Raw genomic sequence first — 72,089 nt, 5'->3', positions numbered from 1 at the left:
CCAATCTGGATCAAGCCAGGATCCTTCTCAATACTCACATTAACAAACATGATCTCATTCATTAAGGGCTTAGCATGCCTCTCTTTCTCTCAATTGATCAAATTTTTTTGCAAATCCCGAGGAATTCCTTCCTCTTTGTTTTCATCACCATGTTCAAAAAGTTTTGAAAAACTCAGGTCAATGTAATGATTTCAAAGCACAGAAAAGACACAATTTTTAGTCAAATACTGCCATCTCATTCAGAACTTCTGGCACAACTAGCACAAGGCAGAAGCAAATACAAGAGTGTGAAAATCACTGATGTTCATTCAAATCTGTTGGCATTACTGGCTCCAAGGTAGAAACAGACTCAAAAGAAAACGAAAAGACAAACACAAAACAAAATAGTGATATCTGAGGTAACACCCCCGGGATCGCCTGACTCTAACAAAACAGGACTGACTCGATACAACAAGACAGACCCAACGGACTCAGTATGAAAAGACTGACTCTACACAACACAACAAGACTGACCCAATACCCAAGTTAGAAAGTACAAAAACTAGCATTCACAAATGCTCAAAATAGTGCGTGCTATACGCGACATCTGGAGTAAACTGAGTGCCACCCGCAGGTGGTTCATCTCCCGATCACATGGTCACATTATCCCCCAAGAGTTTACGGATCAAGTGCCGATAGACTTTGCAGAACCCGGTGCGACGATGACCTTGTTGTCAATCAAATTTTGTATCTCGTGGCGAAGACGGACGCAACTGTCAGTGTCATGATCGGTTTGTTGATGGAAAGCACAGTACTTAGTCGGGTCATGCTTTGGAGGGAGAGGATCGGGCAGAGGCCGTTGTTCTAACGGTTTCAGATGTCCTTTCCTGAGTAGGACCCCTAGAGCTTTAGACAAAGGCATATAAAGCGGGGTGAAAACCCTCTTGCCTCGGGGTAGATAGTCCGAAGTTCAGGGGTTTGGATTGGATGTGCCAACAAAGGGGATGGCTGTTTTTGGAGTGATGGTGGTCATTCCAACTTCAGAAGATCTTGCAGCTGCATCACCACTGGTGGTCGCATTCGAACTGCGTGTAAACGCCCTGTTCGCTGACGATGCAGGAGTCCATTCAATGGGGGGCTGAATTTGCCCCTAGTGTTGTGGATAGGAACTCAATTGTCCTTCAGCACAAAATTTCTTCCTTCGTTCCTTCTAGGATTTGGCATTCTTGCCAGTCTTCATTGATTTGCAGAATGATCCATCTTCGGCTCTTCAAGTGCATCTGACATTTTTGCCCCTAGCTCAAGGGCTGCTTTTGATCTAGCTTCGCAAGCTTCCTTTGATCACATATGATATTCTCGCCCCTAGTTCATGGGCTGCTTCTGATCCGGCCACACGGGCCTTACACTGTGGTTGACCGTTGAACATTCTGAATTAAGGTTCAAGGTTTGAAAGCAAAGGGGTTGAGTCTCGAGGCTGAGAGCGATCCTGAGCTGCACAATCTCAAGAGCAATTCCACACAGTTCTTCGTAGAACCACGCAAAACATTTTTTGAAATCTTTTAAGAAAGCGACTAATCGCTCGCGTCGAAGACAGTGCAGAACCAATCTGGATCAAGCCAGGATCCTTCTCAATACTCACATTAACAAACATGATCTCATTCATTAAGGGCTTAGCATGCCTCTCTTTCTCTCAATTGATCAAATTTTTTTGCAAATCCCGAGGAATTCCTTCCTCTTTGTTTTCATTACCATGTTCAAAAAGTTTTGAAAAACTCAGGTCAATGTAATGATTTCAAAGCACAGAAAAGACACAATTTTTAGTCAAATACTGCCATCTCATTCAGAACTTCTGGCACAACTAGCACAAGGCAGAAGCAAATACAAGAGTGTGAAAATCACTGATGTTCATTCAAATCTGTTGGCATTACTGGCTCCAAGGCAGAAACAGACTCAAAAGAAAACGAAAAGACAAACACAAAACAAAATAGTGATATCTGAGGTAACACCCCCGGGATCGCCTGACTCTAACAAAATAGGACTGACTCGATACAACAAGACAGACCCAACGGACTCAGTATGAAAAGACTGACTCTACACAACACAACAAGACTGACCCAATACCCAAGTTAGAAAGTACAAAAACTAGCATTCACAGATGCTCAAAACAGTGCGTGCTATACGCCACATCTGGAGTAAACTGAGTGCCACCCGCAGGTGGTTCATCTTCCGATCACATGGTCACATTATCCCCCAAGAGTTTACGGATCAAGTGCCGATAGACTTTGCAGAACCCGGTGCGACGATGACCTTGTTGTCAATCAAATTTTGTATCTCGTGGCGAAGACGGACGCAACTGTCAGTGTCATGATCGGTTTGTTGATGGAAAGCACAGGACTTAGTCGGGTCATGCTTTGGAGGGAGAGGATCGGGCAGAGGCCGTTGTTCTAACGGTTTCAGATGTCCTTTCCTGAGTAGGACCCCTAGAGCTTTAGACAAAGGCATATAAAGCGGGGTGAAAACCCTCTTGCCTCGGGGTAGATAGTCCGAAGTTCGGGGGTTTGGATTAGATGTGCCAACAAAGGGGATGGCTTTTTTTGGAGTGATGGTGGTCATTCCAACTTCAGAAGATCTTGCAGCTGCATCACCACTGGTGGTCACATTCGAACTGCGTGTAAACGCCCTCCTGGGCTGTTCCTTCTCCTGGTCAATAAGGCCCTACTTCATAGCATCCTCAATCTGCACCCCAATCTCGTGTAGGTCCACAAAGGTGGAAAGGGGTATGACGATCATCTTTTGCATTAGCCTGGGTTGGAGGTTGCTCACAACTATCCTTATCTGGTCTTTGTCGGAAGGCCTTGTAGTCATCATCGAGGCCTTTGCTCTCCATCTCGTCACAAACTCTGAAAAACCCTCATTTGGCTCTTGACGGGTGACTTCAAGATCACGAGTTGTGACCTCGATCCGTGTGTTGTAGGAGTATTGAGCAACGAAGGCCTCAGCCATCTCTTCCCAGTTCTGTTTCGCAGAGTTCTCCAATTTTGCATACCAGATTGCGTCTATCCTAGACAAGGTTCAGCCGAATAGTGATAGCTTCTGGGCCGTGGTCAAACCCATTGGCCTCAAGACATCAGAAAACAGGTGGTGGTGCACCATTGGGTCACCAGAGCCATCAAAGCGGTCGATGTGTGGTATCTTGAACCGATCCGACAGAGTTATGCCTGAATCGGTGTGTCCATCCTCTATGTCCGGAATGGATTTCACGCCTTGAGTCTTCTTGAACAGCTTTTCTAGCTTGCTCACTTTTAGCGCTGTGGGGTCCACCTCGAACTCAAAGGGAGAATCCGGTAGATTGGTGGGCGTGGATGCCTTGGACAGCTGAGGTAAGATTGGGGACGGAGCCGGCCCCGTTGGGATGTTAGTTTCTTCCTGGATATTTGCTGTCTCTTCGAGTATTGGGACTCTTGGTGGGAGAGGAGCTTGGTGTGAAGCGGATGCTCCGGTTTGCTGTTGTAGCCTGGCAATTAACTCTGCCTGTTGAGCCATGACCTCGACCTGTTGTTTGGTAAATTCTGCTTGACGAGCAGCGTCCTGCTGCATGGTTCTCATACTCTCCTGGAGCTGACACATCATCTCTTCCATTCTAACTGAAAACTGCTGATCAAACTGAACAAGTGTGCATCCCTTTTCTGAGGTGGAAACAAATATCTCGGCCCAACTGCGTACAGGTGAGGTGGATAATGACCGCTGAACTGGGGACTGTTGAATGGATGATCTGTGCTTGATTGGCCTTTTTCTTGCCTTACCACTGGCGAAGGAAACACTAGTTGTTCTGAACTGAATCTCTAACCTGACAAAGTCTATCAGCACAAATCCTATGTACCCGGGGGATATTGGAGCCCTCAGAAGCTATAGTTCCATGACTACCTTGCAAAAGAGAAAACAGACAGCATCTTAGCTTGATTTCACCAGAACAGGTATAAACATAACTGAACGACTGTGCTCTCTACTGAATTCTGCCCAAAACACTACTTGTAAACTGGTAAAACTAATCCCCCCAAAATACTGATGCCCTCAGGCCTGATACCCAGACCTGCAAACTGATATGTGCATTCCTGTAGAGACACACTCTAAAAGCACATAGCAAGCAAATGGGAGCCAAAACGCCCCTATGTTGGGGTAAGGTTTCCCTGTCCTATTTTGTCAGGAGCTAGGGTTTCACTACGCACACAGTAGTTTCAAATAACCTATAATCGGGTGAGCAACCTGTCCTAGGTTGGGATAGTCAATATGGATTCCGATATGCACTAGGTCGAATGGTCAAAAGGGGTGCCCTGGTAAAAATCGGGGTTTGTGTTCCCATCGTGGCAGAGCCCGTAACCGGTCAGCCTTATGGCACGCTTCTCAAAGAGAGCCTCTAGCAAACCGTTCAGGAATAGTAGATGGCAAACACGGTGTCCTAGGCGCACCAATGCAAATGCAAATTAAAGAAACACATAAGTGTAATCGAAACAAGATATCATGAGTTCGAGTCAAGTTCTCTAAATCCCCAGCAGAGTCGCCAGAAACTGTGGACGCGCCCCGAGGGCTTTATGCTTTTCCACAGTTCGGACTCATTATGTCACGGTTCTGAATCTAATCTCACAATGTGCGATGTGAGATTGACAAATCACCAAAGAGTCCAAATCCGGCAAATCATTTTGGAAAACTGATTTTTAAGAAAGAAGTGCCAGACATGGACTGCTTTGCCAAATACAGAGTCGCCACCTAAATATTTTGTTTTGGGGGAATTTAGGAAACCCTGACTCATGCCTAAGGCCACGTATCCGTCATCACCAAAGTTGCCTCGGCTCGGGAACTTGGGTATGATTAGGGAAGGTCAGCTATGAGCACCCCCGCTCGCCCAATCCGAAGATCGGCCTGTACTAAGCATGATATCGAGTTTTGAAAACATATGTGTTCTTATTCTGGTTAATTAGCTAATCTTACTATGTGATGCGCACAACACACAAGTATAGACTAGGTCGCCTAATTTGGAACAAAGCATCGCATATTTATTGTTTGAAAAACGGTTTGAAGTTTGTTACTTGTAAGTAGGCTAAATCACGGATTTCGATGAATTATTCTAATTCAAGCAATCCAACCTTCACCCACAGGCATTCAGGCAATTATATCACATAAGCAATTAGCCTCATGGCAAGCAAGCTGTCATGTTAACACTTACACACATGCAAGATGCTAAAGCATAAACACTCACAGTGTACTCCGAGGCAAAACAAGAACATGTTAGTAATCAAATGTATGATCCAAGTCCATGTTAAGATGGCTAATGCAACACATACGAAATACAATTAGAATAGGCTCGGCTAATCTAAGATGGCATATGATATGCGGCAATTTGATACATGTATTCAAGTTGGAATTGAAATACTATGCAGTTAGCATGATGCGCCGAGCCCGGTGCATGCAATACAAATGAATGAATGCAAACATGCATAGCATAAGGTATGCTAAATCAAATATGCCCTAAAACTAACCATCATAAGCGGTTAAATAAAAGGGAGAAAGAATTGGGGGTTGGAAGACATGCATCACACAAACGCACGTTTATTACACAATTACGCCCTCTCGAGGAAGGGACCGAATAAATAATACAAATCAACTAACTAATCAACTAACATGTTAATTAATTAATTACACAACCAAATCGAAATAAATAACCAGTCTAAGTTATTAAAACGCTGAAATGGCCTCGAGGCGAGGGATGCATGCATGCTTGTATGGCTTTGCTTAGAAATCCATCGCCATACTCATGCTGCCTCTGTTTACACTGTTCTGCACCTCTGAACACTGTGCAGGTCTCAAAGTTGCTTCTAAACTACTCCCCGAAGGTTGTGTGAGGTCACCGACCAAGAGGTGAGGCCACCGGCCATGGGGAACTAGTCATCGACCATTTGTGGTAATCTCGGCTAACAACTAATGGCCGGCCGGCACTGAAGATGGTCGACCGGCCATCTCTTCCTGTAGAATCCTGTTTTACTGCAGCAGAGGACAAACAGAGCATGGCAATGCATTTTCAAAGCAATTTATGCACCACCACCCTCCTCAGCATGTTTGAGACTTAGAGGAGTATGGTTCTCGACCCTCGGGCCATCAATCACGCATTTCAATGCATGATGGCCCAAGGTACCAAGTGTGCAATTTGATATCAAATGAAATGCACACAAACACAAAAGGGGGTCCTAAACTCCATCATGGTTGATCAAGAGGCAAGAGATACAAATATGCAAGCAAAACTAATGCAACATGATCATGTTAAGGTAACAAGCATGCCAAATGCCATAAAACCTAGACAAGCATGCAAGATGCAACATGGACGTTCAAGCATGCAAGGCGAACATGTGACAACATGTGAGGATGGGCAAGCATGTAACAACACGTTAGGCAACTTAACGAGAGATGCATACCAAATGCAATACCACTTAAACATGCAACAACATGTTAATAGGCCAAGTGTGCAACAACATGTCATGGATTAAGTACACAACAAGGCACAATTAAACTAGCATGCTACAACATGCAATTCACCAAATATGCAACAAGTATGTGACAACATACAAGGCAAGCATGCAACAACATGCGGGGATGGTCTTAAACCAAAATGGGCAGCTCTCAAATAGGCCCAAATCAGTGGCCAAAATGCTAAGGACATGAGGGCAAATGCACATACAAACATGCATGCTAAATGGTCCAATACTTTAAGCGCAAAAGGGCAACCTTTAAGCACACTTAAAAGGAATGAAAAGCATGCAAATGTGACAACATTACATGCTCTGAAATGAACCTAGGAGTGATGCCAAATCACATAAACAAGTCAAGCATGGCATGCTCAAGACTGAAGCCTAAGACTAGTCGAGGGACTTGAACCAAAACTACACAAAACAAAGAGCATATGGCAAGTATGACCCAAAAAAGTCCTAAATCATGCTAAAGTGAGCCTAAAACATGCAATGACCAAAGCCAAAACAAGCTAAAACAAAGGGCAAAATCATGAGGCATGCAAGGCCATAAAAGAGGTGTTACACTACACCTAATACAACCAAACATGGCATGATTTAAGGAACCCAAAACAGAGTTATGACATGTCAAAATGAGCCCCAAAACCCACTTAGATGGCATCCCAATGACCTAAGCATGATGGCATATACAATGACACATTCATGAGGCATAAAAAACAAACTCTTTAAGACATTAAAGGAGTGATAAGTGTAAGTTTATAAGCATGAAATGTGGACTGAAATAACATTCTAAGTGATGCCAAACCACTGAAATGATCCACATAGAGCATGCTAGCAACTTGGACACTCAAAGCTAACAAGCTAGATTGCATAGCGGCTATACAAAACAATGTGAGCATAACCAAAACAATGAAAAGCAGAGGTTAAGCATGCTACGACAAGGCTAAAAGCTTCATGGAGTTGAGTCAAAATCATGCTAGAAACACATGTTACAACATGATGCATGTTAAGACCAAATCATGGGATTACAAGACAAGTGTATGAAGCATACATGGCGTGTCTAAACACACTCAAAACAGAGGTGTATCATGGAAAAACAAAGCCTAATACATGCTGAAATGGAACTAAAACAAACTAAACACACATGCTACCACATAAGCCATTTATGCAAGCATTAAAGACAACAAGGAGAGGGGATGACCCTCTCCTTTTTAGGACCTCAAAACCACCTCTCCACCACTGAAATCCTCTAGATTTCAGTGGTAGAGAGGTCATGCAAAGACCAAAACAATGGCCAAAAGGGATGGCCTAAAACAAGGCCTAACAAGGCCTTGGAGGCGGAAGACAACCCCAAACCTTAAAGTAACCTTAAACAAAGTTCTAAAGAACACAAAATTAGAGCTTTTATCAGTTATAGTCGAAGCTTAAAACAAAAGCAAGATAGGCTAAAAGCTTGTGCAAAAATGGGGAATAAAGAAGGTAGGTTCTCACCTTTGAAGAACCTCTTCAAGAACACCACTCCAGCACCTTCCTTGGATCAAAACCAGCCCAAGAACCCTAACAACAACCCCTTAGAGCCTTAACAACCCAAGGATGGTGTAACACTAGGTGTCTTAGTGCAAAACTAAGAACAAAAACCCCTTTAGGGCACAAAATAAGACCAAATCGAGAAAAATAGATACAACACTATATATATCCTCTCTAACCCTAATTTTTTTGAACCTTGGAGGAGGGAGGAGGGGCTCTCTCTTTATAGAGGCTCAAATCCTCAAGCTTCCAAGAGAAGCTAAACAAGAGGCAAATCCCTCCATACACGTGTATGGAGGGGGTGTAATGTGGATGCCAGCTGTATAAAATATCTACAAAAAGCAAATGGAAAGGGGTCAGCTGGAAAATATGGCTGATTGACCAACAAATATGGCCGGCCGACCAAAAACATTGCCGACTGACCAAGATATTTGGCCGGTAGCAAGAAGACAGGGCCGGTGGCCTCAAGCCAAGGCCGATGAGGTGTGGGGATGGCCAACAAGCCATTCCCTGCCCTCAGAAGCAAAAACACAAGTGTTTGGTGCACAACCAAGCACAAAACAAACAGGTCGTGAGGTCTTGAGGCAAGGCGCGCGACCGAAACCTCTGAGAACTCAAGACGAACACGAACATGGATGATCATCGAGTGTTCAAACGATGACGTCCAAGTCTTGAGGACGGTCAAAAATGGGATGTCTACAAATGCAAGCCGTTCTACTGCTCAGTTCTTTACTGGATAGCTGGGAGACGTTGGTAGTTTCTTTCAGCAACTCTGCACTAGAAGGAAAACTGACCATGAGCATGGTCACTGATGCCATGTACAATGAAGAGACAAGGCGGAAAGACTTGGGTAGAGATCAATCCCATGCCCTCGTCATAGAAAATAAAGGTAGAGGCAGAGACAGAGGAAGAAGCAAAAGTAGAGGACGTAGCAGAGGAAGATTTCAAGATAGAGGGAAATCCAAAGAAGGTACGAGCTGGTCGAAGTTCAAGTGTTACCATTGTGGCCAAGAGGGTCACATAAAGAAATATTGCTATGCCTTGAAGGGAGAACAAAAACAAGGTAATAGACAACCAAAGACTGAAGATGGGAACACTACAGTTACTATCTCAGAGGATATTGCATTATTCTCTATTGAAGAAGAAGAATGCCTCCATATGTCAGACAACGACACCGAGTGGGTGGTAGATATAGCAGTTTCCTACCACGCCACACCTCGGAAGGAGTTCTTTAGTACGTACCAAGCTGGAGATTTTGATACAGTGAAGATGGGCAACTCCAGTTTTTCAAAGATTGTGGGAATCGGTAATATTCGCATCCAAACCAAAGTTGGGTGCACGATGGTGTTGAAAGATGTCAAGCATGTTCCCGATTTATGCCTGAATCTTATCTCAGGGATAGCCTTAGATTGACAAGGCTATGAGAACTACTTCGACAAAGGCATGTGGAAGTTAAAAAAGGGATCTCTGGTGGTAGCCAGAGGACAAGCAAGTGGAACTTTGTACAAGACTCATGTGGAGGTGCATTTAGATAGCCTCAACGCAACAGAAGATGAGGCTTCACCAAAGTTGTGGCATAAAAGGCTGGGTCACATGAGTGAGAAAGGGTTGCAAATTCTGGCAAAGAAGCCACTTATTCCCTTTACGAAAGATGGAAAATTGAACCCTTGTGACAACTGCTTGTTTAGGAAGCAACATAAAGTTGCTTTCCACTCATCATCCAGCAGACAATCAGAGTTGTTGAGCAGAGTATACTCTGATGTATGCGGTCCTATAGAAGTGGAATCTTTGGGTGGCAGAAAATACTTCCTAACATTTATTGATGACGCATCATGGAAGATATGGGTTTATGTCCTAAGAACCAAAGCTGAGGTGTTCCAGCATTTTCAAACATTTCATGCTATGGTGGAAAGGGAGACCGGAAAGAAGTTGAAGTGTCTCCGAACAGACAATGGAGGCGAGTACACGTCAAAGGAGTTTGAAGCCTACTGTGCTACTCGTGGCATCCGACATGAGAAGACTGTTCTTGGAACCCCACAACACAATGGTGTAGTCGAAAGAATGAACCGGACCATTGTGGAGAAGGTTAGATGTATGCTAAAAATGGCAAAGCTGCCAAAGCCATTTTGGGGAGAAGCTGTTCGTGTTGCATGCTATTTGATCAATAGATCGTCATCAGTTCCATTGAATTTTGAAATTCCAGAGAAAGTATGGCCTGGAAAGAAGATTTCTTACTCTCACTTGAGAGTGTTTGGGTGCAAAGCATTTGCACATGTATCTAAGGAGCACCGACATAAGCTGGATGATAAAGCTACTCCATGCATCTTTATTGGCTATAGAGATGAAGAATTTGGATACAGATTATGGGATCCGAAAAACAAAAAGGTCATTCGAAGCCGAGATGTGGTATTTCAAGAAGGTCAGACCTTAGAAGACTTTGGACAACCAGCCAAACCCAAAGTTAATAATGTTTTAGAAATTGTTCCCAATCCGGCACCATCACAGCATGCCACTCATGAAGAAGAGCTACCGCAGCATGCAGCTAATGATGTAGAGTTGTAGGATGGATTGCCATAAGAAGAAGATCCAGAAGAAGAGGGTATTGAGCAGGGGGAGCCACAACCCCCTCCGCCAGAGACTGCGGGTCCACAGTTGCGAAGATCAACAAGAGAGTCTAAGCCGTCGTCAAAATACCCTACTTCTGATTATATTTTGCTTACTGATGAGGGGGAGCTAGAAAGTTTTCAAGAAGCTCAGAATCATAAGAAGAAGAGTAGTTGGCATCTAGCTATGCAAGAAGAGATGCAGTCCTTGCAGAAGAATCAAACTTATGATTTGGTAAAACTTCCCCAGGATCGAAAACCATTGCAGAACAAATGGGTGTTCAAGTTGAAGAAAGATGGCAGCGGAAAGCTAGTCAAGTATAAGGCTCGATTGGTTGTCAAAGGTTTCAGGCAGAAGAAAGGTATTGATTTTGATGAAATCTTCTCACCAGTTGTGGAAATGACATCCATTCGAGTAGTTTTGGGACTAGCGGCCAGTTTGAATTTGGAACTTGAACAGATGGATGTGAAGACGACATTTCTCCATGGTGATTTGAAGGAAGAAATTTACATGGAATAGCCAGAAGGTTTTAAAGTAAAAGGGAAAGAAAACTTAGTCTACAGATTGAAGAAGAGTCTTTACGGCCTCAAACAAGCGCTTAGACAATGGTACCAGAATTTTGACTCATTCATGGTGGGTCATGAGTATAAGAGAACTGCTGCAGATCAGTGTGTTTATGTTAGGAAATTTCCCGATGGAAACTTCATCATACTCCTGCTCTATGTTGATGACATGCTGATTGTTGGACAGGATGCCATCGCAATCAGATCACTGAAGAAGGAGTTATCACAGTCCTTTGACATGAAGGACCTAGGCCCTGCATAACAAATGTTGGGCATGCAAATTGTGCGTGACAAGATAGCCAAGAAAATATGGTTTTCACAGGAGAAGTACGTTGAACGGGTGATAGCAAAGTTCAATATGAAAGATTCCAAGCCAGTCAATATTCCGCTGGCTAATCATTTCAAGCTAAGCAAGAGTTCTTGTCCCTCCTCTACTAAAGAAAGAGAAGAGATAGAGGTTATTCCCTACTCATCCGCCGTAGTGAGTTTGACGTATGCAATGGTGTCCACCCGACCAGATATTGCTCATGCTGTTGGAGTAGTAAGTAGATTCCTTTCCAATCCAAGAAAAGAGCATTGGGAAGCAGTCAAGTGGATTCTGAGGTACCTCAAGGGTACGACAAAAATGTGTTTGTGCTCTAGAAATGCTAAACCAGTCTTGGAAGGCTATACGAATTTCGATATAGCGGGAGATCTTGATGGTAGAAAATCTACATCAGGATTTCTGTTCACTTTTGCAGGGGGAGTTGTGTCTTGGCAGTCCAAGTTGCAGAAGTGTGTTGCTTTATCCACAACCAAGGCAGAATATATTGCCGCAGCGAAAGCTGGGAAAGAGATATTGTGGTTGCAGCGGTTTCTCCAAGAGTTGGGATTAAAGCAAGAAAAGTTCACGGTACATTGTGATAGCCAGAGTGCCATAGACTTGAGCAAGAATTTAATGTACCATTCTCGCACAAAGCACATTGATATTCGGTATCATTGGATATGCGAAGTGATGGAAAAGCAATTATTGGAACTAATCAAGATCCATACAGATAAGAATCCAGCTGACATACTGACAAAGGTGGTCTCGAGAAACAAACTCGAAATCTACAGAGACATTACCAGGATGGACTTCAAATGAGAAGTCAGCTCCATATGGGCATGGAGGGGGAGAATCGTTAGTGTTCCACTGCCCATTCAAATGGAGAAACCACTATGGATAGTGGCTGTCCCACTCTTCCACTTCACCCATCCCATTAGCTAATGGAAGGGGTTGGTGGCAACCAATGAGCTCCTCCCTCAATTGTGTATAAATTGAGGTGAGGAGGAGGGGTTGGATAAACAAGTGATTGCAGTGTGTGTAATCTGAGAGATTATGAGAAGTGAGAGTGCTATAGTGTGTAAGTGAGGTGTGAGTGTGTAAACTCCCTCTAGGAAAATTCTACAGTGGATAACTCTCCGTGGACATAGGCAATTGCTGAACCACGTAAATATTCTTGTGTTATTGTGTGTGATTGATTTCTGGTGTCTCACGGTCCCAACAAGTTTTATTTTTGAGAGTGAACTTGTAGCGAGGATTCTTTGTAACTCTCAATTGCTTAATGATACATTAGCCATAGGAACTTGAAGTTCAACATCAAGTTTGTATAAGTTCTTCACTCCTCTTCAAAAAGTGAACCTTCTTAGTGGATTATAAGATTATAGATTTTGGTGGATTCTGAAATTATTGGCATCGTGGCAATTCAACAATCGTGGTGAATATCCAGTGGAGATCGTGGAGGCACCAGTAGAGTGAACAAAGACGTGTGTCGGTAAGTAGACTCGTGTAGCCTGGATTGGCCTTTGTAAGATATCTCTTGTACTACCTTTCTTGCATAGTGGATTATTTGTCTGGCCGAGGGTCTGTGGTCGTTTTATCACAAGTTAGTGGATTCCAATTATGATTTTCCACGTAAAAAATATTGTGTCATGGATTGATTTTCTCTTACTCTCTCTTATTTACATTGATCGTGATTGCTTAATTTTTAATTGGACTGCTTAAATCAATAATCACATTAAACGAGATGGGCCTAGATTTTTCAAAAGAGATTTTTTGCACAAATCTAAGTTTTTCAGACCGAAATAAAATATGTAGATTTTGTGTAAAATAGACAATTTGATTCTATTGATTTTTCTTACACTGGTGGATCAGAGAGAGAATAAATTTTTTTAAAGACATGGTCATTAGCGCTATAGTCCTAGAAGACTCATCTCTGAAGACTTTCGTGAGTTGAACTGGGTCTTTGTCTAAAATCTTAAACAAGAGAATCAAATCAAATAATTGAAGGATATGATCAAAACCCAATTACTATATTTTACTTTACCACATAAATTTGCAGAGTTTTTTCTAATATAAATAAATTCCACTAAATTCACTCTAGTTCGTTGTTATAGTTTTTTGTAATCCTGGATTGCTTGGGTCTAGTAAACTCTCAATGAAGTCCCTAGATTGTCAATTCCAAATGAGTTTGATTGGGTCTTGGTCATTGTTCTCTTTTTTCTTGCTATGGGCAATGGCATCAATGAAACAGATCAACTAGCATTGCTTGCATTAAAATCCCAAATAACTGATGATCCCTTCAAGCTTTTCACCTCCTGGAATGATTCTGTCCATTTCTGCCAGTGGAACGGTGTCACATGTGGCCGCCGCCACCACCAGAGGGTGGTCCTGTTGGATCTCTGGTCCCTGAAATTGTCAGGCAACATTTCACCATATATAGGTAACCTAAGCTTTCTCAGAGCTCTACACCTCCAAAACAATAGCTTTGTTCACATAATTCCCCCAGAACTTGGCCACCTGAGAAGACTAGAAGTTCTGTACCTCAACAACAATTCAATCAGTGGTGAAATCCCAGCCAATTAATCTGTTTGCAGTGAACCATATCAGAGAGTCTTCCTTCTAAAATAGGAATTGTTCTTCCAAATCTTAAGATTCTTAGTATTTCCACTAATCAATTTACTGGATCCATTCCCATTTCAATTTCCAATGCCTCGAACCTATTTTATTTTGATACATCAGAAAATGACCTTATTGGAGGAGTACCAACTATGGAGAAGCTGCATAAACTTCACCGATTGTCAATCGCATCCAATCATCTTAGGAGCGGTCACATTGTTGATTTGGGCTTTCTGCCCTCTTTGAACAATGCCACTGGTTTAGTGCTACTTGATCTTGGCGATAACAACTTTGGAGGAATGTTGACTGAAACCATTGGCAACCTGTCCACTAAGCTTAGAAAAATACAACTTGGTTATAATCAGATATCAGGGAGCATTCCTTATGGGATACAAAATCTCATCAACTTGGAAAGAATATGGCTTGTTGGCAATCACTTTACAGGAAATTTACCATTTGATATTGGAAAGCTTCAGAACCTACAAGATTTGGACTTGTCAGAAAATGAATTTCGGGAAATATCCCATCCTCTCTAGGAAATTTAAGTTCATTAATTAAACTTGGTTTGAATCAAAAGAGTCTTCATGGCAGTATCCCTCCAAGTTTGGGTGACTGCAAAAATTTGTTGTCATTGAGCCTAGCACATAACAAGCTTAGTGGGCCAATACCTCAATTAGTTATTGGTCTTTCCTCATTATCACATTTGGACCTATCTGAAAACTATTTGACAAGTTCTCTTCCAGTGGAAGTTGCAAACTTGAAGAACCTTGGTTACTTGAGTGTTTCCAGCAATATGTTATCTGGTGAAATTCCCGGCACTCTTGGCAGGTGTGTAATGTTAGAAACACTATATATGGATGGTAACTTTTTTCAAGGAACCATTCCTTCTACTTTGGCTTCTTTGAGAGGTATTCAATTCTTAGATCTCTCTTGCAATAATTTTGTCTGGACGGATTCCAAAATATTTTGCGGCATTTAATTTATTGTAGAATTTGAACTTGTCCTACAATGATTTTGAGTGTGCAGTGCCAACAAAAGGTATATTTGCAAATGCAAGTGCAATTTCAGTCAATGGGAATAGCAAGCTTTGTGGAGGTGTACCTGAATTACGGCTGTCCTTGTGCAACTCCATACGGTCCCAAAAGAGGAGATTGACTCTCGCTTCAAAATTGGCAATTTCTTTATGTAGTGGGGTTTTAGGGGTATCTTTTATGTTGTCCATTCTATATATTTGTTGGTATAGAAAGGCAGAAAAAGATCTTTCTTCCGTTTCACTAAAAAAATCACTCTTGAAAGTATCTTATCAAACTCTTCTCAAAGCTACTGATGGATTCTCTTCAGGAAATTTAATTGGTGTTAGTAGTTTTGGGTCTATGTATAGAGGAATTCTTAAACATGATGGAACAATTGTTGCCATGAAGGTACTCAACCTCCGGTGTCCTGGGGCTTCCAAAAGTTTCTTAGCCAAGTGTAAGGCCTTGAGGAACATTAAACATCGCAAACTTGTTAAGGTACTGACCGCATGTTCAGGTGTTGATTATCAAGGTAATGATTTTAAGGCCCTGGTTTATGATTTCATGGTAAATGGAAGTCTGGAGGACTGGTTGCATCCAGTCACGGGACTGGATTTGTTGCATAATGAACCAAAGAAACTAGGTCTTCATCAGCGATTAAACATTTCTATTGAAGTTACGTGTGCATTGGATTATCTTCACCATGATTACCAAACACCAATAATCCACTGTGATCTGAAGCCAAGCAATATTCTTCTGAATGAGGACATGATTGGTCATGTAGGCGACTTTGGGTTAGCAAGATTCTTGCAAGAAGCAAACCATAACTTCAATGCAAAGCAAGGAAGCTCAACAGGAGTTAGAGGAACTATTGGATACACTGCTCCAGGTAAATATTATTTTGATCCGCTTCATTAATTATATTTCTATAATTTTTTTCTACATTCTTTGGAGGATTCTTTCATTTTCAAATTGAATTCACGCAGGAAACACACCCATATGCTCACACAGATAGCTTAATAACCAAACCTTCTAAGGCAAAATTTGTAGTTTCTTTTATTCTGCCTTTTTCACAGACAATCTGAGTTGGCCTCAGAATGATTAGGGGTGACATACTGTAACAAGAAATTACGATTGCCAGACCAATTTCCAAATGCCAAAACTATATATATTTTTTTAGGACCTTAGAATAAAGATATCTAGTTCTGTTAGGAGTTTCACCCTACTTTATTTTACTATTTTCTCACTAGACCATGTTTCAATATGAAACATCTGAAAACTCGAAAATCACTGTTCCATGAATAATGTGTATCAGTGGATTTTGTTATAATTGGCCTCAAAGACTGGCATGCCAAGATACTTGACAAACATATTAACATAAATGAGTCGTAAGAAGTTTTTTTTGCTGCCCTCCTTTATCTACTTGTTTTTAAATTTATTTATTTATGTTTTCATAGGAATTTAGATTGGTATTAACTTATTGAAATCATTGATGGCCTTTTCTAATGAAACAATTGATGTATAGAAAGGATTTGAGTGTTTTGATAATTTAATTGATTGTTATCCCTCAAGGTTGGGCTTTGTTAGAAGGCTTGCGGGTCTGTTCACTTTATTGCCATTTCAATCAATATCATTTCAAGATTCTCATGTCAATGGTTATGTGCTTATGAAGAAACACTTTTTTCCAATTACAGCTACAATTCAATGCATGATGTGTTTATTGCAGAGTATGGTATGGGAAGCGAGGTGACAACAAAGGGAGATGTGTATAGTTATGGGATTCTCTTGTTAGAAATGTTCATGGGGAAGAGACCCACTGATGATATGTTCAAAGATAGTCTGAACCTTCATAACTTCGTTAAAATGGCTTTGCCTTATCCAATGGTAGAAGTTGCAGATCCAATGCTTCTTTGGGAAGTAGAAGAAAAAACTCTAGATATCAGAGTAAAAACCCAGGAGTTCTTGATTTCGATTTTGCAAATTGGAGTAACTTGTTCTACAGAGCTGTCGAAGGAAAGGATGAACATTAGTGATGTTGTAGCTGGGTTGCATTCTATCAAGAGTATTTTTCTTGCAACTGTACACTCAGAACAAATTATTTAATGAATTTCAGTAGATAATATAGTTGAGTCTTATAAACCAAATTTGGATAGCTGAAGAACCAATTCTATGTTTCCATTTCAAAATGCCTTGTGCAAAATGTTCTTGTATCAGAATATCTTAAAAAACAGAACATGGCTAAATTCTGTTTATGTAAAAATGCTATAATAGTTTTGTTCTTCACGAGCAGCAGCTGAATCTGTGATATTGTTGTTATTGTTTTCGTTTTGGTTAATCAAAAACCATTTTAGTTGTGGATTTTTTTATCATTATTGATTTTACTTGGTACACAGGCCAAACTTGAACTTTTAAAGCATTTTTCATGTTTGTGTATCTAAGTGCATACATCCTTTTGTATGTTTGCATCCATGTATGCATATTACTACCATTTGTCTTTAAACCATTTTTGCCAACATAAAATTTCAATGGTTCGCATTTTTCAAAGCTATTTACTTTCTCTTTCTTATTCACACAAATCAAGAACAGAAAAAAAAAATGTAGTCTAAATTCATTTAGAGTCCTTTATATATCCTTTGTTTCTCTTCTTTTTTTTTTTTGAGGGGGGGGGGGGGGATTGTTTTGCAACTGCACAAATCCAATGTCAAGAATTCATGCATTCAACCAAATTGCACTATTTTTTTCTTCACTAAGCAATTAACTTAATCTCGATTGACAGTTGAGCTTAATGCATAAATTAATTAATTCATCCAACCAACAAGTGGATCGATTTAGAGCTTATGATGTTTCTCAGAAGTTTATTTTTCGACCAGCCTGCAATAATTTGATCTCTCCACGGATTTTGAAAGGTACAATTATTTTTGTAATGAAATCAATCAAGACAAAATGAGGAAGGTGAATATATATATATATATATATTTTTCCCACTTGGTGTAATTTTGAAAGTCACAATCCACAATAGCCTTTTCAAGATGCTGTAACTTTGTCAACCAGATAGATCATCACAACATCTAAATTCTATCAAAAAAAATTTCCTATATTTATGCTTAAATTTAATCCATCAATATATATTATTAATGTTAGAACAATTCGTCTAGGATTCTTCAATTGGTGGTCTTCGGATCTTCAAAACTTGGCAATGATCTTGTCTATATAGAACAGAAAATTGATGCTTCAAGTAGCGTTACTTAGTCGCTTTCCTAAAGACAATATTTATACCCACCAAAAGGTGTGCAGTGGGTTACAACAAATTTGCCTCCAGAATACAATGAAGCCTGATCTAAAGATCTAGTCTATCGGCGTCTGCACTGATGACAATAGATCAGAATACTCTTGATATAATCAAGAAACCAAGACACTGATAATCAAATCTGCAGAACTTGATTATCAATAAGAAAAACAAAAATTTGCTTAAGAAACTCTTGATCGAAAATTCAAAATCAAGAGGGAGAGAGAAAGAGAATTGCAGGAATGCTTTTCAGGATTTTGGATTGAATGAAATGGCTGATTTCGTAGCCTATTTATAGGCCTTGATGGATCTGATCGAATGGTCATGTCTCTTGATCACATCCGATCAGATCTAATCGTTAGATTGACGATCCATGGTGCAAATCATTCTAACACCGAATAGATGCCTTGACTAATCACACCTGATCACAATCAGGTGCCATCTCATAAGTACGATCACGCACATCTCCAATTAATGACTATGATCAACCCGCTCAAGATTGGACACACAACCGTTTGATCGGTTGGATGACTCATCGTCAACGGACGACACGTCACTGCCATGTGGAGCTAACTGTATTCCATGTCACCTATGCCACGTCGAATCCACGTCATCGCTCCAACTTGTCCGATGCAAATAGGAAAGTGCCCTCCTGGCGCCTTGCGCCGATGCATCCATGCAAAGTGCAAAGTGCGCCATCAAACGCCACACAGCCCACTACCTACACCACGCGCACGCGTGCATGTGCGTGTGCGTGGGCGGATGGTGCGAAGCACCATCCTTGCGGTGTGGGTGTATGCACATTAGCTTTCATCCCATAATTCCATATTCAAAAGAATATTCCATGTAGCACTTTATTAAGTGCTCCATGTTTTGCTCTCTTTCCAATGTGGGACAAAGTCTCCAAGCTTATTTCATGCTTTCCAAAGAAAAACATGGAAGGTTTTTAAAACACCCAAAAATTAAACTATAAATTTTGAAAACCATTTTGAAAATTTCCCAACATTCCCCCACCATTTTCAAAATACCAGATGATGACTCTTGGTTCACTTGGCTACCTTATGCATAGGTGAAGATATCTTAAGATTTGAATCATTCACTTAGTGAAGACATCTCAAAGTTAGTCAAGATGGCATAGTAGACTTGTCTTTGAACTAGCGATCTTATACGACTAACCGAACATGTCTCACGCACAGTACAGGTTACCAAGTATTCAAACAAACTGACACGTGGATTGGCCTTGTGTCTATATCTTGTTTCATGAGTGCTCTAGAGTCAAGCCCTTGGACTCATAGGAAGCGGTACCACCTCCTACATTCACATAGGTAAGCTTACTGAGAGTACCCTTGTAATTTACAGTACCCTAACAACCCAGTTGTAAGCTTATTAAGAGTTTGCTAACTCATCCTCTTCTTTTCACATTACAGGTGCCAAGCACTTCAACCTTGGGATGAAAATGAAATAAAACTAAGTGCTTGTAATCACGACATATAGTGTACTTGGGCTAATTGAACTCAAGACTTGATGTTTCTTCAAGCGTTGAGTTGAGTTTCCACTAGGAGTGATTATGTTAAGTGGGCTTGAGACCCATCCCCTTTGATGTTTTCCACACCAAATCCCTTGCAAGTCCCTTTGTTAAGGGGTCAGCCAAGTTTTCATTTGACTTTACATAACTAATGGTAATCCCACCTTCTGTGATTAACTGCCTGACACAGCTATGTCTCAGTCCTATATGCCTAGACTTTCCATTATAAACTTGGCTATAGGCCCGTGATAGAGTTGTTTCACTATCGCAATGCAAAGATATTGGTGGCATAGATTTTGGCCATATCTTAATCTCTAACAAGAGATTCCTTAGCCACTTTGCCTCTTGCTACAAGAAGCCAACGCTACAAACTCTGATGCCATGGTTAAGTCTGTTATGCATGTTTGTTTCTTAGAACCCAGGAGATAGCTCCTTCTCCAAGAGTAAAAATCCAACCACTCGTGGATGAGTGATCTTCATGGTCAGTTATCCAACTAGCATCCGTGAATCCTTTCAGCACTATTGGATAGCCATTATAGACTATTCCATAGTCTATTGTTTTCCTCAAGTACCTAAGTACTCGGTTAACAGCATGCCAATGCACACTATTGGGATTACTAGTGTATCTACTAAGTTTTCCCATTGTAAAAGCAATATCAGGTCAAGTGCAAGTCATGGCATACATCAGGCTACCTATTACCCTTGAGTATTTTAGCTGATCAACAGCTCTTCCAGTATTAGGATACAATTTCAAATTTGAATCAAAAAGTATAGACATGGGTGTACAATTATATTGATTAAATTTCTTAAGAATTTTCTCAATATAGTGCAACTGGGTTAGAATCAAATTATTGTCCTCTCGTTTGATCTTAATACCCAAAATTACATTAGCCAAGCCCATGTCTTTCATACTAAAGCTAGACGACAAGAAACTTTTAGTACTTTCAATGACGTCATTGTCAGTACCAAAAATAAGCATGTCATCTACATATAGACATATGATTACACCTCTATTTCCAATAAACTTACTGTACACACACTTATCAGATTCATATATCCTAAAACCATTTGACACTATTACTTTGTCAAATTTCTCATGCCACTGTTTTGGAGCATGTTTCAGTCCATATAGTGACTTCACAAGTTTACACACTTTGTACTCTTGACAATGTACAACAAATCCTTTCGGTTGTTGCATGTAGATTTCCTCATCTAACTCTCCATTTAGGAAAGCAGTCTTAACATCCATTTGATGGATTTCAAGCTTATAGATTGAGGCTAAGGCAATCAACACTTGAATGGTGGCAATTCTAGCCACAGGAGCATACGTATCAAAATAATCGATACCCTCCTTTTGAGTAAAACCCTTAGCAACTAATCTTGCTTTGAACTTGTCAATTGTGCCGTCAACTTTCATTTTCCTTTTGAAAATCCATTTACAACCAATGGGTTTGGATCCAGATGGCAAATCAGCAAGTATCCAGGTATTGTTACCCATGATAGAATCCATCTCATCGTTTATTGCTTCTTTGCTTCTTTCTAGAGAGCAACATCTTGAGAATTCGTAGCTTCCTCAAAGGTTAATGGATCTGAATCCATATTCAAAGAAATCATTGTTTGCTTACAATAAGTTTTTCTAGTTCCTTCTACAAGGTAAACAATGAAATCAGGGCCAAATGACTTCTCAGTTCTAGCCCTCTTACTCCTTAACTTAACAAGCTCATTAGGTTCATTAGGCTCAATGGGTTCATGTTGTTCACTTTCCTCTGTAGACATCAAAGAAGTTGATTCATTTTCTTGATTAGAATCCAACCTTGGAATGGTTGTGAAACGATTCTCATAAAATATCGCATCACGTGATTCAATGATAGTATTTGTTTCAATTAAACCATTGGGCTCTACTACCAGAATCCTATATGCTTTGCTATGTATAGCATAGCCAAGGAATATGCATTCAATTCCTTTTTCACCTAATTTCTTCCTTTTAGGTTCAAGTAATCTGACTATTGCTCTACAGCCCCAGGTTTTCAAGTAACCAATATTAGTTTTCTTGTTTTTCCAAAGTTCATAAGGAGTAACATTTCTTCCCTTGAGAGGAATTCTATTGAGCATGTGACAGGCAGTGAACAAGGCTTCACCCCAAAAACCAGAACTTAAACTAGAGTAAGAAAGCATATCATTAATCATTTCTGTCAATGTTCTATTCTTTCTTTCAGCTACTCCATTTTGTTGTGGTGTGTAGGGTGCAGACTTCTCAAGAATAATACCAACATTTTCACAATATTCTGGAAAATGCTATTCACCGCCTCTATCAGACCTAAGTCTCTTTATTTTGACATTACACTGATTTTCTACTTCTATCTTAAAAATCTTGAATTTTTCAAGCACCTCATCTTTTGAATGCAAAATATAGATATGACAGTACTTAGAAAAATCATCAATAAATGTTACAAAATATTTCTTACCACCTCTAGTGGGGGTACTATGCATGTCACATACATCACTATGTACAAGCTTAAGCAGAGATGTGGTTTTATCTACTTTAGGAAATGGAATGCGAGTAATTTTAGATTGTACACAAAATTTGCAATTTTCAAACATATCAATGTCATACTTAGGAATTAAATCTAAATTAACCATATCATGCATTTTCCTAGTATAGCATGACCTAAACGAGCATGCCATAAAGAAAGAGAATCAACAATATAAGCAGAAACAGATGTATTATTGATAACGTTAAGTTTGAACATTCCTTGATACATGTAGCCCTTCCCAACAAAAATCCCACCCTTAGACAGGACAAATTTGTCCGACTCAAATACTAACTTGAAACCATGCTTATTAAGCAGGCTTCTAGATACAAGGTTTTTCCTAACATCAGGTACATGATAAACATCATTAAGACTTAGGACTTTTCCAGATGTAAACTCTAGATCTACCGTCCCTTTGCCTTTGATAGCAGCAGTTGAAGAGTTGCCCATATAGAGAGCTGTTCCATCACTCACTTGTTCATAAGTAGCGAAACGACTTTTGTCGTTGCAGACGTGCCTTGTTGCTCCTGAGTCAATCCACCAGTCAACAGCATCTTCGAGCATGTTCACCTCGGATACAACAGCCACGAACTTGTTCTTGGCATTTGATGCTTCTGGCTTCTTCTTGTACGATCGGTATTCATTTTTGAAGTGCCCTGGCTTGCCACAGTGCCAGCAAGCGCCTTTCGACTTCTTAGCATTTTTCTTGGGTTGGGGTTCATGCTTACGCTTCTTTTTGTTGAACCTTTTACCATCACCCACTATGTAAATCTTGGACGTCTGAGCCAATTGGTTATCTTTACTTTCAAGTAACCTTGACTCTTCCTCAACTCGGAGGTGTTGAGCCAATTCCTCTAAAGTAAGATCTTCCTTTTTATGTTTCAGAGTTTTCTTAAAATTGTTCCAAGGAGATAGCAGTTTCTCTATTATAGATGAAACTACAATAGATTCATCTATGTTCATATTCTTTTGTCGAAATTGACTCAGAATATGTTGGATCTCATGGAATTGTTCCATAATAGGCTTTGTATCAATCATTGTAAAGCGCATAAAATTACTAACAAGAAATTTTTTACTGGTGGCATCCTCGGTGAGGTACTTTGATTGTAATAAGTCCCAGAGTTGCTTTGTCGTTTCCAAATGTTGATACACATCGAATAGAGAGTCTGACAGCGCATTCAGAATGTGTCCTCGGCAAATGTAGTCATCATTCTCCCATTTGGTTCTAGCATGGGTTTGCTCCTCAGTTTCGTCTTCTTGCTCCGTTGGATAGGGGGTAGTTAGCACATAGACCACTTTGAGAGTGGTGAGCAAAAAGTGCATCTTCTTTTGCCAACATCGGAAATTTCCTTCATCAAAACGGTCAAGCTTCATGAAATCTTGAGTCATTTTTTGAATAGACAATGCCATATCCAAATATTGTCTTTAGATTATTAGAAAAATTCATCTAGAATTCTTCAATTGGTGGTTTTCGGGTCTTCAAAACTTGGCAATGATCTTGTCTATATAGAACAGAAAATTGATACTTCAAGTCGCGTTACTTAGTCGCTTTCCTAAAGACAATATTTGTACCCACCAAAAGGTGTGCAGGGGGTTACAACAAATTTGCCTCCTAGATACAATGAAACCTGATCTAAAGATCTAGTCTATCGGCTTCTGCACTAACGACAATAGATTAGAATACTCTAGATATAATCAAGAAACCAAGACACTGATAATTAAATCCGCAGAACTTGATTATCAATAAGAAAAACAGAAATTTGCTTAAGAAACTCTTGATCGAAAATTCAAAATCAAGAGGGAGAGAGAGAGAGAGAGAGAATTGCAGGAATGCTTTTTAGGATTTTGGATTAAATGAAAAGGCTGATTTCGTAGCCTGTTTACAGGCCTTGATGGATCTGATCGAATGGTCATGTCCCTTGATCTCATCCGATCAGATCTGACCGTTTGATCGTCGATCAATGGTGCAGATCATTTTGATATCGAATAGATGCGTTGACTAATCACACCTGATTACGATCGGGTGCCATCTCATCCGTACGATCGCACGCATCTCCAATCAACGGCTATGATCAATCCGCTCCAGATCGAACACACAACCGTTTGATCGGTTGGTTGACTCATCGCCAACAGACGACACATCACTACCACGTGGAACTAACTGTACTTCACGTCACCCATGCCACGCCGGATCTACGTCATCGCTCCAACCTGTTCGATGCAAATAGGAAAGCGCCCTTATGTGCAAAGTGCGCCATCAAACGCCATACCGCCCACTGCCCGCGCGCACGTGTGTGAAGCACCATCCTTGCGGTGTGGGTGCATGCACACTAGCTTTCATCCCATAATTTCATATTTAAAAAAATATTCCATGTAGCATTTTATTAAGTACTCCATGTTTTGCTCTCTTTCCAATGTGGGACAAAGTCCCCAGGCTTATTTCATGCTTTCCAAAGAAAAAACATGGACGGTTTTTAAAACACCCAAAAATTAAACTATAAATTTTGAAAACCATTTTAAAATTCCCCAACAATTAATTCCTTGTTTATGTTCAGCTACCTATACTCAATTATTAGGCCACTTAGGTTGTAGTCTAAGGCATACAAAAAAAAATTCAAAAAATTCTTATTGTCAAAAGCCCCAACTTTTCAAAAGTTAGATAAGATATCGTTCTGTTAGTCTAAGGTCTTTAAAAACCTTGAGCCACAACTGTAATCATAGTCTATTTGTCTAAATACACAATCTTAGTCATATGATCATATCTTGAAATTTTCACATAATGCTATTTACAAGTACAAGACTAAGACAGATTTGAGAACATAAGATTCCTAATCGCCTCCATGTCACTTTCTCAAATGACTATGGAATTTGTGTTCACACTGTCACGCCCCAACTTCCGTGACAACGCCGCACACTCATTTTAGTGAGCATGCAAGGCTAAGAGTCCAATCACATAACCCACAATGTAAAGTACTCAAATTAAATCCTTAATTATCATAATGCTAAAATCCATAAAAATAAAATAATTCTTATCATATGAAATTGTCCACCAAGTCCACTAATATAATCCACTAACAAAATAATAATCCCAGTACTTAAATCATAGTCCTACTTTCAGCACTCCCACAAGTAAAAACCCCGCTCAGCTCTACTCCTCAGAATCTGAAAATAAAATAAGGGTAAGCTAGACACCCTAGTAAATAACCAACCATCACTGCTAGCTAGATTAAGTATACCAAAAAAAAAAATAGTCGATAACCAATAAATATATTTTTTGCTACCATTCAATAAATAAACAATTATTTTGTGAGATGGTTTCATAGCTGAAAATAAACAGTGTAGCAATACATTTTAATTGAGAAGACAATGAGGTAATTCGACAAAATTTCGTTGTTCAAAATTGATGGTTCGATATTCAATGGTTCAATGACGCAATTCACAAAACCCAAGTCTTGGTGACTACGGTCACTTAGCCCGTGACAAGGCTCAAAACCACACATAGGCCGGTGGTAAAGCCCCAAAAGAAACTAGTTTCTATGCCAATAAATAACCCCTATTGGCTAGGGTCCAAATCATAGTCAGACTATAGTGATGTTCAAAATTTAAACAATACACAACTTTTAAATAAAATATTCGATATTTTCAAAATAAACATTTAGTACAATTTTCATAATAGTTCCATAAAATATTCAAATAATTTTCATAATAATATTCGATACTATTTTATACTTGACCCATATTTTATTTTAAGAGAACATGAAGGCTGTAAATAAATACTTATAATTTTAAACGATTCAATAGGAATAAAAATGAACCAACAGTGATAGAGGGTTACTTACACAAATGCTTAGAAATAATATTCCAACACCAACTCCAAACACCCAGCTCCACCACTTCAATCACACAAACCTAATAACAAAACCTCAAATAAATTAATATTTTTACGTGTTACATACACCCACAAAAACCCCACCATAATAGATTAATGTATTGCTTTAATATCCAAGTGATCAAACCATTCAACCCAACTTTATAGCCAAACACACCCTTACCCATGATACAAAACTCCATTGTTTCTATTACCCACCCAAAGTGACACTTACACATTGCACCCAATTCTCAAAACCTAAGTATGCACCTATAGATCTTCCAAATCCCCTTAATGCATTGCTTGTTAAATTCCTCAACATAAACTTAATAATTATCAGTAAAAACTGATTTTACCTTAACCAATGTGCGTCCCAAAATCACCAATGTGCTGTCTCCAATCCCTCTTGTAGCCTCACTTGAACCTCTCTTCTCTTTTTCTTTTCTTTTTTTTCTTTTACCTTCTCAAACCCTAGCCGCCTATGGAGCAATTCCCAGCCTCTATTTTGTTTGTTTTCCAAGACTTAAAGCCACAATAGGTGGCCTTATTAACCTAATTTCTCAAAGTTACAAAATTACCCATCTAAGTAATAGGAAATATAATGTCATCTCATAACTAATTCTTTGATATTAATAAATGACCCATATAAATTAATTTAATTACTTATCTATCCAATAAAATGATCTTACACACAACTTGGGTTTTACACACACCTCAAATGGTTGATTTCAACTCTCACAACAAAATTCAAGGCCTCTCTTCAAATTGCTTTAATGATTCAACTTTCTTATTAATTACTAATCTACTACTATTTTTTTCTTCTCTTCCTTTTTTAATTTTCAAACTGACAAAGTTCCAACATCTTGTGGCCCATTAAAAACTAGGATGAAAATCCATTGCATGACATACCCATCTGAATTAGTTGTCCTTGACTAACTTTATTTAATATAAATCCACAAACTGAGATATGCATTGAATCCTTGAGGTACCTTCTTTTTCCATGAGTAGTGACAGGCCTTAAATAAAATATAAAAAATGCTATAGATTCTAAAAGTTCTACTAAAATTTCTAACAAATGTCTCATGTGGGTCCCACACCCATGTGAGATAGAAATTTTGGTAGAACTTTTAGGGTCTCTAACATTACTTATAAAATATTGACTATTTTACATTAGATGTGACTTAAATGTATGATTTGCTGACATTTGGAAGCACCTGATTAGCTTTGATAATTCATTGCTTACACTAATAGAATTCTAATATAAAACTACCCGTGATGACATATCTTTGATTAATTTTCATCTCTTTCAATGAAAGCAATCCACCAAAACACAGCCAAACCTTTTCTTTGCTCAAGCTTGATCATGTTATGGCTACTTCACAATCTGCACATTCATCTAATACTTTTATGCTGCTTGAGCTCACTGAATTTTGGCTTTTCTGCTACCATACAGAGCTCGAACGAGACGGACCGGCTTTCATTGCTAGCAATCAAAGCCAAAATAATTGATGACCCACTGCATGTTTTGAGCTCTTGGAATGACTCTATCCACTTTTGCATGTGGCAGGGCATTAAATGTGAGCACCGCGGCCAGAGGGTCACCGCGTTGGACTTGCAGTCCCGGAAACTGGTGGGGTCGATATCCCCACACCTCGGGAATTTAAGCTTTATGAGGGAATTACAGCTCCAAAACAATAGCTTTGGCAACGAAATCCCCTTGGAGATTGGCCATTTGACAAGGCTGCAGATTTTGAAATCGATTTTTCTTACAATGGATTGGTAGGAGAAGTTCCTGTAAATTTATCTTCTTGTGCTAATCTCATTGAAATCGATTTTTCTTACAATGGATTGGTAGGAGAAGTTCCTGTGGATCTCGGTTTCTTGTCAAAGCTTGCGACAGTAATTATTCACGACAACAATCTTACTGGAAGTCTCTCTCCTTTAGCGAATTTGTCATCTCTTAAAGCACTTTCTGCAGCGGAAAACTTCTTTGATGGCAGCATTCCTGACGGTTTTGGCCAATTAAAGAATTTTCAGAAGCTCGCAATTGGCATAAACAGGTTGTCCGGGGTCATCCCTCCTTCACTCTTCAATCCCTCTTCTCTCACAATGTTTGATGTCATTGGAAACCAAATCCAGGGGAGTCTTGCATGGGTCTTGGGGATCACTCTTCCGAATATTGAGTTCTTCAACATTGGTGATAACCAATTTACAGGATTAATTCCAGCTTCAATATCGAATTCATCTAAACTCCATTACCTAATAATGGTTCAAAACAAACTTATCGGAAAGGTTCCTAATTTGGAAAGGCTGCGAAACCTCGAGTGGCTAAGCATTTCTGGCAATCAGCTTGGATCCGGGGAAGCTGATGACTTGAACTTTATCTCTTCTTTGATCAATGCCACCAATTTGCAGGTTTTGGGCGTGAATCTCAACAATTTTTGGGGGGAGTTGCCAGGATCCATTGGTAATCTCTCAGGTAATCTTCAAGTTTTGTATCTAGACAACAATAAGATATTCGGAAGCATTCCACCTGGGATTGTAAATCTTGTTGGCTTGCAGAGTTTGTATATGCAGGTTAACCAACTCACCGGTACTATTCCAAGTGAGATTGGCAAGCTTCAAAATCTACAGGAATTGAATCCCATCAACAATTCATTGTCTGGTAACATTCCATCTTCCCTCGGAAATCTGAGTTTGTTAAGTGAACTTGTTTTAGGAATCAATAATTTTCAGGGAAACATTCCTCAAAGTCTAGGGAATTGCAACAATTTGCAATTGTTGTTTCTTTCTCAAAACAACCTTAATGGTACAATACCAAAACAAGTTGTTTCTATCTCATCCTTATCTATATATCTAGACCTATCCCAAAACCAACTAAGTGGTTCTCTTCCTATGGAAGTTGGAAATTTGGTAAATCTCGGTTCCTTGGATGTCTCGCACAACTTGTTATCTGGTGAAATTCTGAGCACCCTGGGCAGCTGTACAAGCCTGGAAACACTGCGTTTGGGGACTAACTTTTTTAACGGAACCATTCCTTCTTCTTTGAGTTTCTTGAGAGGCATTCGAGAGTTGGATCTCGCAAACAATAACTTGTCCGGTGAAATTCCAGTGTTTTTGGAGGGTTTTAGGTTGTTGCAAGATTTGAATCTGTCTTTCAATAATTTTGAAGGTGTAGTCCCAACACAAGGTGTTTTTAGTAATACAAGTGCAATATCAGTGGTGGGAAACAGTAAGCTCTGTGGGGGTGTAGCTGAATTGCAGCTTCCTAAATGCAACTTTAAAGTGGATAAAAAATGGAGACCAAACACTGCCTTAATTTTAGCACTCTCTATTCCATTTGGGCTTCTAGGACTAGCTCTGGTGGAGTGTATTTTGTATCTTTGTTGCTTTAGAAAGACAAGAAAAGAAACTCCTTTAGACTCATCAGACAATTCACTCTTGAAGGCGTCTTATCAAAATCTTGTTAAAGCCACTGATGGGTTCTCATCATTCAATTTAATTGGCGTTGGTAGTTTTGGGTCTGTGTACAAGGGAGTTCTTGATGGAAGAATTGTTGCTGTGAAGGTACTTAACCTTTCACGTCGAGAAGCTTCCAAGAGTTTCATATCCGAGTGTGAGGCCTTGAGAAACATCAGACATCGGAATCTAGTCAAGGTGCTAACGGCATTGTTAGTAATGGGCGCCCATGTGGCATGACCATTAAATTTGAATTTGAATCCTTATCCAAATAGGTTTTGAATTTGAAATCAAACCTATTTAGGATAACCACTCAAGAAACAGATGTTATCAGTTTTAAACTGATATGGATAGATATTATAATATAATATATATATGTTATATGGTTATGGGTAATCCAAGTGAGAAACAACGTTGAGTCTGTTTCTACCCATATTCTGACTCTCTCCCAAAAACACAACAATCAAGTCTTTGACACTGTGGTTGGTGTGGGTGATATTCAATCTATGATATCACTCCACTGCTGGGTTGGTTCATCAAGAAGTTCCCAGGAAGCACGTGATTTATCCAAGAAGGTTCTATCATCAAGAAGGTATGATTTGATTATTTTATCCGCTGCATATTCTGTGTTTACTAGTTTACATGTTTATTCTGTGTTTACTAGTTTACATTGGTATCAGAGCACTGTTTATGGATATTTTCGTGTTTCCTTTAATCATGTGTATACCTTTATATGTATATGTATATATATTATACACATGAATATTTGTAGAGGAAGAAAAAAAAATTTTATCAGATTAGGAGCATAAAAATATTTTTTTTATGTTCATTAATGTCTTTTTTCATATCATAAATAGTTTTATTTTGAAAAAAGGAGTCCGGCAGTAAAAAAATCGGACCGGAAAACACCCTGGAAGGCGGCGCGTGGTCTGCACGCGCCACCTGACGTCGTGGGCCATTTCCACCCGCCACCACGCGCAGCCACGCGCCTCCACGCGCCAGCTGCTCAACCGACGCGCTTGCACGCGCTCTCACGCGCGCGTCAGCGGCGCAGCCACGCGCGCGCCCTCCGCGCCACGCACGCGCGCCGTGCTCTGAGCCGCGGGCTGAGCCGCGCGCTGAGCCGCGAGCCGAGCCGTGAGCCGAGCCGCGCGCTGAGCCGCGAGCCGAGCCGCGCGCCGAGCCGCAATCTGGGCCGCGTGCTGAGCTGCACCGTTTTCCTCGGCTGGCTTGGCTACTGGCGATTAGGCACTATTTGTTTTGTTTTTAATTCTGTATTGCGTTAAATGGTCATAATTAATTCATTACATATTTGTTTTATGCGTGGCTTATACTGTTAGACTCAGAATTAATTTTTCTACATTCTGTAAAATTTTGAAAATTTTCAGAAAATATAAATTATTTTTCCTGTGTTAATAATTCATATTTTATGCTTTAAACTGCTTCTGGTGTTGCATAAATATTTTTCTGGAGCTGAAATATTTATTGTAGACTTCTGAAAGGTTTTATTATTTACTGGTAATATTGTCTCATTTTATCAGTTTCTGGATTTTTTATTTCTAATTTTATGTGTATTTATTAGTCATTTAAAATTCCAGAATATTTCAGAAAAATTTCAGAATATTTCAGAACAATGTACATTTTAATTATGGCATAATCTGAATATTGTTTCTGTTTACTAGTTTCTGGATTTTTTATTCCTAATTTTATGTGTGTTTAATTAGTTATTTAAAATTCCAGAAAATTTCAAAAAATTCCAGAAAATTTCAAAAATGATGTACACTTTAATTATGGCATAATCTGCATATTAAATACAATTTTTTTGGTTTTTTAATATGTTGCAATTAAAGAAGCATGATTAATTATTTATTTGAATTCCATCATTAAATAAATATAGCATGAGTTGTTTGTAAATTTATATTGAGATGCTATTGTATGGAATTTATCATGCTTTGTATATGCCATAAATAGTGGGAGATTGTTTGATTATTTTTTGCGCATGGAATGAAATTAAATCTTGATAATTATCACTAGAGGCGCAAGAGATGATTACGAGCATAGCAAATTTTCGATCTTGAGACATGTGTAAAATTATCATTATTTAATTTAGATTCTTTTTTTTGCTGCAAAATATTTGGTTTTGTGTTGCTATCATTAATATCCCCTGCGCATTTATTTACTCTGTATGTAGAAATGGCTGCTAAGACAGTGGTGGCAGACTTAACTAAGGGAGAGAAATTGGATGGCGACAATTATGACATATGGCGCCGTAAGATCCAATACCTCCTCAATGAGCAAGAGGTGTTGACCACACTTGAACAAGTGATGGTTGAGCCAGAGCAGGGCAATACAGCTCAACATCGTCGTGATCTTGAAGCCTTTCAGACTTGGCGTAACAAAGATCGATGTGCGCGCTTTACTATGTTGAGCAGCATGCACAACGACTTGATTAGTGAGTTTGAGCATTGCCCGACTGCATTTGAGATGTGGGAAGCTCTCAAGCAAAAGTTTGGTATTACCTCTTTGGCAAAGCTACGTGGGCTGACTATGAAGTTTGACTCATATCAGAAAAGGGCGCATCACTCGATGAAGCAGCATTTGAGAGTCATGTCAGCCATGATACGTGAGCTTGCGGTTGCTGGGCATAATTTGACTCAAGAGCAGCAAGTACAGGCTGTGATACGCTCTCTGCCAAATTCTTGGGAGCAGATGAAGCAGAACATGATGCATAATGAGAGTGTGAAAACATTCGAAGACATATCGCGTCATTTGGAGCTAGAGGCTGAGCGCCTTGAGGCGGCTAAGTCTGATGGTTCTGCTATGGTGGTTGAGTCAAGCTCACGTAGGAATTCTCAGTTCAAACGTGGAAAAGCAAAAGGTGCCCCTAAGAAGCAAGCAGCGGCTGCGCTTAAGCCCAATGGCGCTAGAAATTTCAAGCGTAGGGGCAAGAGAGGTGGTAAGAAGGCAAAGGCAAAATTGACATGCTTTAACTGTAACAAAGAAGGACACTTCGCTCGGGATTGCCCTGAGCAGAAGAAGGTACTCCCTTACTTAATTTCTCGCATTCAATGCTTTGTGTCTAGTCAAGCATTAATTGCTCATTCTCCTCATTTTTGGGTTGTAGACTCCGGAGCAACAGACCACATCGCGAGGGACAGAGTAGGGTTCGTTGAGTATCGTCGAGTACCTGCTGGGAGCAGAAAAGTTTACATGGGGAACGAGTCCAGTGTGGAGGTGCTTGGTATTGGCACATTCAAGCTGGAAATGCGACGAGGGCGCACCTTGTATCTTCATGATGTTCTTTATGCTCCGGATATTCGGCGAAACTTAGTTTCAGTTATTAGCATGATGAGCCTTGGTTTTAGCTTTTGTTTTGAGAATAATGGTGTTAGCATTTATTTGGGAACAATTTTTTATGGTTTTGGTTATCTTTCAGATGGTTTTTTAGTTTTGATTGTGGATGATTCTAGTATTAATAAAAATGCCAATGGCTCTATTTCTAATATTGCATCTTTTTGTGATAATGATTCTATGAGATGGCATGCTAGATTAGGCCACATAGGGCAAGACAGGATGACTAGATTGGCTAGAGAAGGTCTTTTAGGCCCACTCGCTAGAGTCACTTTGCCTACTTGTGAGCACTGTCTTGCTGGAAAGGCAACAAGAAAACCATTTGGAAAAGCCATAAGGGCATCTATCCCATTGCAACTTATTCATTCTGATATATGTGGACCAATGAATGTGAGGGCAAGGCATGGAGCCCCTTATTTCATCACATTTATAGATGATTGCACACGTTTTGGTCATGTCTATCTGATTTCTCACAAGTCAGAAGCATTGGATTGCTTTAGACGGTATGTTAATGAGGTTGAGAATCAATTAGACAAGAGCATTAAAGCTCTAAGGACTGACCGAGGACGTGAGTATCTATCTGAGCAATTTAAAGTGCTCTGTGAGGAAAAAGGAGTTATCAGGCAATTGACAATTCCTAGGACTCCGCAACAAAATGGTGTAGCGGAGAGAAGGAATCGCACATTGCTTGACATGGTTAGATCAATGATGGCGCAAGCTAATCTTCCAATTTCTTATTGGGGAGATGCTTTGTTGACTGCTGCCTACGTCCTTAACCGTGTGCCCTCCAAATCAGTTCCTTCCACCCCATATGAGATGTGGACTGGCAAAAAGCCTGATTTAGGCAATTTACGGCCTTGGGGTTCGGCAGCTTACATACACAACGCTTCTCATAAGTTTGGGAAGTTGGGCCCTAGAGGAAAGAAGTGTATCTTCATTCGCTATAGTGAGCATTCTAAGGGCTATGTGTTTGTTGGGGAGCATCCGGATGGAAGTGTGACTGAAATTGAGTCGCGAGATGTGGATTTCCTAGAGGAGGATTTCCCTAGCAGAGGTGAGGTAACTAAAGAAGTAGAATTCTACGAGATGGAGGATCTACTTGAAGGCGCACCTAGTAGCTTAGTAGAGAATGAGGAAATAATTCCTCAAGCTCCTAGGGACAGTGGGAGCGATCTACCTACCCATGGATTAGATCCAATGGATGAGGATTCTCAGGATTCTCAACTACGTAGAAGCAAACGTGGAGCTATACCCCGTCGTCGTTTTGAGATTGAAGGGGAAGCATTCATGATTGCTCCGAGTGATGAGATGGAGCCTAAGAATCTCAAAGAGGCTCTCTCATCCCCTGCTAGTAAAGAATGGAGTATTGCAATGGAAGAAGAAATAGAGTCTATGAAGAAAAATCATGTCTGGGACTTGGTTGATTTGCCGCTAGGGCGCAAGACTATTGGGAACAAATGGGTTCTCAAAATCAAGCGCAAGGCGGATGGTTCCATAGAAAGGTATAAGGCTCGCCTAGTGGCGAAAGGTTACACCCAACGAGAGGGTGTGGACTATGAGGAAACTTTTTCACCAGTTGTAAGGTTTGCCTCTATTCGCCTAATCCTGGCCATAGTAGCTCAGTTGGACTTAGAGCTATATCAGATGGACGTTAAAACTGCATTTCTCAATGGAGAATTGGATGAAGAGATCTATATGGATCAACCAGAAGGCTTTGTGGCAGTAGGTCAGGAGCGCAAAGTTTGCAAGCTTCAACGATCTATTTATGGCTTAAAGCAATCATCCAGACAGTGGAATCTGAGATTTCATCGAGCCATTGTTTCAAATGGGTTTACGATGATTGATGAAGATCACTGTGTGTACGTTAAGCGGTCCAAGGACATTTTTCTGATATTGTCATTATATGTAGATGACATATTATTGGCTGGAAATGACAAGGAGATGATTGTCGCCACTAAAATGTGGTTGTTCTCTACATTTGAAATGAAGGACATGGGTGAGGCGAGCTATGTGCTCGGTGTTAAGATCCTCAGGGATCGCTCTAGGAGACTTCTTGGTTTGTCTCAAGAGGCTTACATTAAGACTATTCTAGAGCGGTTCCAGATGCAGAGCTGCAAACCCATTGACACTCCTGTTGCAAAAGGCGAGAGCCTAAGCCTTGATATGGGTCCTAAGACTCAAGAAGAAAATGAAAAGATGGCCCGTGTTCCCTATGCAAATGTTGTTGGAAGCTTGATGTATGCTATGATGTGTACACGTCCTGACATTTGTTATGCAGTCGGATTGGTGAGTCGTTACCAATCCAACCCAGGACCAGCTCATTGGAAAGCAGTTAAGAGGATATTACGATATCTTAGAGGGACTGCAGATTACACACTTTGCTACCAGAGTTCAGATCTACATCTAGTTGGCTATTGTGATGCTGACTGGGGAGGAGACCTAGATGAGCGTAAGTCTACTTCAGGATATGCTTTCATGCTTAGCGATGGTGCTATTTCTTGGAGCAGTAAGAAGCAATCCTGTATCGCCTTATCGACTATGGAGGCTGAGTTTGTGGCTTGTTCATCTGCCGTTCAAGAAGCCGTGTGGTTAAGGAGATTCCTTCAGCATTTGGATGTTGTCACACACACTTCAGACCCTGTGACTATCCATTGTGACAGCATGGCTGCACTCGCTTACGCTAAGGATCCTAAATACCATGGCAGAACCAAACACATTGATGTGAGGTTCAACTTTATCAGAGATATTTTGGCGCAGAAAGAAGTGATCCTGGAGCACATCCCTACGAGTCGCATGGTTGCGGACCCTTTGACTAAGCCCATTGCTAGAGATGTTTATCTTACTCATGTTAGGGCTTTAGGACTACGTAGGTGGCGATTTTTTTTGTGTATTCAGTTGAACTCATTTTTGGGGATATTTATGCCATTAGTATTCATACTTGTTTCTATCACACATTTATGTTTACTACTTTTTGTAATGGTTTGTGAATTAGCATACACAAAACAATTAAATTGATGTTAGCAGGCAAGATTGGCTCACTCACACGAGCAATCGCCCTTAGCGCTGGGTAGCGAGTAAGGATGAGATTAGAAGCTAAAATTATCCACTAGCTATGTCGCCTTGGTTGGAGCCAAGATGAGGTCTTGTTAGAGACCGACCATGGATATGAGAGTACCCACTTTTCCATGATATGTCTGTTATGGATAGCCTGATGCGAGATCTCATTTGATGCCTGAGAGGCGAGCAAATAGAGAATTCGAGTTAGACGCTAGGAAGCGACTCGTGCGCTTAAGAGCGACTAGACTAAGATCTGTATGGTGTGTGAGTTTAACATCACTCTTTGGAAGAGTAACTCCACTATAACATGCATTCATACTGCATGTGCTTATCGACCCGTTAGCGAGGTGAAAGAATGGATCCCTGCTTCTTCACCGTGTGAGTCCTAAAAGTCATTTTTCCTAAGTGACTTTACTTTGTGCCTTTTGTGACCTTTGACTATGTCATAAGATGAGGAGTTGATGTTCAGCTACTTTGGTATGTTGCCTGCGGTCATGTATGATTCGGCTTTAAGGGACATTACTGGGAAAGCGGTCAATTTCAAATTGAATGATATGAGGGTGAAGGGAAGATCATCTAGTTCTACATCTCTGCTCTATATTCACTGTCGACAACTCACATCGCTCTTTATAGGATGCTGATTGGGTGTGAATATAATGCGGGACCTAGGAGAGTCAAACATGCTCTTTGAGGGATTAGAGATGTTTTTGGACTGATGTAGCTAGATGGGTCTGGGTACATGAGACACTATTTCTGTTCTTTTTGGGTTGATGTCTCTGTGCTGACTCATATTGAGTTTCTAGTATAGAGCTCCCACTTGCAGGTGTTCTCAGCGGTCGCACGGTGCATTGGCTAGTATGAGATTGTTCGTTTTTGGGGAGATTGAGATAGAGATGTGGTAGTGTCATTCCAACTCATGTGCGAGTGGGAGATATTAGTAATGGGCGCCCATGTGGCATGACCATTAAATTTGAATTTGAATCCTTATCCAAATAGGTTTTGAATTTGAAATCAAACCTATTTAGGATAACCACTCAAGAAACAGATGTTATCAGTTTTAAACTGATATGGATAGATATTATAATATAATATATATCTGTTATATGGTTATGGGTAATCCAAGTGAGAAACAACGTTGAGTCTGTTTCTACCCATATTCTGACTCTCTCCCAAAAACACAACGATCAAGTCTTTGACACTGTGGTTGGTGTGGGTGATATTCAATCTGTGATATCACTCCACTGCTGGGTTGGTTCATCAAAAAGTTCCCAGGAAGCACGTGATTTATCCAAGAAGGTTCTATCATCAAGAAGGTATGATTTGATTATTTTATCCGCTGCATATTCTGTGTTTACTAGTTTACATGTTTATTCTGTGTTTACTAGTTTACAGGCATGTTCGACCGTAGATTATCAGGGTAACGAATTCAAGGCCCTGGTTTATGAGTTCATGATCAATGGGAGTCTTGAGGAGTGGTTACATCAAAATCCCAAAAAATATTTGTCAAATGAAGAGCTCAGGATGTTAAACCTTCTTCAAAGACTAAATATTATCATTGATGTTGTTTGTGCACTGAATTATCTGCACAATCAGGTCCAAACACCAATAGTCCACTGTGATCTTCAGCCGAGCAACGTTATTTTGGACAAAGATATGATTGGGCATGTTGGTGACTTTGGGTTAGCAAAATTTCTTCTAGATTATGCCACCCATGACTTGTCTACAAATGAAACAAGCTCTATTGGCATAAGAGGAACAATAGGTTATACTGCTCCAGGTAATTCATTTATTCTCAATAATTTTCTTTCCTAAAAATGATGTTCAGGCAGACTAGTTGGCCGATAGCCTACCTGCGTGGTTGGCTATCATCACTGGGCGGCCAATGATAGTCAGTCTGATTCATTGTCCTTTTTAAAATAACACTACACGCATCGAAAGGAAAATCAATGTATTAGTTGGGGTACGTACTGATTTTTCTGTGCATATTTCTGTTACTTTTTCTGCACACGTACCATTATTTTTGTGACTTTTTGTGCACATACCATTATTTTTCTTAAGATGTGTTGTGATTGCAAAATATGGTATGGGAAGTGAAGTGTCGACGTATGGTGATATCTACAGCTTTGGCATCCTCGTGTTAGAAATGTTCACAGGGAAGAGACCCACTGATGAAATGTTTAAAGATGGTTTAAGCCTCCATAGCTTTGTAAAAGGGGCTTTGCCATGGAGTGTTTCAGAGGTTGCAGATCCAATACTTCTTGAGGCCAAAGAAGAAGACGAAGAAGAAGAGACAAGCAAAGAAAATTCAAAAAATAAAAGTTTCATGAGTAGTGAAAAGATTGTGGAGTGCTTGAGTATCATACTTGAAATTGGAGTCAATTGTTCTTTAGAACTGCCTAGAGAAAGAATGGACATTAATGATGTTTTAGCTAAATTACATTTCATCAGATGCTCACTCTTGTAGGATCATACATGGATAGAGATGAATTTAGGAGTAAATCATTTGGAATGTAGTACTTTTGTCTTAGTTTAATACTAGTCGCCTTGCTTCCACACTGTTTGAGCCATTTCTATAATTGATACATTGGGTGAAAATGGTTTTTTTTTTTTTTTTTGTGTGGATATTTTAGTAGGTTATTTGGGCAAATGAACTGTTGGAAAACATATTGGATAATGTCTAAACTCAGTAAGAATGTGTGACCTATGTTGGCAAGATCATGGTATTTAAGAGGTCATCTAGGCAGCCTCTTACAATATTAAATTAATTGATATTATAGTAGTGTTACAAATTACAATCATCATTTTCTTTTACCACATTTCATTTATCATCTGATGTAACGCACATACATTAGTTAGATCTTAATGATAACAAAGACCCCCATGCGATTGTAATTAATGTTCAACTAATGTGTGTAACCTACCCCCACCTAATTTCCTATTGGCTTTCTTCTAACCATAGCTTGCTCGCTCTCATCAACTACTGCTTCAATTGAAGAAGAAAATTGCCACAGAGATTTCATCGCCTTCTCCATTTCTCTTCCTGGTGCTTGATTATCTGTGTACTGTAGCTGTGAAATCATAGTGTTCTTTACTTTCTTAATTTTGATTAAGGCTTCTTTGTTTTTTGTTTATTTATTGGAAAACTTCTTTGTTTCACACCATTGTAAACCAATGTTAAAATATAGTTTTCACTTGATTTTTTTATTATTTTTTATGTAACTAGGATATGGGATCAATCATATTCAATATGTAAAAATAAATTGTTAAAAGGTTGTGTTTGGATCTGTAAATAAAAACAAACAATTATGCAGCGGATAAAATAATCATATCATACCTTTCGATGATAGAACCTCGTGGATAAATCACGTGCTTCCAGAAAATTGATAAACCAACCCAACAGTGGAGTGATATCACAGATTGAATATCACCCACACAAATCACAGTGCAGAAGACTTGATCGTTGTTTTTGGGAGAGAGTCAGTTTATGGGTAGAAAACAAAACCTACGTTGTTTCTCTCTAGGTTACCCATAACCATATATCAGATATATATTATATTATTATTATTTATCCATATCAGTTAAAACTGATAATATCTATATCCTGAGTGGTTATCCTAAATAGGTTTGAATTTAATTCAAAACCTATTTGGATAAGATCCAAATTATGTTCGAATGGTCATGCCACATGGGCGCCCATTACTAACATCTCCCACTCGCACATGAGTTGGCATGACACTGCCACATCTCTGTCTCAATCTCCCAAAAATAAACAATCTCATACTAGCCACTGCACCGTGCGACTGCTGAGAACACCTGCATGTGGGAGCTCTATACTAGAAACTCAAAATGAGCCAGCATAGAGACATCAACCCAAAAAGAACAAAAATAGTGTCTCATATACCCCAGACCCATCTAATTACACCGGTCCAAAAAAACATCTCTAATCCCTCAAAAAAGAGCATGTTTGACCCTCTCAATTCTTGCAATATATTCACACTCAATTCGCCTCTCATACAGAGCGATGTGAGTTGCCGGCAGTGAATATACAACAGTGGTGTAATACTAGATGATCCTCCCTTTGCACTCATGCCATTTAGTTTAGGATTGACCGCTTTCCCAGTGATGTCCCTTAAGGCCGAATCATGCATGACCGCAGGCAACATACCAAAGTAGCAGAACATCAACCCATTACCTTATGACATAGTCAAAAGTCACAAAAGGGTACATAAATGAAAGTCATATCAATAATGACTCGTAAGACTCACACGGTGAGGAAGCAGGGATCCATTCTCTCACCTCATTACTCGGTCGCTAAGCACATATAGTATGAATACATGTTACGGTGGAGTAACTCTTCCATAAAGAGTGACGTCATACTTGATACACCGTACAGATATTAGTCTAGTCGCTTTCTAGCGCCTAACCCGAATTCTCTATTTGCTCGCCTTCTAGGCGCCAAATGAGATCTCGAATCTGGCTAATCATAACAGGCACAACATGGAAAGTGGGTACTAACATCCATGTTTGGTCCTTAACACGACCTCATCTTGGTTATAACCAAGGCGACATACATAGTGGATGATTTAAGCCTCTCTTGGCTCCGAATAAAAACAAACCACCAGTCTCATCCTTGCTCGCTCCCAAGCGCCAAGGGCGATTGCTCGTGTGAGTGAGCCAATCTTACCTGCTGACATCATCATTTGCTAATCATTATGACACAAACCATAATAGTGTCAACATCCCATCATCTCAAAATAAGTGATCGATTTAAAAAAAAATGACCACAGCTTGCGCAATTATAGATTCCAAACATAAGCCTTATCAGCACCTCTTGCGATAAGTATATACAACGGAATCCACCATGTGCGCCTCACATGGAATGATTTAAGATCACTACCTCTTGCGCAATAACCTCTCTAAAGATATTTTTGGTGACCAATTTGCGTTCATTCTTAATGCGCCCAACTAGCGCATTGAATTTTACAAGGAGCAAATTAATATGCTTCTAATAAAGCATTTTATCCACAGTCTAATGAGCAAGGTCAATGTCTAAACAACTCAGTTGACCATTTACCAAAGATAACACTTATCATGCCGAATACGCCCACATAGCGTACTTTAGGCTCCCACTACAAAGAAAATCAAGGAATATAGGTCCTCCCAAAGACAATTCGAGGATTCACTCAATAGCTAAGGCTCTGGCTTTTACCGATAGGTAAGTCAATGGATTTGCAATTTTGCATCTAGAATCATTCTAGGATATTCTCTATGTAAGTCATCGAAGACAAACCGAGAATTTTCCTAAAACTATCCCTAAGGATCGTACATCCGAGCATATAAATTACATCACCCATGTCCATCATATCTAAAATAGAGGACTGCCCACCCTAGGTGGCGACAACCTTATAAATTCCTGGCTTATAATGACTAAGTAAGGAAAAACTTCTTTTGGACCATTGATCATGCCTCAGTGGTCTTCATCGATCATCGTTGCCCTATCATGGCTTGACGAAATCTAAGAACCACTGTTTGGATAACTGCTTTAGGCTGTAAAAGATTTATTGGAAGCAGCAACCTTTTTGCGCTCCTAACTTTTCACCATAAAAGCAGAAGGTAAATCCTTACGGATCTACTTATCCAATTCTCTAATGGAAAAACGGGTCACAATGTCCACAAATCAATGTTCCGAACTTATGTCAATCATAGCCTAAGTCAAAATAACCTCACTCCCCAGGAGGAAGTCTTTTCATGGTCTACACTTTCCTCAATGGTGCGACCATTCGGTATCTAGCGAGCCTTATGCCTCAAAAATGACTATCCAAATTACGCATAACTTTATAACAGTTTTGCGTCATAATGGAAAGTCAACCAAATTATAAAAATGGTTAATCCTCAAAGACTTTGTCTTAAACTGCGCAACATTGATCCACTTTCAAAAAATAGGGGACTAGAGCCTTAGGCATTATCCTAGGCTCTTTATCATCTTGCGGAGCAATCATGAATGTTTCCCTCTCAATCACCCAGTGATGACGTGGAAAATTTTCACATTTGCTACCACGCAACTAAGAATGTAGAGTATTCTTCTCTAATGGAGTAATCCATTAGTAGGCACATCGCTCCCACTGTCCCTAGGATATTGGAAATTTCTTTCCATTCTCAACTAGGCTACATAGAGCGCTATGCTTGGAATTCTCCATCTTATAGAGTTCCGAAAACTCTATTCACATCACCTTTACTAATAAAACTTTATGTGACTTAGTTACACTACCACAAAGCTGCGTACCTATATGCACATGACCCGGAGGGTTTGCATGACCGCATACAATAATGCGCCACACGACCCTTTGTGTTTACAAGACAGCATACAATAATGCGCTATAGAACCCTAGGTCTTAACTTCGCAATCTTATGAGAAGTAGAATAAAGATAAGCTGCTTAATGGTTACAGATCGCCCATAGATGGCTCTCTGCTAACCCATTACTCAAAATGGAGTGTAAAATCTGATATGGAGGGCACTTAGTTAGGGATATAGGCAACAAACTAGTGCAATTCCCAATTGGGAAACATTTTGCGCCATTATCCACCTAACATTAACAATATTTAATTCCTTATCTCTACTACACCAGTGTGTTGTTGAGTACTAAGAATAATCAATTTTCTAAGAATCCATCTCTCTTCACAGAGTTTTTCTGAAAAATAACTCAAATAGATACTCGCCACCTTGGTCAAAACTAAAAGCACAAAAAACTCTTATCTAATTGATCTCGACCTCATATGTGCAATGTCAAAAATCATCTCAAAACTTTTGACTTATGGGAGATCAAATAGTCTTGACTCAGATGTGTATCGTAATCTATAAATGTGTCGAGATTGAGGCTTAGCTATCATACCCTCACACATATCTAGTCACAAAATATCATAGTGGACTAAATGCGCCAAAACAAATGACCTTCTGCGGCTTTCCTACTTACTTGTGCGCACCCATTGCGAACAAAGTTACACATTCACATGAGAGCAGGATATCATAAGCGAGTGGGCCCGAGAAGGCCTACTCAAACCATCGTGTCATCATCTCATTAATGTGATTAAGTATAATAAGCCACTGGTTCATGACCAATGTCATAAACTAATTCCAATCATCTTAATGTGTGAGTTCTCGAAGACAAGTTTTAAAGGTTTAGGCCCAACTAGGTAATGACTCACGACTAAGTCATATTCACTAGATCATAAAAAGGATGCCATGGAGATATCAACTGCGCCTAAGTCGCAAATTTAACTAGTAAGTGCTAATCCCCTGCACCTTCAAGTCAATTTTATTCTCCATACACTTTAATACATCTAGTTGAAAGATGACGATACTCCTGTTGCCATCTCTATTTCTCGCTTCATAGTTACTTGCAATTAATTCTACTATCCACAAGAAGGAGAGAATAAGCTATCAACTATGATAGCTCCTGAAGTAACTTAAGCGCGAATTAGGCTAAAGAGTCTAATTCAACACAATGCTCTTACAAGCGATGCGTTAAATTCTTAGAGTCATAACAACCTTGTCAGCCTTAACCTTTTCATTACTATGCTGCAACGTTTGCGCTTAGTGGTAAATGTTATTCAAAACGTTAGCCTAGTAAAGGAATCACACAAAGAAGCACCTCATCCATGTTTCACACTCAAGTGTGGAAACAGTAAGTGTCCACACTTAGACAAGTTGGCAATGCTAATAGATTTTGCAGCCACTAAGCGCTAATCTTTTCACTCAGTGTTAATAGATTTTGTAGCTTCTAAGCGCTAATCTTTTAACTTCACGTGATATTTCAACGCATACTATTATAGTGCATGAAATTTCGCTCAATCCACTCCCAATAATTGGGTAGAGAGCAAAACACTGCTCGTACTGGCTACTCGTCTTACACTTAATGACTAATTTATTTAAGCTCGCATTTCTTGGATGACGTGACTCTTGAATGTTACTTCATCCAATGATGTAACATTATTTACAAGTCAAATTACAAAGTCAATCCGCGCAGCTCATTAGTCAAGATCATATACAGATCTATTGAGGGCTTACTAATTTCATAACTCCAAAACTCGCCAACCAAAACTATGTAGCGTGCCGCTAACTATAGCGCACACATTAGTTTTTATTGTGCCAAACAAGGCAACAAAAACACGGCGACTTTGAGTCATGTTTCCTTACTTTGGCTCAATTAAGGTTTGACCTAAAGTCTCCAAGACTTTTGCTCATCTAAAGAATGGGATTAGTTTGTTCACATTTGAACATCTCTACTAAGTCTAGGTCAACCAAATTAACTTCCATAAGCTAAATCAATTTAGAGAGAAATTCGCATTGGGATTAATTTGATTAGCATAATATAATTTTGCCGCAAAAATCTAAATTAAATAGTGACAATATTACACAAGTCGCAAGATCGAAAATCCGCTATGCTCGTAATCATCTCTTGCGCCACAAGTGACAATTATCCAAAATTTAGTTTAATTTATGCGCAAAATATTGGTTTTCGGGAGTTAATCTACAAAGATTTCTCCCAACCGAATAACCTCCCACTGACTATGGCATATACAAAGCATGATAAATTCCATACAATAGCATTTTAATGCAAATCTACAAATAACTCATGCTATATTTATTTAATAATGGAATTCTAATAAATAAATAAATAATCATGCTCTTCTAATTTCAACATATTACAAATCCAAAAAAAAAATATGTTGTATTCAATATTCAGATTATGCCATAATTAAAGTGTACATCATTTTGAAATTTTCTGAAATTTTTCTGAAATATTCTGGAATTTAAATAACTAATAAACACACATAAAATTAGAAATAAAAAATCCAGAAACGGATAAACTGAAACAATATTACCAGTAGATAGTAAAACATTTCAGAAGTCCACAATAAAAATTTCAACCCCAGAAAATTAATTATGCAATACCAGAATCATTTTAAAGCATAAAAAATGAATTATTAACACAGAAAAAATATTTTTTATTTTCGTAAAATTTTCAAAATTTTACAGAATGTATAAAAATTAATTCTGAGTCTAAGGGTACCAACCATGCTTAAAACAAAGCTATAACGAATAAATTATGGCCAATTAACGCAATTCAGAATTAAAAACAAACAAACAGAGCCTTAGAGCCAAGCCAGGCGGGAAAACGGCTCGGCTCGGCTCGGCGTCGCTCAGCGCAACTCGGCGCGAGTCAACGTGGCGCGGCGCATGGCGCGCGTGTGTCGCACACGTGGCGCGGCTGGAAGCGGCGCGGCTAACGCGCGCATGTGGAAGGGAGGTGACAGATCGCACGTGTGGCGCGTGGGGGGCGCGTGGAGGCGCGTGGGGCTGCTGCTCGGCGTCATACAGCGCGTGAATCACACGCGCCGCCTTCCCGGTTGTTTTCCGGTCCGATTTTTGTACTGACGGACTCCATTTTTCACAATAAAAACATTTATGGCATAAAAAATAACATTTAAGCAACATAAAATTGAGGTATATCACTCTCTCAATCTAAATGGAGTTAAAATGCAAAAAAGAAAACCGTGCACTTCGTCTTCCTCCTCCATTAATATTCATGCATATACATGTATATATACGCATGTAAAAATAGAAACACGAAAATATTCATCAATGGCTCTGATACCAATGTAAATAAAAACAAACAATTATGCAGCGGATAAAATAATCATATCATACCTTTCGATGATAGAACCTCGTGGATAAATCATGTGCTTCCAGAAAATTGATAAACCAACCCAACAGTGGAGTGATATCACAGATTGAATATCACCCACACAAATCACAGTGCAGAAGACTTGATCGTTGTTTTTGGGAGAGAGTCAGTTTATGGGTAGAAAACAAAACCTACGTTGTTTCTCTCTAGGTTACCCATAACCATATATCAGATATATATTATATTATTATTATTTATCCATATCAGTTAAAACTGATAATATCTATATCCTGAGTGGTTATCCTAAATAGGTTTGAATTTAATTCAAAACCTATTTGGATAAGATCCAAATTATGTTCGAATGGTCATGCCACATGGGCGCCCATTACTAACAGGATCAATGATTTAAAATCCCTAACCTAAATGTATATTGCAGTTAAGAGTTTGAATCACTCTGTTTGGATTGGTTTTCAAAACATGTTTTCTACAATTTTTTTTTGAAAAAAATAGAAACTAGTAATCATACAAAAGAGATGTTCGCCTATTTTTTCCCCCACCAGTTTTTAAATTTTTGTTTTCAGAGACCAGATTTTACGAAACATAATCAAAGAGATTGTGTTTGAGGAACAAGTTCAGAGGATCTATTTCCCAACGCACTGTAGTACTCCTAGATGGTTTGTGATGGCCTTTCTAATTGAAAATCCCAATTCATTGAGATGCTGGAACTGTTGTTCAATTGTCTCTTCCCCTTTCTTCTTGTTTAATAGGAGTATTATATGTGCACTCTTGATATTAAAGTTATTTAGGGGTTGTTTGGCATAATCTATTTTAACACACCTTTTTATCTTTTTATCTTATTCAGGTTATATCAACTCTTATTTGATTCACATCACCTTTCTACTACTTTGCACATCTTTTCATAAAAAATAAAAAAATATACTTATTTAAATTATCCCAAACAATCCCTTAATCTACATTATCTGAGATACTGTTTTGTGTAACGAGTATATAATCGTAGTATATTCCTCTTTTATATAAACAGAGAAGAGGACACAGTTGAATAACTCACATTTATATAAACAGAGAAGAGGACACTACTGTAATGTACGTGTTACACAAAGTACAAACTTACAAAGGTCCCATTTGTGACATTATCAATTTTTAAAATTATATTTGTCATACATTTTTTAAAAGACACAATAAAGCCATATAGTTATGAATATCATATCAGTCTCTGTTTTTAATATGAACAATCTGCACACAAAACCTCATGAAATGAACTACTTTGATGAGAATGGGACTTGTGGTAGGCCTAGAAGCAGAGACTAATTCAGAATTCTAGCTTTGGAAAAGCAAAAGCACATGACTAAAAATAATAATAATAATAATAATAATTTCCTGAAAGTTTAAGATATTTTATCAATTTCTAAAACTACAAATATAATTTTTTTTTTCTTAATAAAAAATAGTTGTTAATTGTTAGATTATCACCTACGAAAGTTAGCCTCCCTCCTAGACATTCTTTGCTGACATACAGCTATGATCCATATTATATATATTGAAGGTGAAATAATCTCGAAGTCTAAAAAGCAATTAATCAATGCTTGAATTGAAGAGCACGCTCCATGATTGAAGGGATCAAAACCCATTCATCAGTGTAGAAATTTACTTTACAACAGAAATTTTGCAAAGTTTTTAATACAAAATCTCCTTTAAATTCTCTTCAATAAATTCATTCTAGTTGGTCAATATAGTTTTTTGCAATCCTTGATTGATTTGATTAAACTTCAAACTCTTCCAATGAAACCTCCATTCCAAGTGGGTAGTCTAATAGCATCTTGGTCATTTGTTTTCTTGTTTCTTTCTTGTCTGTCTAGGTTCTGGCAGCAATGAAACAGATCAACTAGCATTGGTTGCATTCAAGTCCCAAATAACTGATGATCCCTTCAATCTTCTCACTTCCAGGAACCATTCCACCCATTTTTGCCAGTGGATTGGCATCACATGCGGCCGCTGCCGCCACCAGAGGGTCGTCTCGTTACATCTCGGTCCCAGAAATTGTCAGGTAACATTTCACCATACATTGGAAACTTATGCTTTCTCAGAGCATTGCACCTCCAAAACAATAGCTTTGGTCACGTAATTCCCCCAGAACTTGACCGCCTAAGAAGACTAGATATCTTGCATCTCCACAACAATTCAATTGGTGGTGAAATTCCAGCCAATTTATCAGGTTGCTCTAAGCTCATCCGCTTTGATGTTTCTTACAACAAATTGTTGGGGCAACTTCCTGTGGAGTTTGACTACTCTTCGCTAAAACTTCAGGTTATACATATTTCACATAATCAACTTAGTGGAGGTATCCCTTCTTCTTATGGAAATCTATCATATCTTCAGAAATTTGTTGCAACCATAAATAATTTCCATGGGAGTATTCCTGACACTTTTGGAAAGTTGACAAATCTTCAGGTTATTGCTTTCGGTGCAAATAAATTGTCAGGGACCATTCCAACATCGATCTTCAATATCTCTACTATTAATATTTTTGATGTTGGAGAAAACCAAATCAAAGGAAGTATTCCTTCTGAAATAGGCAATGCTTTTCCAAATCTTGAGCTTTTTTGGTATCGAGTCTAATCAATTTACTGGATCCATTCCAGTTTCAATATCCAATAATTCAAATCTTTTCAATCTTGCAATAGCATTGAATGAGATTACTGGGGGAGTGCCAGCTTTGGACAAGCTGCATAAACTTCAGTGGTTTGTAGTAGCATTCAATAATCTTGGGAGTGTTCATAGCGGTGACTTGAACTTCTTTTGCACTTTTTGATCAGTGCCTCTAGTTTAGTGGAAATTGATCTTCGCTATAACAATTATGGAGGAATGCTGTCTGAAACCATTGGCAACCCGTCAACTAATCTGCAAAACATGGATCTTGATCAAAATCAGATATTAGGTAGCATTCCATCTGGGATAGGAAATCTCATCAACTTGGAACGTTTATGGCTGTCTGAGAATCAATTTACTGGTAATATACCATTTGATATTTCGTAGCTTCAAAGGCTATATGAGTTGTCTTTCTATGAAAATAAACTCTCGGGATTAATCCCATCCTCTCTAGGAAATTTAAATTTGCTTATTTTTCTTGATTTAAAGTCAAAACAATTTTCATGGTAGCATCCCTTCAAGTCTGAGCAACTGCATAAATTTGTTGCGTCTGAGCCTTGCACAGAACAACGTTAATGTGCCATTACCCCAACTAGTTATTGGTCTCTCCTCATTATGAGAGTTGGACCTATCTCAAAACTCTTTGACAGGTTCTCTTCCAGTATTTACTTGAATATTTCCGAGAACATGTTATCTGGTGAAATTCCTGGTATTCTCAGTAGTTGTGTAATGTTGGAAACACTATGTATGGAGGGTTACTTGCGTCAAGGAACCATTCCTTCTACTTTGACTTCTTTGAGAAGTGTTCAAATTTTGGATCTCTCTCACAACAATTTGTTGGGAAGAATTCCAGAATATCTCGAGGCTTTTAAACTCTTGCAGATTTTGAATTTGTCTAACAATGATTTTGAGGGTGCAGTACCAACGAAAGGTATCTTTACAAATGCAAGTGCAATTTCAGTCAAGGGAAATCGCAAACTTTGTGGAGGTATACCCGAATTACAATTGTCTGTGTGCAACTCCGTGCGGTCCAAAAAGAGGAGACTAACTCTGGCTTCAAAACTGGCAATTTCTATATGTAGTGGGATTCTAAGGCTTTCTTTTTTGTTGTTCATTCTATATATTTGTTGCTATAGAAAGACAAAAAATGATCATTCTTCAGTTTCATTAAGAAAATCACTCTTGAGAGTGTCTTATCAAACTCTCCTCAATGCTACTGGTGGCTTCTCTTCAGAAAATTTGATTGGTGTTGGTAGTTTTGGGTTGGTGCAGAGGAATTCTTGAATATGGTGCAACAATTGTTGCTGTGAAGGTACTCAACCTCCAACGTCATGGGGCTTCCAAAAGTTTCGTAGCTGAGTGTAAGGCCTTGAGGAACATCAAACATAGGAAACTTATTAAGGTACTCACGGCTTGTTTAGGTGTTGATTATCAAGGTAATGATTTTAAGGCCCTGGTTTATGATTTCATGTAAAATGGAAGTCTGGACGAGTGGTTGCATCCAGTTAACAGAGAAGATGAGTTGGACAATGAACCAAAGAAATTAAATCTTCATCAGAGATTAAATATTTCTATTGATGTTGCTTGTGCATTGGATTATCTTCACCATCAATGCCCAACACCAATAGTCCACTGTGATTTGAAGCCAAGCAATGTTCTTCTGAACAATGACATGACTGGCCATGCAGGCGAATTTGGGTTAGCAAGATTCTTACCAGAAGCCACCCACAGCTTCTCCACAAATCAAGGCTCAATAGGAGTAAGAGGATCTATTGGATATGCTGCTCCGGGTAAACATTCTTTCACCCACCTTTCATAAATTAAATTTCCATTCTCTTGTTTCTGTATATTCTTAGGAGAATTCCATTATGAATTTGTATTTTGCATATTGAATTCAAGTGGCGAAAACATCCATCTTCCCACACAGATATCTTAATTGCCACACCTGTAGAGGGAAAAAAATGGAATTCCTTGTATTTTGCCTTCTACGAACACAATCTAAGTAGGCCACAGAATGATGAAGATTTGATGTTGAAGAATTGCTTTCCTCAATAACCAAACCAAACCAAGCTTTAAGTCCTATCAATTGCTAAATTGCCTCCATTTTTATACTTCTAATATGTTTTCTTTTTCATTAATTTGAGAAATAGATAACAAGAACAAGATTACTATTGCCTGTACAATTTCCAAATGCCAAAACAAATGAGAGGAAAAAGAAGAGTTAACTTAGGAGTATTCCCCTACTTTTCATTTGACATTTTCTTGCTAGTCCTCATTTTGATTTGAAACAACTGAAAACCTAATTGTTCTCCGAGTAATATGTGTATTGGTGGTTTCTATTAAAATTGGCCTCTAAGTTTGGCATGAGATGGTATTTGATTAGTATGATAAATTAATCGTGAGAAATTTGTTTGTGAAGTCACTGTTTTATCAGGTGAAACAAATAACAATGTACTACTGCTTTTCAATTTTTAAGGAAAAAATATTAATTGTTGATTACTTCATAAGAATTTAGGTTGGTGTTAATTTATTCAAACCGTTGATGGTCTTTTCTGTTGAAATATTTTCAAAATAATTAAATGTTGTTTTGGGTTTATAGTTTTTTTCAGTTTTTTGCTTCTTTTTGTTATTGCCTTCTATGAAGTCTTGTTTCACATAGAGAAGAGACGACAAAGTTTTCCTATCTTGATTGGATAGTTAAAACGCTACAAAATGCGATTAAAGGGTCAGATTTCAAAATTGTCATTATGACTATTGTAGAGTAACTGTTTAGTAGCAGTTTATCACTGTTATTAACAGTAATTTTAATTCAAATTCAAAAGGAGATGTTCTGATCTATATATAGATAATTAGGCATCCAAGAATGGGTAGAAAATATTCAGGTTACTCTTCCTATTTTTACAAGGCTTTCTAAAGGCAATCTACTACTCTTTCTCTTCTTCTTCTGGGTTCTGTTTTCTGCAGAAACAGAATTCCAGAACCTGTTCTATTTTGTGCATCACCAAAGGTATTTTGGGAAAATTTTCCCTAAGTGCAAAGTGCAGATTGATAATCAGTTTCGGCTGGGCTGCATTGTATCCTAGAGACGATTTTCCCTTACCCGTTGCACTATTTGTAGGGGCAAATAACGTCTCAAGGACAGAGACGTTTGTAACACGTCTTGATGTGATATTTTCTATTGTTTCAAATATTATCACCATACCTATTTATCTAACAATTTCTGATGAAACAACTTATTTTTAGAAGGGATTTGAGTGTCTTGACCATTTCATTCCCTGGTTTGTTTCTTGTAGAGTATGCTATGGGAAGTAAGGAGTAAACAAAGGGAGATGTGTAGAGCTATGGGATTCTCTTGTTAGAAATGTTCACCGGGAAGAGACCCACCGATGACATGTTCAAAGATAGTTTGAACCTTCATAAGTTTGTTAGGCTGGCTCTGCCTCATCAAGTGGCAAACGTTGCAGATCCAATGCTTTTTCAAGGAGGAGAAGAAGAGACTAGCACTTGGAACTTGCGCAACAGAAGCTGTGCTAGGTGTGAAAAAATTAGAGACTGCCTGATTTCAATATTGCAAATTGGAGTCACTTGTTCTGCAGAGTATCCGAAAGAGAGGATGAACATCAGTGCTCTTGTAGCTTAGTTGCATTCCATCAGGAACATTTTTCTTGGAACTATGCCTTTGAGAACTAAATATGTAAGTGAGATAAATTGGAAAATGTTTATGGTTTTAGGATATCATAAAAAACATAACAGGCTTTAAGGCTTTTCTATTAACGGTTTAATGATTTTGCTATGGTATTGTACTTTATTTGATCCCTGCACAAGATCGATGCACCCTTCATGAGTGGCAGCTGAATCTTGGATGTTATTATTAACTATTGTAATTACATTTATTACTGTTACTAGTGTTTTGTAATTCAACACAATTAGATCTTTGCAATTCTTAATTAGAATCTTAATGTGTAGGGTTTAGCATATAATTATTTGGGATTGATTAGGTATTTTATTTTTTACGGTAAATTACACTTAGCCTCCTTTATATTTAGTCATTTTCCCACTTTATGTTTGGCACATTTTCTACTTTTAACCTTTAGTTTTTTTCTTCTCATTTGGCATTTCATATTTTAAGTTTATCTTAATTTATTCTAAAAGTTAATTTATGTCCGACATTAGACAAAGAGTGACACATTGAAAGTCATGTGGCATAATGTGGGGAAGTATTTTATGAATGACAGCACGTGACTTGATCATGTTGGCCGAGATGATTTCGGCTAGGCCGAAGTTATTTGCGGAGATGCTGGAATCCGAAATAAACGGATAAGAGATAAGAATCCTGGACGAAAGATGGATCTATTTTGGATAATGATAAAGCTCTTAGGGAGTTTATCCCTATCTAACTGAGAGTTCGAGATAAACATTATGTGACACCCCTGTTCCGTAGTATGTTAATTGGTCCTTAACATGATGTGATTATGTATTTTGATATGATTTTGTGTTCCACTATGTGAAAATATGTGGTTTGAAATTTTATCTGTTCATCGTAGGAATATCTGTTTGAGTAGTCTGCTTTGGAAATTTAATTGAGGGCCTTATCGGCCACGGAACCCGAAATTGATTACGCCATTGTGGTTGGCATAATTTTTAGAGCCTGCGGTGAAATTTAATTGAAATTTGATTCTGGTCAATTTAAACTGATTAAATTGATAAATTAGGTACCCCATTATTTTATATTAAAATATTTGTTAGTGGGGCTTGTTGTATATTTGTATTGCACTCTCCTTTAGCTCTCTTAAAACTCAAAATCTGAGTTAGACAATTGAGAGTGAGAGAGAGGCCGGCCATGGAGAGAAAAAGGGAGAGATTTGTGTAATTTGGGCACAAGACTTGGGAATTTGAAGATCTAGCTCAAGATTTGGCTAGAGCTTGAGTGTTGAAGCTCTTAGGTAAGTGAATTCATGGACTCTTACTTGTAATTTGTAAATTCAAGGGTTTTTTTGTGATCAAGAGCATGTAATGAGTTGATTTTTGTTGAGTTTGAAGTCTTAGAACTCATGCATGTAAGAAATTACTTTGAATTTGCATGTTTGAGCTTGAAACACATGATTCATGTAGAGTTTTGGTTAAAGCTCATGTTGAAATCACCATTGGTACCATGTAAGTTGAGAATGATGAGCATCTCCCACATGCATGTACAAATCATGGGAGTATAAGTCTTGAATGTTTGAATTTGAGCATGTTGATGATGGGTTTGAGATATTTTGGGACATGCATGTAGATAAATCATGAAATTGAGCTTCCTAATGTTGCAATCTTGAATTAGTAGCATATTAGCATGTGTAAGTGTGTAATTTGAGCCATTGAATGCAAGAAATGTAGATGGAAAACCGAATTGGAGCTCAAGAACACGATCTGGGAAACCCAGATTTTTGAGGTCCGCTCGAGCGGGGTAATGGCCGCTCGAGCGGGAAAATCGTGCTCCCAGCATTTTTGCAGAGTTGGATGTCCGCTCGAGCGGGACACTCCACGCTCGAGCGTGGATTTTTGTAGACAGGCCTTCAGCTCGAGCGCTCTATTCCACGCTCGAGCGCATATTTCGTGCAACCAGTACTTTTGCAGGCCTTAAGGGTCCGCTCGAGCGGAGAAGTTTACGCTCGAGCGGGGACCCTGTTTCCTGGAATTTTGTTCATGCATTTTGTGATTCGTTTTCCGTTCTCTTTCACTTGTAAGCACTCTTAGGCATATGTTAAGCGTTGTAAATGAGTTAATGAGATAAGAACAAAGCCTAAAGAGGAATATGTGAATTAAAGAACGGATTGAACTGTTAGTGACCCTTTTGTATTCATGAAATGTGTAGGGTCAAGCTCCAGGGCGCATCCACAAGCCGATCACTGTGAGTAATATCAATATTTGAAACTTGTCAATGTTCAATTGTTATTCCCCTAAAAATATTATGAGTTGTTAATTGGGTTTGTGGACAAAAGTCTGACAAGAATAAATGAATGAGTGGGCCAAAGGCCGTTTTGACATGAAAGAGTGGGCCAAAGGCCGTTTTGACATGAAAGAGTGGGCCGAAGGCCGTTTTGACATGAAAGAGTGGGCCGAAGGCCGTTTTGACATGAAAGAGTGGGCCAAAGGCCGTTTTGACATGAAAGAGTGGGCCGAAGGCCGTTTTGACATGAATGAGTGGGCCGAAGGCCGTTTTGACATGAATGAATGGGCCAAAGGCCGTTTTGACAGGAATGAATGGGCCGAAGGCCGTTTTGACACGAATGAATGGGCCGAAGGCCGTTTTGCCATGAATGGAAACCCGGATGGGCCAAAGGCCAGAATGTTTGGAACTACAGTTACTTGACTTGCATTTCGTATAGTTATACATATATTTGGTTGTTAAACAGAAGTATGAATTGGGCCCAAGGCCGTTGGGAGCATGTCGTTCTACATATTGTTATGTAACTGTTATATTTGATATTATTCACTGGGCTATCGCTCACGCTCATTCATGTATTTGTAGGTGAGCCAAGGGAAGTCCAAACCTAGCCCCAGTGAAGTCTGCTAGGAACAACAGGAGTTTTGGGAGAGTCAGCCTTGTGCCTCGAGCATGAGACCATCCTTGCCCTTTTACTATGTACCTATGTTTTGTCTTGTTGGCAAGGACCTAGTGCATGTCTGTACATAGTCTGTTATGGGTTGACTCGTTTTGGACGATCCTGTCTGTAATGAATTTTGTGAAACTGTACTTTTGATGTGAGTTATTAACGTATCTGAGTATGGTTTGTTTGATGTGCATATAAGCACAGCTCTATGGACAAAGTTTTTAATTTTGCTTCCGTTTGGCCCCCATTAACTCTGTTAAAATACGTTTACAGCAGTTTGAGGCCGTAGGTAATCTCATGATTACTGGCCGGTTACGTCCTTAACCCATAGGGGCGGGTTCGGGTCGTGACAGAGTGGTATCAGAGCACGAGTTAATAACTCACACACTTGTCCAAAAAGAGCAATAAGCGTCTAGATAAGATCTAGGATGCATTCATGTGATAAGTACGAGTTTGGAAGCATTGGTTATATGCTTAAATGTTTTGTTATGAATAATTATATGTGTAAGTTGTGAACTACTTGCATTGCAAATTATTTGGAAATACGTGCTCCTTAGTGCATGCGTACTTGTGTACCTTTTGTATGAAATATAATGCAAGTTTAATCAGATGGTGAGGACCAGAGGTGATGAGTTAGAGGAATCCTCTACTGCCAGACTGGACAGAATGGAAAGACTAATCCAAGAAATGGCAGAAGCCTTGAGACAGCAATAGGAGTGGCAACAACAGTGGCAGCAACCACATCCGCCACCTCCACCTCCGGCACCACCTGTGCCAGATAATCAAAATGATGATCGGATAATTGCTCTCACCAAGGAATTCAAGAAAATGAAACCACCACAGTTTCATGGTGGACTGGATCCTTTGAAAGCGGAAGCTTGGGTTCTTGGGATCGAAAAACTGTTTGAGGTATTTCCGTGCTCGGATACACAGAAAGTGCTTCTAGCCACTTTTATGCTAGAAGACGAAGCGAGAAGATGGTGGATGTTGATGCGAGAAAACCACAGGGATGTTGACTGGGTGAAATTTTTGGAAATCTTCTATGACAAGTACTTCCCGCAGTGTGTCCGGGACAGGAAAGTGGCAGAGTTCATGGAACTCAAACAAGACAGCATGACTGTAGCTGAGTATGAGGCCAAATTCACTGAGTTGGCCAGGTTTGCACCACACGTGATTGACACTGATTATAAGAAGGCAAGGCATTTTGAAGGTGGGCTCCGAAGTGACATCCTAGAGCGAGTGAATGTCCTGAAATTGGAGACCTACATTGGGGTGCTTGACCGGGCCATTATATCAGAGACTAACATAGCTAGACAAGCTAAGCCAACAACCGAATGGAAAGGCAACAAAAGACAAGGCTTCTTTTCGAAGAAGAAATTTTTGAAAAAGCAAAACACGGGCTCCTCAACTACTTCCGATTCTTCCCGAGACACAGCTCCCATGTGCAACACTTGTGGCAAAAAGCACCGTGGAGTCTGTTACCGTACATCAGGAGCCTGTTTCAAGTGTGGGAAACAAGGGCACATAGCCCGAGAGTGCAATCAGAACGGTGGGAAACTGGCAGCTAGTTCAACTGCATCGGTCCCAAAGCCGGGAAATGCTGTGAGATCCGCTATTACCGGGGACACAGTGAGACAGGGGAGAGTTTTTGCGCTTGTTCCGGGTGACACACGGAACGCCAATGCCGTTGTCTCAGGTACTATCTCAATATGTAATCAGGATGCTTTTGTGTTAATTGATTCTGGATCTACGCACTCATTTGTGACACATGCATTTGCATCTAGACTGAAAAGACCCCTAGAATTGTTGCCATATTTGTTATGTGTGTCTGCTCCATCGGGGGAATCTGTGCTATGTGACTATATATATCGGTTTTGTGACATGCATATTGAGGATGCTACCCTATATGTAGATTTGTTGCCCTTAAACTTTAGACACTTCGATGTAAGTTTGGGCATGGATTGGTTGACCAAATATTGTGCCACTATAGATTGTGTGACAAAGAGGGTTGTGTTTAGACCACCAGAACAGAAAGAAATTGTGTTTGTGGGAAATGGGGTAGTGCCTCCACCATATTTGATATCTGCAATGAAAGCATGTAAATTGATCAGGAAGGGGTGCCAGGGTTATTTGTGTTATGTATTGACCGAACAATCTGTGAATGTTGAATTGAATGATATTCCCATTGTTAGAGAGTTCCCAGATGTGTTTCCAAATGAATTACCAGGGGAATTGGTAGACAGGGAGATAGAGTTTACTATTGAGACTGTGCCAGGCACCCAGCCTATTTCTAAAACTCCCTACAGGATGGCTACCGCCGAAATGAAAGAATTAAAGGAACAGTTGCAGGACCTTCTTGATAAAGGGTTTATACGGCCCAGCACTTCACCTTGGGGCGCACCAGTGTTATTTGTAAAGAAAAAGGATGGTACCTTACGCTTGTGCATTGATTACCGGGAATTGAACAAGGTAACGATAAAGAACAAATATCCCTTACCCCGTATTGATGACTTATTTGATCAGTTGCAGGGATCACGGGTGTTTTCTAAGATTGATTTGAGATCTGGGTATCATCAGCTGAAGGTTAAAGCAGAGGATGTTGAGAAAACCGCATTCAGAACGAGGTATGGTCATTTTGAATTTCTTGTTATGCCATTTGGGGTGACTAATGCTCCGGCAGCGTTTATGGACCTAATGAATAGAATTTTTAAAACCTACCTTGATGAGTTTGTTGTAGTCTTCATCGATGATATTTTGATTTACTCTAAAGATAAACTTGAACATGAACATCATTTGAGGATTGTTTTACGGATACTTCGGGAAAGAAAACTATTTGCTAAGTTAAAGAAATGTGAGTTTTGGTTGGATGAGGTTATTTTCTTAGGGCACGTGGTCAACAAGGAAGGAATTTCAGTGGACCCGCAGAAAATAGAAGCAATTGTGAGTTGGCCTACACCAACTAATGTGACAGAAGTTCGCAGTTTCATGGGCTTAGCTGGGTACTACAGAAGGTTTGTAAAGGAATTTTCGAAATTAGCTGTGCCTCTTACCCAATTGACACGTAAAGGACAACCATTTGAGTGGAATAGTGAAAGAGAATCAGCCTTTCATGAATTGAAGACAAGATTGACCACTGCACCAATTTTGACACTACCTTCAGGTACGGAAAATTTTGTGATTTTCAGTGACGCATCTTATAAGGGTTTGGGTTGTGTATTAATGCAGAACGGAAAGGTTATTGCTTACGCCTCCCGACAGTTGAGGCCACATGAGAAGAATTATCCAACACATGACCTAGAATTGGCCGCAGTTGTTTTCGCTTTGAAAATCTGGCGGCATTACTTGTATGGGGCAAAATGTGAAGTTTACACGGATCATAAGAGCCTGAAATACTTCTTCACGCAGAAGGAGTTGAATATGCGTCAGAGAAGATGGCTAGAACTGATAAAAGACTACGACCTAGAGATTCAGTACCATCCCGGGAAAGCTAATACAGTGGCTGATGCCTTGAGTAGAAAATCAACAGGGAGTATGGCTTGTTTGCTTACTGAACAAAGGGAGATTTTGCGAGACTTTGAAAAGTCTGAGATTGAAGTGGTGGTATGTGAACAGGGCGGATTGATAGCCGCTATTACAGCCGAGCCGGCAATTGTTGATGAGATCAAGCAGAAACAGAAAGAAGATGAGTTCCTTAGAAGGGTAATTGATGAATTTGAAATAAGCCCAAAAGCAGAGTTCAGTGTTGGGAATGGAATGTTGGAATTTCGAAACCGAATATGTGTCCCAGATATTCCAGAGTTAAGGAAGAGGGTTTTAGATGAAGCCCACAGATCTGTATTTGCTATGCATCCGGGTAATAATAAAATGTATCGGGATTTGAAACAAACCTACTGGTGGCCTAAAATGAAGAAAGAGATTGCAGAGTATGTGTCCAAGTGCCTCCAGTGTCAGCAAGTTAAGGTTGAACATCAGAAACCAGGCGGTCTACTTCAACCTCTCCCTATTCCTGAGTGGAAGTGGGAACATGTGACTATGGATTTCGTTGTCGGCCTACCTCGGACCTCTCGAGGTATGGATTCTGTTTGGGTTGTAGTTGATAGACTGACTAAATCTGCACATTTTCTGCCTGTCAAAACTACATTTACTGCTTATAGATTGGCTACTATTTATGTTGATGAAATTGTCCGGTTACACGGAGTTCCGGTGTCCATCGTGTCAGATAGGGATCCGAAATTTGTATCTAGATTGTGGAAGAGTTTGCAGGAAGCTATGGGAACAGAACTAAGGTTCAGCACTGCATTCCACCCACAGACAGATGGACAGTCCGAACGAACGATACAGACTTTGGAAGATATGCTTCGCATGTGTGCTTTGGATTTTCAGGGGAGTTGGGAAGATTACTTGCCACTTGCAGAATTTGCTTATAATAACAGCTCCCACTCCAGCATCGGTATGGCACCATACGAGGCTTTGTATGGTAGAAGGTGTAGATCACCTATTTGTTGGACAGAGGTCGGGGACAGAGCTTTGCTCGGGCCTGAAATTGTACAAGACACCTCTGAAAAGATCAAAACTATTCGGCAAAGACTCAAAACAGCTCAAGACCGACAGAAGAGTTATGCAGATGTCCGGAGAAGACCTCTTGAGTATGAGGTCGGCGACCATGTGTTCATCCGTGTTTCTCCAATGAAAGGCCAAGTCAGGTTTGGGAAAAAGGGCAAGTTGACGCCCCGTTATATCGGGCCGTTTCAAATTTCGGAGAAACTTGGTCCAGTTGCTTATAGAGTTGCTTTGCCACCGGGATTTGAGCAAATCCACAATGTGTTTCACGTGTCAATGTTGAGGGGTTACCTCCGAGACCCGTTGCATGTGATTGATTATCACCGGATTGCTATTGATGAAAATATGGAATATGCTGAATGGCCGAAAAGAATTGTTGACCGACAAGTGAAAGAATTGAGGAACAAATCCATTCCAATGGTGAAAGTGGAATGGAAGGAACACTATGGGACAGATGCTACATGGGAAAAAGAGGAGGAAATGCGTCTACGCTATCCACATTTGTTTCCCGACGAAGGTAAGTTAAGTTTGGAGGACCAAACTTCCTAAAGGGGGGAAGACTGTGACACCCCTGTTCTGTAGTATGTTAATTGGTCCTTAACATGATGTGATTATGTATTTTGATATGATTTTGTGTTCCACTATGTGAAAATATGTGGTTTGAAATTTTATCTGTTCATCGTAGGAATATCTGTTTGAGTAGTCTGCTTTGGAAATTTAATTGAGGGCCTTATCGGCCACGGAACCCGAAATTGATTACGCCATTGTGGTTGGCATAATTTTTAGAGCCTGCGGTGAAATTTAATTGAAATTTGATTCTGGTCAATTTAAACTGATTAAATTGATAAATTAGGTACCCCATTATTTTATATTAAAATATTTGTTAGTGGGGCTTGTTGTATATTTGTATTGCACTCTCCTTTAGCTCTCTTAAAACTCAAAATCTGAGTTAGACAATTGAGAGTGAGAGAGAGGCCGGCCATGGAGAGAAAAAGGGAGAGATTTGTGTAATTTGGGCACAAGACTTGGGAATTTGAAGATCTAGCTCAAGATTTGGCTAGAGCTTGAGTGTTGAAGCTCTTAGGTAAGTGAATTCATGGACTCTTACTTGTAATTTGTAAATTCAAGGGTTTTTTTGTGATCAAGAGCATGTAATGAGTTGATTTTTGTTGAGTTTGAAGTCTTAGAACTCATGCATGTAAGAAATTACTTTGAATTTGCATGTTTGAGCTTGAAACACATGATTCATGTAGAGTTTTGGTTAAAGCTCATGTTGAAATCACCATTGGTACCATGTAAGTTGAGAATGATGAGCATCTCCCACATGCATGTACAAATCATGGGAGTATAAGTCTTGAATGTTTGAATTTGAGCATGTTGATGATGGGTTTGAGATATTTTGGGACATGCATGTAGATAAATCATGAAATTGAGCTTCCTAATGTTGCAATCTTGAATTAGTAGCATATTAGCATGTGTAAGTGTGTAATTTGAGCCATTGAATGCAAGAAATGTAGATGGAAAACCGAATTGGAGCTCAAGAACACGATCTGGGAAACCCAGATTTTTGAGGTCCGCTCGAGCGGGGTAATGGCCGCTCGAGCGGGAAAATCGTGCTCCCAGCATTTTTGCAGAGTTGGATGTCCGCTCGAGCGGGACACTCCACGCTCGAGCGTGGATTTTTGTAGACAGGCCTTCAGCTCGAGCGCTCTATTCCACGCTCGAGCGCATATTTCGTGCAACCAGTACTTTTGCAGGCCTTAAGGGTCCGCTCGAGCGGAGAAGTTTACGCTCGAGCGGGGACCCTGTTTCCTGGAATTTTGTTCATGCATTTTGTGATTCGTTTTCCGTTCTCTTTCACTTGTAAGCACTCTTAGGCATATGTTAAGCGTTGTAAATGAGTTAATGAGATAAGAACAAAGCCTAAAGAGGAATATGTGAATTAAAGAACGGATTGAACTGTTAGTGACCCTTTTGTATTCATGAAATGTGTAGGGTCAAGCTCCAGGGCGCATCCACAAGCCGATCACTGTGAGTAATATCAATATTTGAAACTTGTCAATGTACAATTGTTATTCCCCTAAAAATATTATGAGTTGTTAATTGGGTTTGTGGACAAAAGTCTGACAAGAATAAATGAATGAGTGGGCCAAAGGCCGTTTTGACATGAAAGAGTGGGCCAAAGGCCGTTTTGACATGAAAGAGTGGGCCGAAGGCCGTTTTGACATGAAAGAGTGGGCCGAAGGCCGTTTTGACATGAAAGAGTGGGCCAAAGGCCGTTTTGACATGAAAGAGTGGGCCGAAGGCCGTTTTGACATGAATGAGTGGGCCGAAGGCCGTTTTGACATGAATGAGTGGGCCGAAGGCCGTTTTGACATGAATGAATGGGCCGAAGGCCGTTTTGACAGGAATGAATGGGCCGAAGGCCGTTTTGCCATGAATGGAAACCCGGATGGGCCAAAGGCCAGAATGTTTGGAACTACAGTTACTTGACTTGCATTTCGTATAGTTATACATATATTTGGTTGTTAAACAGAAGTATGAATTGGGCCCAAGGCCGTTGGGAGCATGTCGTTCTACATATTGTTATGTAACTGTTATATTCAATATTATTCACTGGGCTATCGCTCACGCTCATTCATGTATTTGTAGGTGAGCCAAGGGAAGTCCAAACCCAGCCCCAGTGAAGTCTGCTAGGAACAACAGGAGTTTTGGGAGAGTCAGCCTTGTGCCTCGAGCATGAGACCATCCTTGCCCTTTTACTATGTACCTATGTTTTGTCTTGTTGGCAAGGACCTAGTGCATGTCTGTACATAGTCTGTTATGGGTTGACTCGTTTTGGACGATCCTGTCTGTAATGAATTTTGTGAAACTGTACTTTTGATGTGAGTTATTAACGTATCTGAGTATGGTTTGTTTGATGTGCATATAAGCACAGCTCTATGGACAAAGTTTTTAATTTTGCTTCCGTTTGGCCCCCATTAACTCTGTTAAAATACGTTTACAGCAGTTTGAGGCCGTAGGTAATCTCATGATTACTGGCCGGTTACGTCCTTAACCCATAGGGGCGGGTTCGGGTCGTGACACATTATGTGCTTAAGTCTTATGAAGTGAGACTTCTAGGGAATTTGGGCACTAATGGCTATAAAAGAGAGGCACCCTTGTGAGTCTCAAGTATGTGTGATATACTTTGAGCAGTAACTTGTGAGCTAGACATTGATTTCATATCTTTGAGAGAATACTGACTTGATCGTCAGAGTCTCCCCAGGTAGCGAACCACCGCGGTATTCTCACTTCTTGTTACAGGTTGTTGGGCTTAATCTATCATGTTTGTGCTCTCCAACTGAGTTCCCTCTTTGGTTGTGTGATCGAAAATCAACACCCACAATTTGGTGCCGTCTATGGGAACTTAAGGAGAATAGATGGCCAACAACGGGCATGAAGAAAAGATTAGGGACGACATCCACAGTGAGAGTGAGAAGCATGTGGATCCTAATGTAAGGGAGGAAACCCGTAACGAAGCAGTGTAGGAACAGAATCTCGGCGAAAAGGATGATGACAAAGAGCATAACATCCCAAAGAAGGGAGGCTGAGATGAGTGTTACAATGAAAGCGACCTCTAGGTATGGAAGGATAGATGCCTGAGGAAGGAGGACGAGATGAACAGAATGACAAACAAATCGGTAGACCTACAGGCGGTTGTCAACTTTATGATACAAAACAACGTGATGCAACCACCATTCCCGTTACAGGGCACGCCGGCACCAGTAGCTAAAATTGATGCCCAGAAAGAAGGGCAGAAAATAGTCCCGATAGTCCCATAGCATGGCAAGGGACAGGAGCACTCACATCGGCCGTCACGGGATGTCGAGCGAACAGAGTTTGTACGAGGTGAGTCGCAAAAGACACCACGAACCAAGGAGACCTATGTCAAAAAATCTCGGCATATCCAAGGAAAGGGCCTCTGTTTTGATGCAGTGGACAATAGGAAGTCCAAGCAGATGCACAATTACACCTGGAGCAGCACGCTAAAGAAGCTAAAATCTATTGATAACCAAGCTCCCGGTAGGATGAAGGAGGATTTGAGAGATTACCTCCAAAGGAAACGACTCAACGTCGAGATCACATCCACCATCAGGCCGAGGACGTCATTCAAGGTGGAGTTAGATACGTTTTGAGGCCCTAAAGAAATTCCACATGCCAAGGTTCAGATTTACGATGGTAAGTCTGATCTGTTGGCTTGTACTTAAATTCAATGGCTTTGTGGAGCTGGAATGAGCAGCTGTTGTGTAAGGTATTCCCCTTATCCTTTGGGGAGATAGCATCTGATTGGTTCCATAAGTTGCCAAAAGGAACTATGAAGATTTGGGAAGGCCTGGCCGAGATGTTTGTGACCAGGTTTGTTACGAACAAATCGCAGCCACTAAGAGTAGATTTCCTATTGGCTTTGAAGATCAACGATGGCAAAGGCCTCAGAGCTTACACCAAGAGATATTACGAGGTGTACAACCGGATTGAAGGATAAATGCTTACATCGGAAGTCACTTGCCAAAACCCTTCCGAAGAGCATGGAAGAGCTCATGGCACGGATTGATAAGTATGCCCGTGTGGAAGAAGACACACAGGGGATGGGGACATCCAAGCCAGAAAGGAGAAACGGCTCGCCGAAGCGAGGCCGAGGTAATATGGGTGTTGACAGGTAGGAAACATGGGTAAGAACTACACAGGCAGTCACCACAGTATTTAGGATCCCAATCTACAAAGTTCTGGAGAGGATCAGGAACCAGCCATATTACAGAGCGCCGGAGAAGATCCCTGGGGAGTTTATGGAAAGGCGCATTGGGAAGCATTGTGCTTACCATAATGAGGATGAGCACTTGACTCAAGGGTGCAGGGCTCTGAAATCATACTTAAAAGATCTGGTCAGACAAGGTCACCTGAGAGACTAGGTAGATGAGGCCAGGACAAGGGATGAGCATGCAAGGCTTCCTCAGGCACTGACAGCACCGCCTCCACCACCATCTCCTCCGTAGCAAGCAGATGGACCTTAAGTAATCAATGTGATTCACTTGAAGGTCAATAAGAATGAAGTACGTGGGAAGGCCCAAAGAGTAAGGAACCTACAACATGTATATCAGGTCCAGTGAAAGAAGCCCAAGACAGATGAATACCACGGACCAATGGTTTCTTTTACTAAGGCAGACCTGGATATGGTCTCGCATTCACACAACGATGCCCTAGTAGTAACTCTGAAGATTGGGGAGTGATAGGTGAGACGCATACTGATTAACCAAGGTAGCTCTTGTGACATCATATATGTCAGATGTTACAAGGAGCTTGGCCTTCACCCGGATAAAGCAATCTGACAGTCCCATAGTAGAATTCAACAGGACGCCGACATGGCCTCTGGGAGCCACGAACCTGGAAGTGCAGGCAGGACACAAAAAAGTAATAATTGAGTTAACTGTGATAGATACTCCCTCCCCATACAATAACATTTTGGGACGACCTTGGTTGCATGCAATGAGGGCTATTCCCTTCACACTGTACCAGCTGTTGCAATTCCCGACTGATCAGAGGATTGAAGAAGTAAGGGGGGACCAGGTACATGCGAAGAATTGCTCCATGGAAACAATGAAGTACACCTGCACCATCAGAGAAGCTGAGACAGCAGAGATTAAAGATGAGGATAGATAGGTCTTGGAAGATGTCGGCACGGAGCCAGCCGACAAGAACGAAGAGCCTTTGAAAAAAATTCTTGTACAGGAGGGCAATGAAGAGAGATACTTCCTCTTCGACTCCAGCTTGGCCGAGGACGTGAAAAATGAGCTGAAAAATTTTCTTAGGGAGAACATAGAGGTGTTTGCTTGGACACCATACGAGATGCCTGGCATTAACCCCGAGGTCACATGACATAAATCGCATGTGGATAGGTCGGCTAAATCCTTCATTCAGAGAGCAAGAAGACCGACTTTGGCCCATGTATAGGCAGTGGAAGATGAAGTAGAGAAGTTACTAAAAGCACAAGCCATCCGAGAAGTGCACTACCCCACTTGGCTGTCCAACACAGTAGTTTTAAAAAAGAAAAACGGGAAGTGGAGAGTCTGTGTAGACTTCACTAGTCTAAATAAGGCTTGCCTGAAGGATTGTTTTCCCTTACCAAAGATTGACTAGCTAGTCGAAGCTACATCTGGGCATGGTAGAATAAGCTTCCTAGATGCCTACAGAGGATACCACTTGATCGCGATGTATCCCTCGAATGAGGAGAAGACGACATTCATCACCCCAAAGGGACTTTACTACTATAGAGTGACGCCATTTGGGCTCAAGAATGCAGGAGCAACATATCAAAGACTGGTAACAAAGATGTTCAGACAGTTGATTGGGACAATAGTTGAAGTCTACATTGACGACATGGTCGTCAAGAGCAAGGAGCCGGGAGACCATTTGGCCGACTTGAAGGAAGTTTTCGATATCCTGAGAACATATCGGCTACAACTCAATGCTTCAAAGTGTGCATTTGGAGTTGGATCTGGTAAGTTCTTGGGATATCTAGTAACCAAGATGGGAATAGAAGCAAACCCAGATCAAATCAAGGTGATCCTTGATCTGAAAAGCCCGAAAACAGCCAAACAGGTCTAGATTCTGACCAGCAAGGCCGTAGCCTTGAACAGGTTTATCAGGCGAAGTTCTGATAAATGCAAATCATTTTTTCAATCGTTGAAGAAGGCCACAGATTTTTTGTGGATAGTTGAGTGCGAAGTAGCCCTGGCCGACTTGAAAAAGTACTTGACAACAGCTTTAGTATTGTCAAATCTGGTAGTAGGAGAGGAGTTGTACTTGTACCTGGCAGTCTCAGACCACGCCATGAGTGCAGTGGTAATCCGAGAAGAGAAGAGAGAGCAGAAGACAGTCTATTACGTGAGCAAAACCCTAGCAAGTGCCAAAACCAGATACTTGCCCCTGGAGAAATTGACACTAGCCTTGGTAATGGCTTTGAAAAAATTAAACCACTATTTTCAAGCCTACAAGATTGTGGTATTAACGGAGCATCCCCTAAAGTCCCTGTTGTAGCATGGAGATCTGACAGGCAAAGTAGCCAAATGGGTAGTGGTGTTGGGCCAATATAACTTGGAATTCAGGCCTAGAACAGCAATCAAGGGCCAGGTTCTAGCCGACTTTGTGGCCGAGTTCACTCCTGGCGCAATCCCAAGGCGAGCTTCGCTGAGCCGCGGCTTGGGATGCCCAGGAGAACAAGAAAAGACCCAACTGGGACCAAAGACCCCGACACCAGCAGAGTAGAAGAAGGAAGAGAAACCAAAACCTTGCAATATCTATATGGAAACTCCTTCCGACTCTTTGTTGATGACAGCTCAAACCGATAGGGAGCGGGGGCAGGAGTAGTTTTGGTATCGCCTGATAGGCGAATGACGGAGTAGTCTATTCGTTTGGGGTTCAAGGCCTCAAATAACAAAGCAGAGTATGAGGTACTAATTATTAGACTGAGGCTAGCAACAGCTATAGAGGCCGACGATGTGGTAGTCTTATGTGACTCCCAACCCATTATAAATCAAGCAACGGGCGAGTACGCAGCCCGAGATGAGAGAATGCTAGCCTAAGTCAAGGAGGTTGTCAAGCTTCTAACATGATTCGAAAGTTGCCGATTACAACAGGTTAGCCAAGATGATAATAGTCACGCCGATGCACTGGATAACCTGGCTAGCATGATTAAATCAGGTTAGGTAAGGACAATCATGGTTGATTATTTGTCAAGCCCAAGTATAGAACCCCTAATAACCGAGTACGAAGCGAAGTGCGTGGAGATGGGTCCAAGCTAGATGGATGCCATAGTAGTGTTCCTCAGAGATGGCAAGCTGCCAGTAGATAGAAAGGAGGTACACAAGATCATATTAAAGTCGGTGAGATTCTGTCTGTCAGTAGAAGGCCATCTCTACAAAAGGCCCTTCACTGAGCCCCTTCTGAGATATATGCATCCATCCCAAGTTGAGGACTTTCTGTATGAGATCCATGAGGGCATATGTGGAAGCCATGCTAGGGGCAGGTCACTTGCTCATAGGGTCATATCTCAAGGATAATGGCCCTATATGCAGAAGCATGCTGAAGCCTATGTGAGGAAATGCGAGAAGTGTTAGAGGTTCAGACTATTGATACACTAGCCAGCTGCAGATTTGAATCCAATATCCAGTCCTTGGCCATTTGCCTAGTGGGGCATGGATCTTGTTGGGCAATTGCCCCAGGCAACTGGACAGAGAAAGTTCATACTGGTAGCTATAGACTACTCTACGAAGTGGGTGGAGGCTGAACTCCTTGCAAAGATTTGAGATATTGATGTGAAGAATTTCATCTAGAAGAACATAATTACCAGGCTTGGGATCCCAAGAGCCATTGTGGTGGATAATGACACCCAGTTTGACAATAAGCTGATCAAGAGCTTCTATGCAAAGTACAAGATTAAAAACTATTACTCTACTCCTAGTTTTCCCTAGAGTAATGGTCAGGCAGAAGCATCCAACAAGACTATCCTAGATGGGATCAAGAAGAGGCTAGAAGCTGCCAAGGGCAAGTGGGTAGAGGAATTGCCTTTCCTATGGTCAGGCAGAAGCATCCAACAAGACTATCTTGGATGAGATCAAGAAGAGGCTAGAAGCTACCAAGGGCAAGTGGGTCGAGGAATTGCCTTTCCTATGGGAATATCGGACTGCACCGACAAGATCTACCGGAGAATCTCCTTTTGTCATACCATATGGCACTGAAGCAGTCATTCCCTTAGAGATCGGCATCCCTAGAATCTGACCCCAGGGAGTGAAGAATGGAACCAACGAGGCATTCCTTGTCCAAGATCTGGATCTAATAAAGGAAATAAGAAAAAGAGCAGTAATTGGGCTGGGGGCATACCAACAGCAGTTTGCTAGGGCATACAACAAAAAGGTCAATCCCAGAGAGTTTCAGATTGGGGACCTCGTCCTTAAAAAGGTTGTCAGTAACAAGAAAGATCCTAGGGAGGGCAAGCTTGGCCCAAACTAGGAAAGACCGTATGGAGTTATCTCGGTCGCTGGCAATGGCGTATATCGGCTGGAAGACACTAATGGCAAGGAGTTTCCAAGACCTTAGAACACAAGCAACTTGAATTTTTTCTACCATTAATTTATGCTTTTGAGATTTATGTAAAGATTTTATTAGCCGAAGTATTAATAAAATGTTAGCTCGAATTTGTTTTTACGAATTCTTGTTGAAACTTGTGTGATAGGACTGAATAGTCTTATGCCGATGTTTCCGAATGAAACATGACGAATAACTTAGACTTGCCATGATGGTAGAGTTGAATAAAGTTTACGATGTTCCCGAATGAAACATAATGAATAACTTAGACTTGTCATAATGGTAGAGTTGAACTAAGTTTGCAATGTTTCCGAACAAAACATGATGAATAACTTAGATTTGCCATGACGGCAGAGTTGACCTAAGTTTGATCTGGTCAGATTACAAGAGACAACGAGGTAGAAAAACCTCGACCAGAATTATCTAAATCAAACTATGGAAGCAATAGGAGATGCATTCTTAATGCGAATATAAGTGGTACTTGGGTTCATATTAGGGGGCAGGAAGTGAAAATGAGCATAACACTTGTGAAATTTTTTTAAATTTCAAGTTGAAGTTATTCAAGATCATTGATAGGTGGAACTATCTGAGATGAGTTAATCCAAGATGGAAGTGTTGTACTGTACCCGAAGTATATTTGTCCGAGATACCCAATCAAGTTGTTAGACTTGGAAAGGTGAAGTCTTGCCAAAAGGCAACAAGTACAAGTGAGGAAACAACACTTGTAAAAATTTGATGAACTATTTTTAAGTATTGTTTGGCCGAAATAAATAACAATAGTTGTTATTCGGGGTGACTAGTATGTTCAACTCCAAGGTGAGGATATATCCGAGGTTTGGAAATCCGAGATAGAGCCAAGTTGTCAGACTTGGAAAGATTAGAAAAATTCTAAGTATAGAAAAATATGCAAGGCATAAAGGAAAAGTAGTAAGCATACACAGAAAGCATTCAACTCTTTAGAAGAAAGGAAAAGATTGGCAGTTCTAAAGAAAATTTGTTCGGATACAAAAAAGGGCATATCGGCCTGACATTAGAGAAAAATTGTTCAAAAGACTTCATTCCAAAACAACAAAGTTACAAAAGTACAAGCAGAAGGAAAAATCCTAGGGCATGGGTCTTCAATGTTTTCCTCAGACTATAGTGCCTCAGTAATTGGCGTTGTTTTAGCCTCGGCAGTCAGTTGGGCAGACTTCTCAGCCTCTATCTCTACGTCAATCTCAAGAAGTGTTTTTTCAAGACTCTTTTCAGTTAAATCGACTTCGGCCTCAGAAGTTGTTTTGGGAGAGACAGTTTTGGAAGCCTCTCCCCTATCATCGTGATTCAAGTTTAGGACTTGATCATTCAGAGTAGAAGGCTTAGCCCAGCAGCAATGTCGGCCTCAACCCTTTCTTCAGCCTCGGTATCTTCTTCATCGCCTTCTTCCTCAGCCTCAACTAGAGAGGGAGGGAATAAAACGACAAGCTGGCTGATGTCGCGAAAGGGCGAGTCCTTGGGGATAGACAGCTTTTTCAGGGCTGTCATCCAGCCGAGATAATAACCCTTGTTACAGGCCAAGTTTACTTGTTTTGTAGTAGTCATCGCGAACATTGGCGGCCCCCTCGGCATAAGCCTTCTCGTCAGCAGTCTTTATCTCGGCTTCTTTTATGGCAATGGCCTCCTTCAGATCAGCCTTGGCTTGGGCTGCCTTAGCTTCAGTTTCTTTGGCGTTAGCATTCGCGACCTTGGCAACAACTTTTGCAACTTCAGCCCTCTCCTCAGCATGACTTTGGGCAGCTAGGGCAGCTTTTGACTTGTCCATAAAATGATGGACGCGCGTCTCAGCCTGATTCAGTGAAGAAAGTAGTTTGACAACTTCCTTGGTCTTCTGAACTAACTCTTCTTCACCTTATCGGCCTTGACTGCAAAAGAATGGGCATGCTGGATGACTTGCAAGAAAAGAAGCAAGTTAAAGAAACTTTTTAACTAAGTACAAAAACAAAAACGAGAACAGAATCGAAAAACCTAAGTTAAAGACTTACTAGAATAGAATGTTGCATCATGAGTGCGAAGTTCTCGTACTCAGTGATCTTGGCCATTCGATTCATGTTAGATGGAAGAAGAATGGTTGTGGAGAGCACTGCGCCAACCTAGACGTTGTCAATAGCACTGTCTTTAGCCGACATAGGACGGTTCTCGACTATGAGCACAGAGGGCCAGTGTTCGTTAGAGTGAGAAGCACTTGGGCCCTCTGCACCCTCGGATCTCGGTTTCTTGCACAGAGGAGCGTCAGACACTTCAGCCTCGGCAGGCCTCTTCTCGGCTTTGGCCAGTTTTGATATGGGGACTAAGTCTTCTAGATCTTTCTCGAAGTCGGACAGGATCTAGGTAATGGTGACCTCAGCTTTAGCCTTTTTCACCCTTTTTTGTTTCTGTCTTGGCTAGGATTGGGAAGGAGAAGACTGGATGGCGACCATGCCAAGAATATCAGCAAGAAAGTCTTCAGCTACGACCTTTTGTCGACCTAAATCCTTGGCAGTTGCAGCAACGGTCATTCTAGTGCCGAAATAGATCACTGGCAAGGCAATAGGAGGATTAGAGGGGTCTGTGGTCGACGAAAATGAACTTCGGCATTTGCGACTGCGAGTCCTACCGGTCGGTGCGTTCAGTGGGGCTCGGCGTCGGCATCGACGTTGTGATGGTGGAATAAGTTAGGGGGCAGAGGTGGACGGCTAGTCTACAGGATCAGATGTGGAGGCCAGGTCTGGCCTTAGTGATGAGGTGGCTAGCGGAGTTGTGGTAGACTGAGGAGTTCTGCTTCGTTTGGGGATGTTGGGCAGAGGACTTCAATACGTCGGTATGCAATTAAGGAGGATTGGAGCTTTACGTGCTTCGATTGGCAAGCCGAGAAGGTGAACCAAGTCTTTACTCGGCACGTAAGACTGGCGAAAGTGCTTTGGAGGCTGAGGAAGGGCTACAAATACAAGAAGAAAAACATTAGAACAGATAACATAAAAAATTACTAAGTGTGGAATAGAAAAAGATGTTGGGGCGACTAAATCCTTACCCTTATCATCCCTAAAGACTCTACGGTGCAATGAGAAAAGGTGGAGCTCATCGTCTGGCACAAACTCCCAATTGCCCAAGACAATTAGGAAGTCGTCTTTCGTGCCCTTATTGAAGTCTAGAATGTTGGCTATTAACTTGTACTTTGTGGATCTCGGCTTAAGGTACTAGGTGTAACCATTCTTGTCCTTGAGGCCACGCATGGTGTAGCAATACTGGATATTA

The 72,089-nt window shown here is 40.2% G+C and overlaps 2 protein-coding genes and 1 long non-coding RNA gene across 3 annotated transcripts; all 3 read left to right on the top strand.

Moving 5' to 3' along the window:
- Window positions 1-14,257: 14,257 nt before the first annotated feature.
- On the top strand, window positions 14,258-17,221 carry LOC114302207 (putative receptor-like protein kinase At3g47110). The gene is made up of 4 exons (XM_082876053.1): window positions 14,258-14,601; window positions 14,697-15,013; window positions 15,132-16,007; window positions 16,845-17,221. Exons 1-4 carry the CDS (start codon window positions 14,258-14,260, stop codon window positions 17,219-17,221), a joined length of 1,914 nt encoding a protein of 637 aa, XP_082732179.1.
- A 10,645-nt stretch (window positions 17,222-27,866) lies between these two features.
- On the top strand, window positions 27,867-39,246 carry LOC114302206 (uncharacterized). The gene is made up of 4 exons (XM_082875878.1): window positions 27,867-27,905; window positions 28,027-29,999; window positions 37,581-37,972; window positions 39,155-39,246. The coding sequence occupies exons 1-4, from the start codon at window positions 27,867-27,869 to the stop codon at window positions 39,244-39,246; spliced, it is 2,496 nt and encodes an 831-aa protein (XP_082732004.1).
- A 7,031-nt stretch (window positions 39,247-46,277) lies between these two features.
- Window positions 46,278-52,491, top strand: LOC145788778 (uncharacterized). Its single transcript, XR_014333914.1, has 2 exons — window positions 46,278-50,339; window positions 51,843-52,491. It is a non-coding gene; the product is annotated as an uncharacterized LOC145788778 (long non-coding RNA).
- The last annotated feature ends 19,598 nt before the right edge of the window (window positions 52,492-72,089 follow it).

Source organism: Camellia sinensis, chromosome 1, assembly GCF_055761805.1.
Source record: "Camellia sinensis isolate YWXY chromosome 1, ASM5576180v1, whole genome shotgun sequence".
In the NCBI taxonomy this organism is placed as follows: Eukaryota; Viridiplantae; Streptophyta; class Magnoliopsida; order Ericales; family Theaceae; genus Camellia; species Camellia sinensis.
Note: the sequence above shows the minus strand (reverse complement) of the source record. Positions and strands in the feature narration are given on the sequence as shown.

Excerpts from the sequence above, each read along its gene's own strand:
- LOC114302207 (XM_082876053.1), top strand. The coding sequence starts at position 14,258 with ATGGAGAAGCTGCATAAACTTCACCGATTGTCAATCGCATCCAATCAT. Across the intron at positions 15,014-15,131 it reads TACTTTGGCTTCTTTGAGAG|TGCCAACAAAAGGTATATTT; the intron begins GTATTCAATTCT and ends TTGAGTGTGCAG. Across the intron at positions 16,008-16,844 it reads TATTGGATACACTGCTCCAG|AGTATGGTATGGGAAGCGAG; the intron begins GTAAATATTATT and ends TGTTTATTGCAG.
- LOC114302206 (XM_082875878.1), top strand. The coding sequence starts at position 27,867 with ATGACTCTATCCACTTTTGCATGTGGCAGGGCATTAAAT. Across the intron at positions 27,906-28,026 it reads CATGTGGCAGGGCATTAAAT|CTTTGGCAACGAAATCCCCT; the intron begins GTGAGCACCGCG and ends CCAAAACAATAG. Across the intron at positions 30,000-37,580 it reads GTCAAGGTGCTAACGGCATT|TTTACAGGCATGTTCGACCG; the intron begins GTTAGTAATGGG and ends TGTGTTTACTAG.